Consider the following 72,089-nt stretch of genomic DNA (forward strand, 5'->3'; position numbering starts at 1 on the left):
ATACGGAGGTTTAAAGGTGGGATTAGGGATAACGAAACCTTGGTGCGATCTGAGTGAGCTGTACTTAATGCCAGCTAGCGTAATTCGGGAGAATATGCCTAGTAAATTGTGGTAATTACTCGGGAGAGAGTTACGACAGTTAGAGTGCTCATGGTCGATAGAGAAGACTTAGGCAAATTTATAGGAAACGAAGAGGAAAGGATTCCGACAATTGGGGAAATCATAACTCTAGACCTCCTTAGTCTTGTCTATAATTTCATCCATGTTAATTGATAGTTTTACTGCTTTACAATATTTGCTAGTTAATTAGATAAAAATAAATATTATAATCTTTATAATTAGGAAATTACTTGGACTTGTGTTTCTTAGCGATATTGAACAGCTGTAGCTAAGCCTTAGTTCTCTGTGAGATTCGACTCCGGACTTGTAAACCGAATTATATTTGCAACGACCGCTTAGTCCTTTTTATAAGGAATAGTTGGGCATGATCAGTCACTATCATTCTTTAAAGCCAAAGAGAATAATACAAATATAGCTTAATATTGGATCTTAGTCATTTTTTATTATATACCACCTTTTTTCTCAATCACATTTATCCATTTTAGTCTTAACTCATTAATTATTATATCAACTATTTAAAAAAAGAAAATCAAACATCTATTTTTCATTTTATAAAAATATAATAGTGCAACTCTTTACTATTTTTAGCATCACTTTTAAATTTCATTCTTAAGAAAATAAAAGGTATTAGTTGGACTGCTATTTTCTACATTGAGTACTTTCTCAAGACCGAATACTATAAATGAAATAACATTTTAGAAAATTTAGATAACAACTAAGTAAGCTATAATATCTAAATTTTGAGTAATATAGTAAACACAAACAGTATCTGCTCAAGTAAGATACATTATACCCCCCGTAAAATATAAGTATCGTGTTAACTTTTTCGAATTAACTTAATTAGTGCTATTGTAACAAATATTTTTTTTAAAATTTACATTTGCTCTAATAACTGATATAAATATATAATATTTTTTTTTAAAATTTTCTATGCTTATTTGCATTTATCATGCGATATAATGATAATTTAATCAAATAACTTTACAATTAGTATTATTGACTAATTCTCATAATGATCGTGCAAAAATATTAAAAGACATTTTTGTCCAAACATAATATAACACAAATTGTTGGGTCCGTGCTAGCACGGGCCAACAACATCTAGTTTGGTATAAAATCTTAAGTACTAAGTACAGTTTCTATTATCTATTACAATTACAACTCTTTATTTTTACGTGTATTATTTCAAGTTGTGTCCATTTCTTATGACTTTTAGTGAAAATAATTTTAGGACTATTTTGGTCTATCAACGTTGTATTTGTGTTTTTATAATAATATAGATATAGATAGATAGACAATAATAGAGTAATATATACTATACTAACCTTATCATTTAATTAATGCAAATAATCTCTATATTATAAATGTGACTTATAATAAAAAATAAAAACAATTAAAAGCGACGTGGGGTCGATCCTCGGCAACGTGCCACGCGTCCCGCTACGTTTTTGCTCCATCCCAGAAACACTAAAAAACGAATCTGTCAAATACCTCTCCTTAACAAATGCAAATTTAGTACATCCCCTTGTTGCTCGCATCTCTCAATTAACAGCCATGTCAGAAAGGAGATTTCGCTTTGGTTACGTACTTGCACCAAAGAAAGTAAGCAGCTTTATTCAAGATTCCCTCGTCAATCATGCCCAAGAACAAGGTATTGATCTAATCCCAATCGATCTGAATAAACCATTAATCGAACAAGGTCCTTTTGATTGTATTTTCCACAAGCTATATGGTCCTGAATGGAGAAAACAGTTGGAAGAATTTTCCCTTCAGAACCCAACCACCATCATTATAGATCCCATAGATGCTATTGAAAAACTCCACAACCGAATTTCAATGCTTGAAGTTGTTAACGAATTAAAAATCACCCAAGAAAATGAAACTATTGGAATCCCTCTTCAGATTTTTATTCAAGAAAATTCCGATTCCCTCTTAGACCATATCACACGTCAAGGGTTGGATTTTCCCGTTATTGCTAAGCCTTTAATTGCTAATGGGACAGCTGATTCACACCAAATGTATTTAGTTTTAAAACCAGAAGGACTAGAAGAGCTGAAACCACCAATCGTGTTACAGGAGTTTGTTAATCATGGTGGAGTTATTTTTAAGGTTTATGTAGCAGGGGAACATGTGAAATGTGTGAAAAGAAGGTCATTGCCTGATATTTCTGAGGAGAAATTGGGCACTTTAGAGAATTTGATAGCGTTTTCGCAGATATCTAATTTGACTGCTCAAGATCAGAATGATGATAGTTTTGCTGCACTGATTGAAAATGCGGAGATGCCTCCGTTGGGATTTGTGACAGAAGTGGCTAATCAGTTGAGGGATGCTTTGAAGTTGCATCTTTTTAACTTTGATATGATAAGAGATACTAGAGCTGGAAATCGGTATCTTGTTATTGATATCAATTACTTCCCTGGATATGCTAAGATGCCGTCTTATGAAACTATATTGACTGCATTTTTCCTTGATATTGCTCGCCGGAAGCAAAACAACGAATCTGGTTAGCTTCTGATGATCGTATGGGCAGTGTAGTAGTTATGTTAGTTTTTTGCTGTTTTATTTCAGCAGCAGGTAATGCGTTTTATTTTTTCGAGAAAATGAAAACAGATGCAGATGATGCTGGATTGATTGAAATAAGCCTGCTCTTTGTGGTAGATGTGAATCGAAAGAGGCTAACTGCTCTAATTTCGTTAAGTTGTTACTGCTGACTTTTGGGGCAATTGATGCTTTCCTCTTTCTTTTTTTCGTTGTTTTTTAGTTATTGCAAACAGATTACAGATGTGGAATAATTTGGGAGTGAATGCTAATGTTTCAAAGTTTCAACAATGGAGTTTTTAGTTTTGAGGAATTGGTGCTTTTCCTTACATGCTTACTGTCATATTGCTTGAGCCTTTTCAATCTTGCTAACTTGTTCAATTTTTTGGTTGCCTTTATGCGTAATTGGTGTATTTTGTCCAAGCAACCTTCTCTCCTCTCCCCTACTATTTGTTGTTGAGGCATGTATATATTTGTCTGTTTCCTAATTCAACCATAAATTGGTGGTAGGCCATATACCACAATTTCAAACAGAAGATAGAATTAGTATTTTCTATTTTGTAGTCTTCTAAGATGTTCCTTAATGTAACACCATATTCAAAATGTTTTACAGTCGAAGCTGATGTGATTAGGATTAGGAGACGTGGTGGTGGGGAGGGCTGGAAAATCTGGCGTGCCCTGGGTGGGTGGTTATTGTTCTTGGATAGATTGCGATTTATGGTTCACTTATATCACATTAACAGTTAAGATCAGGATTTAACTTATTCTAATGTGAAAGACCATACCAATTGCTTAAGGTGTTACAAACCTTATCATCTACCCCGCACGGGCTGGGTCTAATTTCAGACCTTTAAGGTGCAATCTGTGTAAACATCTTAAAAAATCCTAGCTGGTCATTAAGTGGGCACCTTCTAATTAGGTTGAACTAGTGGTCACATATCCCTGCTCGCACCCATTCCTCACATAACTACTCAATACAGGATCAGAAAAATTAAACGTGCGCACATATGCAGACAGTAGATTAGCATTGCTTAGTTATAACTTGTATCTTAAAAACAGCAGTAGTCGAAAGGGAACATTCTGGGAACTTGGGATGTGAGAATGGTTGGAAACTTGTAATTTCTGGGACAACCGGTGTCTGAAGTGCAACTTGTTACCGTAAGTGCCAGGGTAACTTGATGGTCTGTGCTAGCGTTACGTGTGTGGTTTTGTTGACAGAGATGTTTAAGGAAGTTGATGTCTCATGCTGGTAATTAATAAGCAACTAGAAATATTTTGCAGCACTGACCTGAAAATGTTGTTAATGTTACCCCTTGTATTATACAGCAGTTGATGTGGCAATTGATTAAACACTAGGAACTCGTATTAGAGACTCTATAAGGTTGCTGCTAAGTCCATATTTGTCTAGATCTGGTAATAGTATTTTTATATTTTTTTAACCTTTGTTAATATGATCTCTGTACTTCCTTCTCCAGACTCAAAGTCCAGACTTGCAAGGAGGGAGAAATGTGTGTGAAAAATGTTGCCATCTCATGCAAGGACAGACTTCTAAAGAAAATCATATTAATGTCAATGTTAATATATGTCTCATTTGCTATAGAAAACATAAACAAACCCTACCATAACACTCCAAATTACAAAAATGTTCCGAAACCAAGAAAACTAATATGGTAGCCTAGTGCACAACGCATGCATCCCGTATTCACGCGGGGTCCAGGGAATCCTAAAGGGTGTGATGTAGATGGCCTAATTTAATGCAAGCATTAGTGGCTGCTTCTACAGCTCACACACGTGATCTATAGGTCACACGAAGACAACTTTACCGTTGCTCCCCTTCTAAAACCAAGAAAACTAATATGATGTTAAAAAAACATAAACCAAATGAAGAAAGGATCTTTTTAATTATGATGTTCGTTATTTTTCACTTTTGGTATGTATATAATTTTACCATTCGATGTATATATTCGTTTCACTCCATTATTGTACATATTTATTTTACTTTCCGTAGTTTACTTCATAACTTCTTTCGTATTTTTCCTTAATAGCTTAGCTTCTTATTTCCTTTAGTAGCTTATTTTTGAGTTTTTAGCTTCTTTTTACATTCTGCGTGATCAATAAGCCTTTGGTTTTCTTAATGCCACGGTTCTTTCCAAAGGTGGATGTTATGTGAACCGGGTGGCTCTTCCCAACGATGGATGGCGTGACAACCTTCTTAAGGGATTGAGTCCGTTTTCTTTTTGCTTTGATATATAGTAGTAATAAATAAAAGTGTCTCAAGTAGATTTCACTTGGTACTAACACATTTACCTTCGACCTCATGGTTAGAGACAAGTTGATTGACAAAGAATAGCTCTAGTTATGACCTTTAGACTCTTGAGTTGACTAAAACAATCATCGAGTGGTTTCTTTGAGCCATTTGTGATCTTCAATCTTAGCTATGGTTGTTGTGGGCCCTCGACTCTGTTCTCTTTAACAATCCAGTAGCTTGAGAGGTGAGGTATTAAATTGCAAGTCCAAGTCCCGTGCCAATAAGTCTAGAACTTGCCCTGAATGTTTGTCTAGGCGAAATTCTAAGTGTAGCTCGACTTGAGAAGTGATTGTAGGCTCTCCTTGGTCCAATTTGAACTTTGAAAGCTTCCGTAGTCTACCATTATGATATCCCTAGTCAACCCCTTTGAGCCTAAACCTTTTTCATTCAATAGCCATATTACAAGCCTTTATCTATTTTATAATGACCCCCTCTTGGCACCCAATCTTTCCTTAGCATTCATGATGAACAATTGGCAAAAGCATAAGTTTGGGGGAGAGACGAGAAAATTGAAAGTGATAAAAGGTTCGAAAAAAAAAAAAAGGAAAGGCAAAGAAAAGGAAGAAAAGCCAAAAAGAAATATGTCAAAAAGAAAGAGAAGGTTGAAGGGATTCAAAGAACATAATGATGAAAGGCAAGGAATGATGAGAAAAGGAGAAAAATGATTATTATGAGTAAGAAAGAGTGACGGTTTGTCTCTCTAGTTCCCCTAAGAAAGAAGGAAAATGACTCAAAGAGTCAAGAAAGTATGGGCCGAAATGAGAAAATGGAATGCTTAAGGAAAGATAAAACCATCATAGTTCGTTATGTCCTACCTTGATCCAAAAGCCTTCATTACATCCCTGCTAAAGCCCTATATGATTTCAAGTTGAGTGAGCTTACATTAGTGGTGATTTACATAAGAAGCAAGCTTATGGTACTTAGAGCCGGACTTGTGACATTCTTTTGAGAGTGATGAGCGCACTTCTTCACAATCCTTGTTTTGAGTGTTACAGTCTAAAAAGTGAGATTTGCTCATGGAGAGTAGAGGAGGAGGAGTTTGGGATTCACAATGACCTACGTGATAGAGCGAGCTTCCTTGATGAATTGAGTCAACTCTTGATGCTCTAGTGTCACATTAGAACTATGGAACTCAAAAGGTCATAACATGACGTTGTTGATAATTCATTTGTGTTGAAGGTAATTGTTAGTCCCAATTGATGCTTGATGAAGTCACCATAGGCCAGCTGAAATATCCTTTTTTTTTCTTGTGGAGGTGGGAATTACCTTATTTGCTTGAGGACAAGCAAAAGCTTAAGTTTGGGGAATTAATAAGTAGGGATTTTAGCCTATTAATTGCTCTCTTTTACTTGTGTTTTGGGCCAAAAATGCGTGAATGTATTCCTGAATATTAACTTAATATGCTTGCTTGCAGGGATTGTTCAAAATGAGCCAAAGGAGCTATATTCAACTCATAAAGGAGTCAAAACTTGAACAAATCAAGACTGAGCCAAGAGGTATGGAACGCGGACCGCAACAAAAAAGTGCGGCCGTGAAAGTATCAACGCAGATGCGGCCATTATTTCGAGGTCCGCGATATGAAGAATCAGAGAGATGGTTTTTTGGGCACAAACATGAACGCGGACCGCGACAAGAAGATGCGGCCGCAAAAGTACCAGCACGACCGCGATGAAAATTTTGCGGACCGCGGTTGCCAAGGTCCAGAGAGTGCATAATTCAAGCAAAAATGAGAAGGGCGGTCCGCGTCAAAGTTACGCGGCCGCGGAAGTCTCTTACGCGGATGTGGTGAAAATTACGCGGTCTGCGAAACAAGGTTCAATCCAGGTCCAGATGTGAAGAAACGCGGACCGCGATCAGAATTACGCTGCCGCAAAAGCAAGTGTGCGGTCGTGATTAGAATTACGCGGCCGCGAAACTTTCGCATGGGTATTTTTGTCCGAAAATTTCAGCTTAGTATAAATAGATCTTTTTGTCAATTTTAGGTTATGTTATGTTTTTGTTGAGTACGTGAGACGGCTAGGTTTTCCCTTTTGGGCAATTTTGTACAAGATTTACCTTATAACATTAGATTTTCATCTTTTAATTTAGTATTATGGATTATATCTTCTCTTTATCTTTGATTTATGCTATTATTATGAGTAGCTAGACCCATAGCTAGGGTTGTGACCCAACCCTAGTGTGGGTATTTAATGGGTCTTGAATTTTAGGGTTTGATTGTTTATGAGTTAGTGATATTTAGCCTAGTTCATGCTTGAATTGTAGAATTAGTAGTTACAAACACTGATTCATGCCTTTGTGACTTAGGCTCTTCTTGAGAAAGAGGGACTAAGTCTAAGAAAACTAGGCTAACAAGGAATTGGGGTGAACTCAAGAAATTGATAGCCCCAATAAAAGGGTTAAACCTAGAGATAGTAATACCCGACTTGAGCTAATATCACTTGTATTGCATGAATACCCATTTGGACTTAAGAAAACCAAATTGGGCAAAATCACTCAAACTACCGAGAGGTATAGAGTGAGTACTTGGGTGTGATAGTTATATTATGACCCCAATCAAATCAAACTCGCCCTAAATTCTTGATACCCGTTAGATATCTGCCTAGGCGGAAGTCACTACCCTAGTCTTTTTAAACACTTGAAAGCTATCATCAAAAATATTATACTTAGCTTTAATCTTAGCATACAATAGAAATATAAATATAAGTAGAATCAACACCATCATGTTTGGAAGTGCAATTAGGAACAACACACACATCTAGATTTAGATAAATACCTAATTCCAAATCAATTAACTCCCTATGAAAATCGATCCCGACCTTGTTGGGTAAAACTACATCGACTATCATCGCTACTCAATAGTGGTGTAGGTTTGGCACCGATCAAAAGGGTCTGGGCTAGGGGTGGTCTTAGTCACGCCCTCGGGAGAAGTCCTGAGGCAGGCCATAAAAACTGTTTCCTTGACTAACAATAAAGCGGAGTATGAGGCTTTGATTGCAGGACTTGAACTGGCCCGGGGACTAGACTCCGAGGTCATTGAAATCAAATGCGATTCTCAACTGGTAGTAAATAAAGTATATTGAATCTTCGACACCAAGGAGGAACACATGCAGAAATATGTGGTGAAAGTTCAAACTCTACTCGCACGATTGAGGGAATGGTCAATTACTCACATCCCAAGAGAAGAAAATGTAGAAGTAGATGCATTGGCTAATCTGGGCTCGTCCACAGAAATAAAGGGATCAGATTCTGGTACAGTCGTACAACTTATGTACTCGGTACTTGATGTGGACGGTTATTATAAAGTAAATACAACCAACTTGGTCTGAGACTGAAGAAATGAAATCATCAACTACCTTAAGCATGGCAAGCTGCCCGAAGACCCGAAGGCATCCCGGGCACTTCGCACCAAAGCATCTCGTTACAGTTTCTAGGGAGGACATTTATACAGAAGGCCATTTCCAAGGCCCGTTGGCCCAATGCTTAGGCGCCTTCAAAACTAATTACGTCATGAGAGAGGTTCACGAAGGAATTTGTTGAAATCATTCAGGTGCAGACTCGTTGGTGTTAAAATTAGTTAGGGCAGGATACTAGTGGCCCGGGATAGAACAAGATGTTAAGGCATTCGTTCAGAAATGCGACAAGTGTCAACGTCATGCGCCGTTAGTACACCATTCGGCAGAGCTACTGCACTCGGTATTATCCCCATGACCTTTCATGAAATTGGGGATGGATATAGTCGGTCCGCTGCCACTGGCTCCTAGTAAGGTAAGGTTTCTTTTGATTTTAACTGATTATTTCACTAAGTGGGTTAAAGCAGGTCCTTACCAGAAAATCGGCGAGCGCAAAGTGGTCGATTTTCTATAAGAGAACATAATCTGCCGGTTCGGAATACCGAAGGAAATTACCTGCGACAACGGGCCACGATGCATAGGCTCAAAGGTCACAAAATTCCTTGAAGACTTGAAGATTAAAATAATCACATCTTCGCCATACCACCCGAGGGCAAATGGGCAGGCGGAATCAACCAATAAGGTGATTATTCAAAACCTAAAAAAGAGGTTGGAAACGGCCAAATGCAAGTGGCCCGAAGAGTTACTGAGAGTATTGTGGGCGTATCAGAAGACGACCAAATCAAGCATGGGGGGGACACCTTTCTCTCTCGTATATGGAGTATAAGCTCTAACCCCGATGGAATTAGGAGAACTGACCTTGCGATACTTTCGGGCGGACGAAGAAACAAACAACGAAGCATTGCTAGTCAAATTGGAGCTGCTTGACTAACGTATGGACTTAGCGCACATAAGGATGGTGGCCCAGAAACAAATAATGGAAAGGTACTATAATCGAAGGGCCAATCTCCGCTATTTTAAACTGAGAGACTTGGCTTTAAAAAAGGTGACTCAAAACACTCGGGAGCTCAACATAGGAAAGTTGGGTCCGATATAGGAAGGCCCCTACTGGGTTTCAACTATCACCGAAAAAGGATCATATGAACTAGAAAACCAAGACCGAGTCAAATTGCCAAGCAACTAGAATGTGACGCACCTCAAAAGATATTATTGTTGATGAGCTCCGCTTATACTGAAAGTATGTGGTGCACTATTTTTCCCTTCTTCCACTTTTTGTCCCAATTGAGTTTATCTGGCAAGGTTTTTAATGAGGCATCAACGGAAAGCATACTACAAAGAAAATACCATCAGCAGAAATAAGACCTTTAAATGACAAAGTATCGAAACTACAAATCACTGCGAGATGGTTAAATAGTTTTTGGCTTGGTGGCAAATTCCTAATGGGAAGCAAAACTTGCCACCGGAACAAAGGCTATTCAACCATTTAATTACAAGTGTTTTTCCTACAATCCACTGGGGTTGGTTAGATAATCTTTGGCTCACTAGCAAAGTTCCTAACGGGAAACGAAGCTTGTTATCGGACCAAAGATTATCCAACCATTCACTAGTAGAATCCTCAAAGAAGTAAGACTTCCAATATTCCAATTCACATTCTTCGCATTCAAACACTAGGGGGGATGATGTGGGAATACAACAATTTGATGTCACATAAACTAGGACTACGAAATCCGGGTACAAAAATATCTCATCGGGACCGGGGACTGCACAACCAGCCCCGTAGAAATAAGTTGTACAAATTAGCCACATTTAATGGCAATAAATGCTTATGTACTTTTGAATATAGAAGGAATAAAGTAAAGTCCTTTTATTTTTATCTTGTTTCTTATCCAAACAATGAATTGATGCTATCATTTAAAAGTTAATCAGGTACTTCAAATGCTTGTGCCGGAATGAACAAGAGACGTCCTCTTCAAGAGCACTGTCAACATAAGAGGGACCTCTCTTATGAAACCCTGACAGTAAAGGGTTGGTTCCGAAAGAGTTTATTCCCGGAACCCAATTGTTGTCGGGGAAAAATGCACCCGAAGCCTTGCATAATTCGAAGAAAAAAAGTAAACTTTGCGCAATGCTTTTAAAAAAAGCACTTTTATTTATCAAGCGTGCCAAGCAGCACAAGTACAAAAATACAAAAAGAAAACAACAATGGAAAGAAAGCAAAAAGCTAAACCTCCCCTAAAACTCGGGGGAAGAGAAGCATCAGTGCCCCCAGGAGAAGTAGGCGGATCTGTCATCGGCTCAGGATCTTGGCCTTCATCGTTATTCTCCTCAAATTCCTCCTCGATTCCTGATAATTCGGAGCTGGAACCAGAAGAGTCAGTGGAATCAGGCTGAGCCGGGAGGCGTCTTCGAGCAGTTAACTCCAGCTCTCAGGCCTTGGCGATTTCATCGTCAATATCAATGACGCCCGCTTTAGCCTCTTCCAAGGTTTTTCTCCTTATGCTATACATAGAATATATTTTTTTGATGATGAGGGAATCCGCTCGAGCGCAGATGTTCTGATTTTAGCCTATCGACCTTGGTCGGAAGGCCATCCTGCTCAGATCTCGTGGCACTAAGGCTAAGATCAAGATCACGGATAGTGGTTATATGAACCTTATTATGATCCATTATCCTCTTATACCTATCCTCCATATGGTCACTCTTCTCCTCGGCAGCAGCGGCCTCTACAGTATTGGAATTCAAGACTGTCTCCAAGTTATTCACTCGCTCAATGGAGGCAGTCTCGCACTCGGCAGCAGCAAGCACGACATCTTGGACGTCAGACCACTTAGCCTTAGCTTCTTGGAATTGAACTTTTAATTCAGAAGCTTCTTGGCTAAGGGCTACTACCTCCTACTCTCTAAGCTGCAGCCGGTCCTCGAGATCACTCGCTTCAGCGGACTTCGCTTATAATACCGGGATGACCGCGGCGAGTTAATCCTTCTCAGCCAACGGTTGATCCCGCTCGGACTTAAGCCCTTATTTATCGAGGATCAACTTCTGAAGGCCCTCGGAAGCAAGGAAGTTGGCATGCGAAGCAAAAGCCCAAGTTAGAAACTCCGTCATAGCAAGTCAAGAAGAAACAAGTAGTAAAGAGAATAAGTATGTTACCGCTACCGCATTGTGTATGGCATTATTTAACAAACACTCTCCGGAAAGAGAATGTTTATTCTTCTTATCCTTTTCTGAAGGCAGCTGCTTCAGATAATTGGCGAGTTCCACCGACCGGGACAACAGATGAAACTCAGTAGATACTGAGAGAGAGATACTCCCCATCCTCGGGGGATCTGCAGAAGGGGGCGAGTAGTTGTGCCCCAAATTCCCATGGTCTAGGGATTGGGGAGGAGGGACATCCTCTTCTCGGGCATCTACGGCCAGTGGGGGTGATGTAGCAGTTGTTGGTGATGAAGGTATGGTCGACGTGGAAGGAGATGAAGCTGATTGTATTGTGGGTTGAGAAGCAGTTGCGGTAGAGGCAATGCTTTTTGTTGGTTGCTCACCAACCGAAGATGGAAGAGGCCTGGTACTCAGCCTCATAGTACCGAGAGCAGCAACTGGGACCAGAAAGGGAGAATTGGCATTCTCCACCAAGTCAAACTCTCCCAGAGCGCTTGGGCATCGTCTTCAGTTGGGGTTATAAGCTCTTCAGATTGAGCATTATGTTGAGCTGATGAAGGTCGTTGTCTCCTTTATAGGGAAGCACATTCATTACTAGTTTCCCCATCATCTTCGATAACCACAGTGGTTGCGGCTGGCTCAGGTGAGGCTTTCTTCAATTTCTTATTCTTGCCATCGGCCGAAAACAAATGCCGCCTTTTTTGGTTGCTTGCTCTCCGACTGGGAACTCCGAGTGGAGGCACTTGCACCAGATGCAGATCCTATGGCGCTAGTTCGGGTGAGAGCCTCCTTCAACAACTTCGCAGCTTCTACAAAATTAACCAAAACATCTTCCTCAGGGATAGTAACAGAGCCCTGCGGGAGACCTGAATCCAACAAAAAGTGAGGTTAACCAGTTTTCTTATGTACAAAGATGAAATGAGGGCAGAATCAGTTTCACGAGTCAGCTTACCGTGATTCTTGTCCTTCCATCCGTACTTGGGGACCAATTCTTTCCATCGACGGGTCTCAGGTGTAGTGATGTCCAAAATCTTCTGAACCCACTGATCTAGGACTTCAACCCTTGGTAGTGTCCACCGAGTTGCTGAAATAATGAAAGGAGAAGGATCAACAATGACATGAAACAACCTTTTTCAGAGAAAAAATAGACTTTGAACTTACGTGTACGAGTCCAGGACTCAAGGAAGGATGGTCAGATGATATCCCCGGTGGCAATAACGACAAACCGCTTCATTCATCCACGGTCGTTGTCGTCATCCATGCTGGTGAGAAAAGCATAGTGGCCACGTTTGCTAAAATTTATTACTCCCCCACGGAAAATCTTGAGGGAGTAGAGATTCATCATGGGAGCCAAGGTGAGCTCCTCTTTCGTCTCCTGGCACAGCCGCCGTAGACAGTCCACCGTTTTCAACACCGAAGGGCCCACCTGTACCAAATAAACCTGGTATCGTTGGCATAACTCCAAAATCACAGGGTTAAGTCCCGCTCAAAGAAAATACACCGAAAGTGAATGGGTACGTGTAAACGTACATGAAGCCCTTCTTAGCGAAGGTTACTCGCTCCACCAGATCGAGAGCAATAATGTTTAGGTCGTGGCAATCAAAGTCCTCCTTCACAGCAGGAATGCTGGAAGGGCGAATAAAAGAGGGGTATTTACCAACAACCCAAGTGCGAGAGCTTGAAGAAGGGAACTTCTCTCCGAAGTCAATTTCTTTGTCTTTGCTCTTCTTCGGCCCCCACCAAAAAGATGACCAGAGTTCTTGAAAAAGTTATAAATAGTGACTTCAACAGCCATTGTAAGACACGAAAAATCTGACAAACTTATGCTACACATTATTCCGAGCTAAATAATACTTTATTTTCTGTCTAACGATATTCTTATTACTGTCTTCCGAAGCCTTGCTCCCGCAACCAAGCTGTCTGCTATTTTATCTTGATTTTTACGCTAAGTCTTGCATTTTATTTTATTTATTTATCATTTTAGGATCAAATCGATTCGCTTGTCTATAAACCACGCTATAAATTCAACTGTATCGTTTTACGGGTAAACACGGAGAATGGGGAGAGATCCACTAGATCATAAAATAAGGGGCAAAGAGAGGGTAACTAGAATTCAGACAAAACTGGGAAATATAGCTGCCATCGAGCTGCCGACATCCTTTTGTGACACTTAGAATGGAGTTGTTTTTATGCCGCTCTGTCTCGCCAAGTCTGAAGAGGAGCAACTAAGATACTTCTTTGTTAAATATATTAAACCAGTTGGCTCCTTGTTAGTGAATTGTTTCAACACATTAGTAGAAAAACGTGAGTACTTGAAACGGTAGCACCATTGGATCTTCAACAAGGTGAACATTTCGTATTCCCTATGTACATGTTCTTGTGGTCCGGATGAGGATTATTGTTGGCATCATTTGTACTATAAGCACCTTGTTGCTCGAGAATAATATATTAGATGAACTAATATTTGCAAATCGTGATTGTACAGAGTAAAAACTATAAATTAGAAAATAACATAGAATTATAGATTGTCATATAGAATAAATCACGGCTATCCCGCTTACAGAATTTCTTTGAATATCCTACTTTTTCAATCTATTGTCCTCCTATTTGTGGAGGAATAACGTCCATAAAAGGAAGAGATAAGGGACGTACTGTATTATTGACTTAATCAGCAGGATCTTTGTAGTCATTAAAGTAAAGTTTTCTCAAGATTCAGAAAAACGAAAACTTTGTATGTTTAACTGATAAGATAATATTGTATACATGTAGTATTTTTAGGTTAAGGTCGTTGTCTTTTTATTTCTTATATAAATTTTACAACAGATGGTTTTAAACCTCTTTTTATTTGAAGAAAATCTAAAAACCGATTAGGTTCATTTTTAGTCCGTTTAAGAAGTATTTGAAGTTTCAAGTTTAACACCACTCTGTATTGGTAAATACGGTCATAATACGTGGCCAGCACATTAATCGACACGCGAAGAGTATTTCCTAGTCAGCTCCAAGCCAGTTAAATTCACTTTGACTAAAGAATGAGAAGATTGACCAAGAAGCATATCCTGGATTTGTCATACCGGAATTGGTCATCGTCACCCAGGATTTGACTAAAGAATGAGAAGATTGACCAATAACAATTGCTTTACTTCTTCTTTATTAGTATTATTTTATTGCATTTATTGACCATTGTTAATATTTTTTTTATTTTTCTATTAGCAAAGATCTGTTCATTAACTTAATTGCTTATGGCCTAATTTATTTAATCTAATTATTTAGCCTATAAAGCATAATTTGAGTCAATACACGATTTAATTGTAGATGTGTGTTCGTATTTGTGGGACAGGCGGTAAGAATGTCACCATGTATCTTGAGTTATGTTGCATATAGAGTGTCATATTGTTTTATAAAAAATTTATTTTCAAACACTTATTGGCAAATAACGTTTGAGGAAATTTTTATAAGTTTTATCAAAAACTTCTGTTGATGATAAAGGGATTAAATATTTGAGTTTTATTATTATCTTTTTCATAAATGAGAATCATAATATTTTATAACCTTTACACATTGAAATGACATTTGTTAAATCTTTAAGGATTGATATCTCATTTTGTTAGTTGCTTTAGTATGACATGAGAAAGGATTTCATTTAAGTTTTATTTAAATGGTTGGATCGGTTATGAATATTATGATTTGACAAAATAAATTCTTTGAGGCTACTAGGCTACAATTTTATTTTTAAAATATCAAATAATTTGGGAGTTACTAATAGAGACCATCTAGATTGGTTCGAGTCTTGAGTTCGTTATCATGAAACTACACATGCGGGTGTAGGGATATATTCCAAGGCTAAGTTGAGGTATGTGGAATAAAGTCCCCCATCGTAAGGACAAATGATTATTAAAGCAATGAGGTTAAGTCGACTCATACAACAACCCGAATAAGTAAGGTCAAATACTTGTTGCTACATTGATCACCTAGTAGTTGTTTATTATGTTGGTATCGGTATAGTACCCAGATGAAAGATAAAAGAGAATTTTCTTATATTTTGGCCTAAGAAGCCGAAAGTGATTTTCAAGCCTTAATTCTATTGAAAGTTTTTTTTAATAATTTTTATTAAATTTATGGATTGATATCAATATTTTAAAAGTCTATATTATGATTTAAATTTCGCTCGCTTTTTATTTAAATGATAAAGAGCATGAATAGATATAATTATTTACTGCTTAATATTAAATGTTGGTTGTATTATTTTTGTAAGCCTTGTCCTAGGAACTTGAATTGAGAGACTCTATAACACTTATTGAGTATTGTGATAGTGTACTCATCCCTCGTGAGCCGTTCTTCAAGGTCCTGCTTACTTTATATGTTTCAGCATGAGCTGTGGACAGGGCTAATATGATGCTTCCATGAGGTATACAAGGAGGCACCACTTCTATTTCGTGGTAACTGTCATCTTGTTTCTTTTTTTTTTTTTCAGCTAGAAATTATCCAAAGTGTTCATTATATACTTGTGTCTTAGAGATTCCATAGATATTCTTCACTTTTTTGGTTGTATTTGAAGGTTATTCATATGAAATCATGAAAGAAATATAGTCATATTTATGTATTTTCAGTTTTTGAAAGGTTGATTTAAAGGTTATGTCTCTTGCATGGTTTTTAATCATTTAAAAATGATTGATTTTGAAAATGGCTTCTACATGTATTAATTAGGCATGTAGGTATATATTCTTGTATGGGTTGGTTTATCCGAATGGAGTAGTGTGTCAGGTGCCGGCATATCTGGTTTTGAGTCGTAACATCGTCACCCTAGAGGAAATCATCCAAATAGTCACTAACGTCCGGAAAGAACGATCGTCAAATCAGCGGACTCTAAAATATCTGAATTTAATATTAACTCTTTGGCGATTACAAATTCACCAAGCATAACGTATCGACGAGCCGATAATTTCCATTACAGGTATGCGTGCTTTTACGGAACAGATTTACACTATAAATACTTCCTTTCCCCATGTTTGTATCCTATTCTGATTCCCGCACTCATATTGTTACTACACTTGCTGGAATTGCTCTCTCTGAATTGTGAAGATCAACTAAGAGCTTCCTTTGGAGGATAATCAATAAGAATTTCTTTACTTCTTCTCTGTTATTATTTTATTGCATTTATTGATAATTTTAATATTATTTTCTTATTTTTCTATTAGCAAAGATCTGTTCAATTGGATTAATTTAATTGCCTGTGGCCTAATTTATCAAATCTAATTGATTTAGCCTATAAACCAGATTTTAGGTTAAACACTCTCGTCATAGATCCTTACGTACATGCTACAATCCTACTTCCTTTTTCCTTTCTCATTCATTTATTTGAATGGTTGGTTTACTGGGAAGAAATAAGTATAAACACGTTTAATTTCCACATTTGTTTTCTTAATAAATAGTGGCGATGCAAGTAGTATATTGACTAGGACAAGAATTGTATTAGGAAACAACTAGAGAGGTGATAGGGTCTCGAAGGATTATTCTGGTAGACACAGAGGGGATTGGTAGTAGAATTGAGAGGTCCAAGGACAAGTGAATGCCAAGAAGACAGCGTATTTGAAGTTGATGGAGAGTAAAGATGAGGACGAGTAAGGAGTGTACAAGATAACTAAGAAGGAGGCGAAGCTAGCGGTTACAGTGGCAAAGTCGGCGGCGTTTAGAAGCTTGTATGAAGAGCTTGAGGGTAAAGGCGGGGATAAAAAGCTATACAAACTTGCCAAAGTGAGAGAGAGGAAAGTACGCGACCTGGACCAAGTGAAGTGCATCAAAGATGAGGGAGGCAGAGTATTGGTCGAAGAAGCACATTGTCACGACCCAAAATCTACTATAGGCCGTGATGTCTCCCAATGTCGCCGTTAGGCAAGCCAACGCTTAATTATTCATTTTATTATTTTTAAAATCATGAATCCTACTTAGATAGAGAGGTCAGTGCGTTAAAATAAATCGTAGTTATGTACAATTTAATTAAAATAATGAGTAAAAGTGTATCAATGTAAAATAATCCATAAACAAATTCAAGAACACTCCCAAAACCTGGTGTTACAAGTGCATGAGCATCTACTAGAAGGTATAATAACAATACAACATCTGTCTGGAATACAAGTTAGACAGAAAAAATGTAAATAACTCTGATGGAGACTCTGTATGCTGCGGATCGTAACATGGGATGCAGCTCACCGTAAAGTCCCTGCAATAACTGTGCCTTTGCGCCCAAAAGACCACCAGAAATATATACATGCACAATAAGTGTGGAAGTATAGCATGGGTACGTAAATCAACGCGTACCCAATAAATATCTAGCCTAAACCCAAAGAAGTAGTGACGAGGGGTCGAAATTGACACTTACTAGTAGTCCAATAAATCAAGTACAATAGAAAGTAAACAAGTATGAGGCATGGTAAATAAACAAAGTAAACAAATATAGGTACGTGGTACGATCCTCCTCTGAACAGTAAACACAAGCTCTCAATTATCGGTTACCTCATTAACCGGAGTATATATATATATATATAAAATAGTCCCCACCAGATAGGTTGTCACAATTTAAATCAGAAAAACTCACAGATACACTGGCTTCTGGTCAAATATTACGCACGATTCTGCCGAGGCGAACGGCTCGATCCCATAAGAGTATTTTATAGAAATGCCGAGGCGAACGACCCGATCCTATAAGAATATGATACATGATACCGCCGAGGCGAACGACCCGATCTCATAAGAATATGATACTGCCGAGGCGAATGGCCCAATCCCATAAGAATATGATACTGCCGAGGCGAACAGCCCGATCCCATAAGAATATGATACATGATACTGCCGAGGCGAACGATCCGATCCTATAAGAATAAGAAGCTTTAACTTGTCCTTGACCCCACTCACGAATATACGTGTGAGTTATGAAATTTAAGAAAGCTTTTCGATGAAGACGCACAACGCGGGAGAAATTCGTTAGGGAAAACACAATTATTCCGCGGCTAATCAAGTAGCTCATCAAATCTCTACAATAGCGAGTTTGTTACTCTACGCAAGCCTAGTCTCGGATCGTAATGAGAAGTAAATGAATTAAATAGGCAAGGATAACTCAATTAGTACAATTAAAGCATGACATGAACCTAGGTCTACCCGGACATAATCAAAAATTCTAGCATACGCACGGACAATCATCACCTCATACGTGCGCAGCTCCCACAACATGCAGCATATAACAGGAATAACACCTACCGTTTAAATTCTCTCTCATAGGGTTAGACACGAGACTTACCTCGCTTTAAAATTCCATAACCGGCTCCGACGCCTCTTTAACACCTCAAACCGATGCCCATCGATCCGAAACTAGTCAAACAATGTACAAACCAATAAGAATTTATTCTAATACTCATAATTAATTAATTTATAACAATTTCTAACCCCGCTCGAAAAGTCAACAAAGTCAATCCTCGGGCCCACGTGCCCGGATTCCAAAATTTTTGAAAATAAACATTACTCATAACACCACGAACTCAAATATATAATTTATTCCTAATTCCACAAAAATTTCGTGGTTATAATTCAAAAATACGAGTTCTAGGTTTTTCTTCAAAAATTCCACAATTTCCCACAATTTTCATATTAAATCCTTATAGAATCCATGTTAACTTACAATATGTGGGAATTACTTACCTTACCATAGATGATGAAAATCTTGCCTCCAAGAGCTCCAAATATTGCCTAACCAAATAAAAATATGAGAGAAATAGGCTAAGTCCCGAAATAAAGCCTTAATAACAGCCACAGATGTCGCATTTGCGACAAGAGGCTCGCAAATGCGATGGTCGCAAATGCAAAATTGGCGTCGCAAATGCGAAGCCCGACCAACACTGTCTGTGTCACAAATGCGACAAAAGTCTCGTAAATGAGAGCTCAGTGACTTTGCAAAAGCGAAAGTTTGTTCGCAGATGCGAACTCCCCTGCCCCGGCCCATCTTCGCAAAAGTGAGAATGATCTCGCAAATGCAGCTATCGCTAATGCGATAAAAACCTCGCAAATGCGAGAACAGTGCACCAGAACCAGCTGAACCTCTACGAACTCCTCCTGAACGCGTCCAAAACTCATCCGAGCCCTCGGGGCTCCAAACTAAACATCCACACAAGTCTAAAAACATAACTCGAACTTGCTCGCACGATCAAAATACCAAAATAACCTCTAGAATCACGAATCGGACGTCAAAATACATAAAAATCACAATGAACTTCAAGAACTTCTAGAATTGCAACCAATCGTCCGAACCACATCAAATCAACTCCGAATGACGTCAAATTTTTCAAGCAAGTTCCAAATGACGAAACAGACCTATTCCAAGTCCCGAACCCAAAATCCGAACCCGATAGCCTTAAAGTCAAACCATGGTCAAACTTAAAAAAAAAATTCCAAACTTTCAAACATTCAAACTTCGCCGAACACGTCTGATTTATACTTAAACATCCCAGAATGATGCCAAACTTTACGCACAAGTCATAAATCACAATACGAACCTATTCCAAGGCTCGTAATCCCAAACGAACATCGATAATACCAAAATTCACTCCAAACCAAACTTAGAAAATTCTAAAACCTTCAAAATGCCAACTTTCCATATTAAGCGCCGAAATGCTCCCAGACCATCTGATACTCAACCCGAACATACGCCCAAGTGCGAAATTATCATACGAACCTATTGGAACCTTCAAATCCGGATTCTGAGGTCGTTTACTCAAAAATCAAACCTTAGTCAACTCTTCCAACTTAAAGCTTCCGAATTGAGAATTTTCCTTCCGAAATAACTTCAAACTTCCCGAAATTCAATTCCGACCACACGTACAAGTCATAATGCATAAAGTGAAGCTACTCAAGGCCTTAAAGTACCGGGTGACTCGCTAGAGCTCAAAATGATCGGTCAGGTCGTTACACACATATTAGACGAAGATGGCAGACATACTTCCATAAACTCTTAAATAATGAAGAGGAAAATTATGCTGGGCGATTTAAATTAATCTAAAATTTTCTAATATTTTGGGTTTTGTAAGTGTATAAAGGCTGAGAAGGTTGAGAGGGCTATGTGTGAATAGAGAAAGAGCGATCAGGCCTGACGAGATTTCAATAGAGTTGTGGAAGAGCGCGGGTATTGTAGGCTTGAAATGACTCACCCGATTATTTAATATTATTCTTAAGACATTCAAGATTCTCAAAAAATAGAGGTGGAGTACGATGGTCCCGATATACAAGAACAAGGGTGATATCTAAAATTATAACAACTACATGGGTATCAAGCTGCTAAGTCACACTATGAAAGTTTGGGAGAGGATGTTAGAGACGAGGGTAAGGAGGAGGGTGTCTATCTCCGAAAATCAGTTTGGGTTCAATTCGGGACGATCGACCATAAAATCTATTCATCTTATAAGGAGGCTGATGGAGCAGTATAGGGAAAGGAAAATGAGTTTGTATATGGTGTTCATTGATGTGGAAAAAGCATACGACAAAGTCCTAAGAGAAGTTTTATGGAGGCATTTTGAGTCTAGAGGTATCCATGTACCATACATTAGAGCGCTTAAGAATATTATATGATGGAGCTAAGACCAAGGTAAGGATAGTGTGAGGAGATGATAGAGCTAAGACCGAGGTAAGGGCAGTGTGAGGAGACTTGAGACACTTCTCTGTCATGATGGGATTCTACCAGGGATCAGCTCTTAGCCCATTCTTATTCGCCTTGGCGATGGATATATTGACACAACATATTCAGGAGGAGGTACCATGATACATGTTATTTACAGATGATATAATACTGATTGATGAAATGCGAAACTCGAGTTAACACTAAGTTGGAGGTTTGAATACAGACTTTGGAATCTAAAGGTTTCAAGCTAAGCAAGACTAAAATCGAATATATTGAGTGCAAGTTCAATAACGCAACCCATAAAGATGAAGTGGAAGTTAGGCTTGACACACAAGCCATCCCTAAGAAGGAAAGTTTCAAGTATCTTGGGTTAGTAATCCAGAGCAACAGGGAGATTGACGAGGATATTACATATCGTATTGGGGCAGAGTAGATGAAATAGAGGCTTTGCTTTCGGTGTCTTGTGATAAGATCGTGCCATAAAGACTTAAAAGTAAGTTCTATAGAGTGGTGGTTAGGTCCACTATATTGTATGGGCCGGAGTGTTGGCTAGTCAAGAACTCTCATGTCTAGAAGTTAAAAGTAGCGGAGATAAAGATGCCAAAAATAGACGTGTGGGCATACTAAGAGAGATAGAGTTAGCAATAAAGTTATTCGGGACAATGTGAGGGTAGCCCCCATTGAGGATAAGATGTAGAAAGTAAGGCTGAGATGATTCAGACATGTGAAGAGGAGATGCCCAGACGCCCTTGTGAGGAGGTGTGAGAGGTTGAACATCGTGGGTCTGAGAAGAGGTAGAGGAAGGACAAAGAAGAATTGGGGAGAGGTGATTAGGCAGGACATGACGCATCTTTAGCTGACTGAGAACATGACTCTTGATAGGAGATTATAGAGGTCGAAGATTATGATAGAAGTTTAGTAGTAATATAGCTCACGTTCCTTCCATTCGGGTAGCTGTAGTATTACTCTTGTTTTATCTTTTTTCTTGGATTTCTAGTATTATCTAATGTTGCTTTTGCTTTGATTATTTACTATTTCGCTATTATTTCTTTTCTTATGATTCCCTACCATTTTCATATTTCAATTTGCTTTACTGCTGCGATTGTGTTTGCTTGAGCCGAAGGTCTATAGGAAATAGGTTCTCCACCTGCACAAAGTAAGGGCAAGGTGTGCGCATGCACTACCCTTCGCAGACCCACATTTAAGAATATACTGGGTATATTGTTATAGAGAAAATTCTATACTTATTTTATGCTAGATGAAACACTAAATAAAAATGAGAGTATTGGCAATACACAGATGAAAACAACTAAAATTACAAAACTAATCCTTGTAACAATTAAGAGGAAATGATCAAAATGGTCCTTAATGTATATGGGTTGAAATATTTTGGTCCTTGATATATACCACTTAATAAGAATAGTCCTTAATGTATACAAAAAGTGATAGCTTTGGTCCTCATCCCTAAAACTAACAGTAGAAAACAAAATATTCTGTTAAACTTCACCCCAGTCTCTCCCGACTCCCTCCTCTTCTCTCATTCACCATTAACAACCTTAAATCCAAACCCTCTCTCAAACAAGAATGGATCTTGGGAAGCTAAATTGTTTTGCTTGTTAATCTTATGAATTTTATAAATGGAAATCCTTATTTTCTTGTTTGAATTTACTTGCGAATCTGTTTTAATCACTTTATTTGTTAAAATTTCAGTTTGATTTATAATTTTGCAACTAGAGTTACATAGACTTGAATCTAATGCTTGAGCGATGGATCATGAAATATATTCTCTATGGTATTCCAAGTTTGGAAAACCAATTTAATTTCATTAAGTCTTAAGAGAATAGTTTTCAATGTGGTATAGAATTCTAAATTTCTGCTTTGTATCTTGATGAGGTTTGAATTGTTTTCTTACTAGGAAAGATTCAAAGAAGCAGAATAATGGTAAACCAGAAAATTCTAGCCATTATAGGACTAGTAATATAGTCGAAGAAGAGGTGATGGGCCAATTCGTGATATGCAACCAGTAATGTTGCTTGACAAGATTTCAACATGGACAGTTAAAATCGTCTTGTCCAAGTTGCTTCGTAGCTATTGTGCAAAAATAAGTTTTGACCTTTAAATACAAGGATATATCATATGGGTTCACTCTTGTTCTTGATATTTTCTTCCATTCAACATATCAGTCATGTGTAAAAACTTTGGTTGTTTGAAATGGGTGTTTTGGTAGTAATAGAAATAGTGGAAGAGATGCGAGGTGAGTTTTCTTTTTATTGAGAGCTTGGCACGGTAAAAGATAGAAGATAGGGGCAAAGGGGTCTGCTAGGCTTTGCTTTTTAGGGATTGAGGTTAAATTTAACATAAATTACCTTTTGTATACATTAAGGACTATTCCTATTAAATGGTATATATCAAGGACCAAAATATTCCAACCCTTATACATTAAGGACCATTTTGATAATTTTCTCTAACATTTAACAATAAACAGATTAAAACAACTAAAATTACAAAACTAATCCTTGTAATAACAATTAAAAAACTTTTTATTCTATTTAAAAGCTAATAAAAACATATTTTCGAATTATACATTATATACTAATTTTAATACGTCAAATTAGTAATTGAGAAAAAATAATTTATGTATCATTAATTTTTATATTATACTTATTAAAGCGTAATTTATTACTTAACTCTGGAAAACTTGCCTGCAAACAAAACTGACTCTTGCCAAAATATCTGCGTTGCTATAGTAGGGTGAGTGCACAGTTGGTACATATATTTATTTATGGGATTTGTTTTTTATTTTTTATTTTTTTCAAATGGTACATTTATTCTTTGAGTCTGCTTCTGTCTCTTCATCTGCCTTTTCCCAATAACATATTCTCTCACCGCCTCCTCGAAATTTTCTTGTGTCTTGTCTGTAACTCGTGCTTCTGAATATAGAATCCCAGAGTACCTTCAGAAGATCGGCGCCCGATTTTGAGTGGCCAAAAATGGAAGCAATTCATGAGATAGGAAATTCGCCACCGCCTTTTCTGTGCAAGACGTATGAGATGGTGGACGATTTGTCGACCGATTCAGTGGTGTCTTGGAGTAAGAGTAATAACAGCTTCGTCGTCTGGAACGTGCTGGAGTTTTCGAGAGATATTTTGCCCAAGTATTTTAAGCACAATAATTTCTCCAGCTTTGTTAGGCAGTTGAATACTTATGTAAGTATTAAAATTCCTCTTTGTTTTTTCGCTCTTTATTCCACTATTTCGGTTTATGCGTTTGCTTGTGAGGTTGGTGTCTGCAACAATTTGCTTAAACCCTATAAGAAAAACATTTTTTCTAATATTGAATTTGTTTCTGAAATTCGCCAATTTGGATTGAGGCACATAAGATTGTTGCTTTTTTAAAAATATCGTTATGTTTCTGAGTATGTATAGATTTTCTCTGCTCATTGTTTTAAATGTTTTTACTTAGGTCGCTTGTGTTTCTAGCTGTCACTATGATATACGCTTATTTGTTTTCTATTTCTTTATATCCTCTTCTAAAAAAATTTACAAGTATTCTATTTGAAATTGATTGTATATAAGTAGTACATTGAGTTGGAAAGATGCAGCAAACTCGAGCAAATAGGCAAAACTTTCTCTCTAATTGGAATATAATATGAAGTTTCATCTGATTTAGTACATTATTTTCAGAATATTATTGAATGGATTCAGTTCAATGGGGTACTTGTCCTTCCTTCAATTCAGCTTGGCAGTTTGATTTTTTATTAAGAGTTAATGAGAAGCTCTTTGATCCCATATGCACAAGCCACACGCTTGTTTAAATCAAATCAGAAGTTGTCTTTGGTGCTAAAATATCAGTAAACACTTTGATTTGAAAGCTTATTCCCTTTTTATTAGAAAATTATTTGGTAGGGTCTCATCAGGGATATAGCAAATTGAGGACTGTTACTTTAATTCAAGAAGCAGTTGTAGAGTTGATAAACCTGATTTAATCTCAAGTTTATGTTTAGGGGCAGCGTTTGTTTTAAATTAATTTCAGTGTTTGGTGTGTTTTGGGAAGCTTTGTTTAGGGGCTTATCATTCTTTCTCATGGTATAACTGTATTCCACGGTAAAGGTGGGTCAAAAAGTGTGCCATGAGGTAAAGGGGTGATCTTTTCCCCTTTGCTATTTCTATCTCTCCCCTCTATCCTATCCGGCACACATTAACCCCCCAGGTCTCGCCACCTACTGCCCCACCTCCATGGTATAAAAGTTACCCTACAATAAAGGGAACTTTACCCGGTCGCTAATCTTGCTCTCCTGCTCAATCCCGTTTGCCACTCACTAACCTCCTCTTATTTGTTTGTCACATGATTCTGTTCCTAAGAATCTCTAATCCTAACATTCTGATCATTGCTAATCATGTCTGCATTATTACTGATTTCAAGGCATCACATGTAGTGTAACCATGTGACATTTTAACCATTTTTTCCATGTTTCAAGGTTCAAAGCAATAAATCGATGATGGGACGATGGGAGATGGGAGTCTCTTTTAATCACGATGAGGGAATAATTTTCTTGTGTATTGCAGTTTATACAGTTTTGTCACTCGCTGTTATCTTTGTGTTTTGGTTATAAGTACTCTTTGTATATATTGGGCAACCTTAATCCTTTTTTACAATTTGCTCTGCCCTTTCATCAACCAGGGTTACAGGAAGGTTGATGCAGACTGCTGGGAATTTGCAAATGAGGGATTCCTTAGAGGCCACAAACACCTGTTGAAGACCATAAGTAGGCGAAAACCATCTCAAATGCAGGTCCATCAGGACACCGCCTCCCAAGTGCAAAGTGTATCTGTTGAATCTTGTGTTGAAGTTGGGAAGTTTGGAATAGAAGAAGAGGTTGAAAGGCTTAAAAGAGATAAAAGTATTCATATGGAGGAGCTAGTCAAGTTGAAACAGCAGCAGCAGGCAACAGACCACTGCTTAGAGAATGTTGGGCAGCGTCTTCATTTAATGGAGCAAAGAGAACAGCAAACCATGTCATTCCTTGCTAAGGCCTTGCAGAGCCCTGGCTTTATAGCCGAGCTTATTCATCAACACAATGAAGGTAACAGGCGCATTCATGGGATGAAAAAGAAGAGGAGATTTCCCAACCAGGAAGAAGAAATTTATGCAGGCAAGCCTGTCAGTACTTTGCATGACAGGCAGATAGTCCGTTACCAGCCTTTAATGAATGAGGCAGCAAAAGCATTGCTGCAGAAGATCCTGAAAACTAATGCATCTGGTAGGCTGGAAACCAAAGTTAAGAATACAAATGGTTTTTTGACTAGTCATGGCCATGCTTTCGAAAATACATTAGACAGTGCTGGTATATGCAGTCATATTTCTGGGGTTACCCTTCCACAACTGCCAACTTCTTCACAATCTAATCTGACGTCGGATTCAGGATTTCCATTCAACTCTTATTTATCTGCCATTCCTGAGATCCAATATTCTCCTAGTCTGATTCCTGGGGAAGCCAAAGTCCCTCACTTTCCTGGTTTAAATGCACTTAACTTTCAGATAGACCATGTTCTGCCTGAAGTTTCAGAAGGACATGGGATAAATATACTGGACAATTTTGGAATAACTGACCTTAAGCGGTCGGGAACTGGGGATTTGCCAGACATTGACAGAATGCAAGGCATTGTGGATGGTGTAACATCAGTTGTCCCTGATAGATTTTCCACAGATACTGATATTGATGTCTTTTTTGACGAGATGCCTAAGCTTCCAGGCATTAATGACATTTTCTGGGATCACATTCTTTCTACAAGCCCTCTCACTGGGGATAAGCATGAGATTGGTTCTCTAGCATTAGAAGATGGTTTAGCGAAGGAAGAGGATGTTCCAGGAATTCAAGAGAGTGCTTTCGATAAAAAGAAGCATATGAGTTATCTTACTTAACAGATGGGGCTCCTTGCATCAGGCTCTCAGTGGATGAAATCGAGAATTTTATTTGAATCCCGAAAACATCAAAGGTAGAGTTTTCTTTCCTTATTCACTATGATGAGCTTATCGCTTTGACAAATTGTTGCAGAACTCTTATGATTCCTTTTTTTTTTTTTTTCTTTTGATTTTCACACAGATATGGCTTTTTAAGACCAATGTTTTCCAATTCTGGCATATGCCAATATTTTTTGCATAACTCAACAAAGAGGAATTTTCACTTCCGTTTTTATCTCCTCATTCTGCATTATATGGATGTTTGACTGACTCGAGGTGAGTCGGCTTTCAGTATTTCTCCAATTCCTTACAGGGCCTTCAATTCTTCGGTTTAGTCTTACCCCGTATGTTTTAATCTTTGTAATATTGTAATTTTGCTTTTTGCACAACTGCTAAAACCAGTGGTAAGCTTGAAGAGAGTGAGGGCTTAAGTTGTTCATCGTGTTTGTATGGTTTTGGCAGGTTGATGTTCTGTACTGGTAGACAGCATCAAGGTTTTCCGAGAGACTGGCCTTCACCATTTATGAAGTTTTGAGTAGAAAAAAAATGTTATCTGCTCATTTTGATTCAAACACTTTGAGCATATTTAATTATAGTTCCGCTCACTGATCGTCACTCTATAAGTCTATATATCATTTTTTTTTAACATAGTGGAATAACAGCAGGGATTTGATGGAGATGTAGGCATTAACTTTCAGGAAATTACGACATCATAAATTTGCAGATATGATGAGCCTATCAGTCATGAACATTTTTTTCCCTTTCCACTTGCTATCAGATTAATGTTGGTCGTGCGGAACATCCAAAAGTATTTGTGGTCGTTTATAGTTTGCAGCCATCTATTTGGTTAGATTTCTCATTGCTACCTGTTATATTATGAGAAATAAAGGAAGTAGCTTACTTTGCGCGTGTTAAAAGGTCTGTTGATGGTTAAGTGCCCAACTTTTCCTTACTTCTCAGTTCGTGAAGATTGAATACAGGTATATCCAGTGAAATGTTGGTTCAGCTCTAGCGTGTCGTATGGATTTCTAAATGAGAATTACATTTGGTTTCTTTTCCTCTCAGTCAAGTTGTTCGAATTCAACTTGTCCTAATTTTCTTGTTTTCTTATCAAGTTCTTTCTTTTAATTTGAAATCTTTGGTTTTTATTTTTATTTTACTTTTTCATTGGAGGGAGGGAGGGAGTGGTGGGCTTACAAGTATGTTGGGCAAAAGGTTGCTTGGCCAAAAGGCAACTAATGAAAAGTTAAATCCCCGTTAGTGTGGTACTAAGGCTGGCAAGTGGGCCGGTCCAGGCCCGGGACCGTGGGCCAAACGGCTAAACGGGGCAGGACCGTTTGGTCCGGTTTTAGCGGGCCTGGTCCGGTCTCGTGGGCCGGTCCTATGATTTGGGCCCGTCAGGTCTGGGACTGGCCCGGTTCCTTAGCGGGCCTAGTGGGCCCAACGATTAAAAAAATAGCCATTGGGCTGTCAAAAATAGCCGTTGGCTATTTATGAAATAGCCATTTAACCCCCCCAACTTTGTTTTAATCCCAAACTTTTTATAATTATACTTTTTCCCTATTTTCAACTATAAATACCCCATCATTATTTCATTTTTTCTTACAAAATCATCAATCTATCACAATCTCTCTCTAATTTACTTCTATAATTGCTACTATTGCTTACTTTATTGTTATAATTTGTGAAACAATTGTGAAGTTGGTGAATTGAAGTCTTCAACGATAATCAATTTTCAACAAGTTGTTCGTCAATTCGGTAAACTCGTTCCAACTCTTAAGTTTTAATACTATAATTTTGTTTGTTTTATTTACTTTGCTTGATTAATTAAGATGGCTTATTCCTTAAAAAATATGTTTAGTAAAAATAAGGGAAAATCGAAGAGTGGTGAATCTAGTGGCCAATATGTTCCTCCTCCACTTCCCCCGGCTCCCCGACCCAAACATGTTACCCGTCCTATACCTCCTATTCTTGATAGCGATAATAGTTTATTACAATTTACCGAGAGTCAATTTTGCCATAATATTGCACCCGGTGAACAATTAAACCATGAATATATGAATGCTCTTTATGGTAATCCAACTATTGATGAAAATGATGATGAAGAAATAGATTTTGATGAAACGCAACCGGATGATGATACACCCACTAGTCCCGCTCCTGAAGTTAACCCAACTAATAATAATCTAGATGATCCCCCGTCTGACCCTCCTATTAGTGCCCCTACTTTTTCTAGACAACCTTCTAAACAGGCAGAAACATCTCTTGTTTGGCAATTTTTTACTCAACTAAGAGAAAAAAATAGGGCTAAGTGTAAAACTTGTGGCAAAGAGTTAGTTTTTCAATATGTTGGAAGTAGGGCTAAGTCCTGTATTTAGTAACATTTTTTTTATGTTAGATGTATTTGTCATATTTACCATTTAATTGTGGGTGATGGTATGCGAATTTTAAATGTTGAAATTGAAAAGGTTAAAATGGCTCTTAATTGGCTTTTTTATTCAAACCGTAGAAGTAGACTTAGAGAATATTTTAAAAGATGCGATGAATTTGGCCTAAGAGAAAGAAAGGTTCCTAAACCTTGTCCAACTAGATGGAATTACATGTATGAAAGTTTAGTTGTTGCATATGAATATAGAAACCCCATAAACTCAACGTTTAATGCTCATGTAAGTGATGATGATGAGCACCTTACAAATGCGGATTGGGCTAATGTTAAAATGCTTGTAGATTTTTTAGAAAAATTTCATATTGCTACAAATGAATTTTCTGGGCAATATTATCCTACTATTTCTAACTGGTTAGTTTATATTGCAGAACTTGCAAATTTGTTTGATCATTTTTCAGAGGGTGGGGAAATTTATCAACTTGCTATTGATTCCATGAGAAAAAGTTTAAAAAATATTTTTTCCCTATTCCCACTATTTATGGTATTGTTGCATTGTTAAATCCTACTATGAAATTAGGAGGTCCTCAATTTTGGTATGAAACTGTTTATAATGGTTTAGCACTTGAAGATGAGGAGTTGTCTAAACTTCCGAACGCAATAGCCGCAATTAAAATAAATATAGTGTGTATATATAGTGTGTGTATATATATATATATCTTAAAATGTATATATATACTATAATATACTATATATATACTATAATATATATACATAGTTTATAAGTCATATTCGATAGTATACATCTTAAGATATACTATATATACATCTTACTATATATATATATATAGAGCTTATATATCTTAAGATGTATATATATCTTAAGATCTACTATACTATATATATACTATATTATATATACATAGTATACATCTTAAAATATACTATATATACATCTTAAGATATGCTATATATAATGTATAGTATATCTTAAGATGTATATATAGTATATTTTAAGATGTATACTATGTATATATAATATAGTATATATATATTTTAAGATGTATATATAGTATATAAATCGAATATAGCTTATATATCTTTATTACTATTTTTTTCTCTAACTTCTATAAAAAAAAATTAAAAATATAAAGTTTCTGTTGGGCCCGTTTAGGCTCGGGACCGGCCCACTTAACCCGGGACCGTTAGTTTGTGGTCCCGGTCCCGAGCCGGTTCCAGCAATAAGCCCGCGAAGCCCGGGACCGTTTAGGACCGGCCCACTTAGGACCGGGCCCGCAAAGCCCACTTAGGACCGGGCCGGCCCACTTGTCACCCTTATGTGGTACTGATCAAGCACGTTAAGCTGAGACATCGCTTTAACGTGTTTGAGGTCCTACGTCTTGTGGTAAAATGGCTTTTGGTTGGGATAGACAGAGCGCTTAATATTGTTCGACGGAAGACTAAATAAAAAAAGTCAGCCCGGTGCTCTAAGCTCTTACTCACTGTCTCTCTTAAGTATTAAGAAAAATCCGTTTCAAATACCAATTTACATTGTATCTGGATCACTGAAACAAAATAAAGTGGGTGAACAGAGTTTCCAAACTCTGTAAATTTGTTTTACTGTACATATGTGTAGCTTGAGGTGATCTACATGCAGGCAGAACCATCAGAACTATAATGAGATGAAAACTACAACATTTCTGTTGAGCAATTTGATGGAAAGTCCTTTAAGCTACCACTAGTACGATTATAATAAGCAGGATGACCCCAAATATCACCACCAACAAACAGCTCTGCAAAGAAAATTTCCGAAGCGTCAACTTTTCCCTCAAACTGAAGGCAAGGCATCAACTAAATAGCTTAGGACTAGCTGCAATATAGACACTTACCATAGACGAATTACATGGTTGGATTTTCGATGCCTTGGTGAGTTGCTGAGCAGCGCGTGCAGTTGCATCATGAGAACTCTGAATATTGGAACTGATATCATCTAGAAGATGGGTTTAGGATGTTAGATACATTAATAAGATAAGACATAGTTGGCAAATTTTGTTGTAAGAAGGACAAGGATGAAGAATCGAATAGAGCTATTGGCTAACCGAGCATAATTCCTTGGTCATGGACCAATAACGCCATATCCTTGAACATCTCATTCACTTCTCCAATCTGCTGTTGGATTTCCATTATTCCTTGCTCTCTTTCTTCAATGATGGCTTCATTGAGAAGAATCTCATGTTCCAAGTGTACGAGCTCCTGTCTGTAATAAAGGGAAAAAGCCAGGTTCCACTATGAGCAAATGATATACTATATAATTATAACAACTTTATGAAATTCATTTGTATAAGATAATTGAATTTACTTTCATCCTATTTTTGATCCGCCAATATGTGGATAAGGGAAGGAGTTTTTAATTAGAATAGGAAATTCAGTGTCACAATAAGAGTAAAAACAACTCGTTTTGCCATACTGAAACGTTGGGTGTTGAAACAGTAGTTTCTTAACATACATGATCAACCAACAGAACGGAAAACGATGCGTGCTTAACTACCTCCTAACCTTTTGCATTCCAGAAGGATAACAGAACTGCTCTCGGGCCTAGCTGATGAACTTATCTGAAGCTCTTGACTTCTGCAAAATGCAAATGTAAGATGTCAAGATAAGATCACGTGCAAAGTTTGAAATTGGGGGATGATGGTATAACTGAATAAATAGTACTAACATCAATGTTTGATCCTTATCAATGTTTTTTATAACTAGTCTGCAGGCTAAAGGGGGAGTGGCTTTTCGAAACATCGACTATGCAGAATTCTAAGCATGCAAGATGACATACAAAGAAGAATTATTAGGAATTGTTACCGGCATGGATTGGTTTCCTGGGAAATGAAAGGAGTGTAAGCTGCTTCTCTCTGTGCTGCAAGTTGCTGTGCCTTCTGAAACTTTTTAACAACAGATTGGAAATCCTTAGCAAGCTTACCATTAGCAATCTTCCTGGTGGCCTGAAGTAAAAGAGAAAACATTACTTACAAGATCTAATACAAACTTTTAACTTCATTGAAATGGCAGGATATACTCATGACACACAGAACCTTGACAGGCGCGGGTTCAGGAAAAATGCAATCAACCACTATCTTTTGACAGTTAACTTAGTATACACACATTTTTTTTTTTTTTTTTTGACAAAAAATAGAGATGGAGTAAAAAGCAGTAGAAGTTCTGGTTGCACTTAATTGTCCATATGCATTCCCCTGTATAACATCCTTCGATCTGACTTCTTTTTCTATTCTTAACCCAAAATTTAAAAATGAAAGTAGAAACAGCCAAAATGGACATACACTAGATTGAGAATGTTGGTCAGATTCAATGGCTTGCTTAAGCTCAGCTGAAGTTTCTTTTATCAATTCGCCAATTTTCTGCCTTGTTCCGTGGCTGCAGAAAAATCAACAAATAAAGCCTGTGAGTACTAGTTGCAGCGTAATGCCACTGAGAGCTTAATCCCTGTGAGTGAGAACAAATTAAAGAGTAGAGGTCTTAACAGTTTGTGGCGGAATTGAAGAGTGTCCTTGGGAGATCCGAGTATATTAACGAGGCGTTGAAAAGTTGCGACACTCGTGTTGATTTGAAACACATAGGCTACTATGGACTGATGATGATCAGAAGCACAAGGGATTGTGATGGTTTTCTTTGTTTGTTGTCCCCATGATCCACCTCCTCCTTGAACATATAAACACCTGCCTGAAGATTCAAAGCTCATTTCTGCCAACTAGATTATGTGTGTGTGTGTGTGAGTTGGAAGGTGATTCTTGGGATGGAGAGTGGATTAATTGAAGCAGCGTTGAGAAAGAAATAAAAGAAGAAGCAACATTGTACTTAGGAGAGGCTGCTTTGGATTGAAAATGCAGTTTGCAAGAAAAAGAGCAGGGAAGCTGGGCGCTGTACCGTGTAAGTAATACTACAGAGTACAAAAACGACAAATGAAGGAAGGTGCCTTACTGCCTTAACCTTACGCCTCTGCTAGTTCTTATTTTCAGTTTGTCTTTGGTTTTATCGTTTACTAAACCTCTTCCAAGTGTCCAAACTAAGGGTACAACAAACAATATAGCAGTTCCTACGGTAAACAAGCAGTAAGTAAAAAATACGCGATATTTACGGGAAAAACTCCATGCTCAAGGGATTAAAAGTCACGACCTACCCCAGTAGGATTTCAACTCCACTAAACCGAGCAAACTTCGGATTACAACCTATTGCAATCTAGTAATTAAACTATTAATCCGTCACCTCTTACAATGACTTTATTGTAAGCCATTTGCAATAACTCTATTACAAAGCAACGCTCTTGACTAACTCTAGTAAAAAAACCAAAATAATAATGGTTAAATAATGTCCTATAAAATACTTCTAGAAAACCGTATAGGAATACAAGTAAAAAATAAAAGACAAAGACATAACAAACTTAAGGACTCAAGGCATTTTCTGTGTTGGGATCCAGTCCTTAGTTTGTAACAACTTTGTTCTTGAGTGCACCTGGAGGAAACAGTGGTGGCTGGCACTTGAGATGATAGGTTTTTCAGATTATCAAGTATTAGGTCAAACCTTGTATAATGTTGTTTATATATGAGAGAGCATGTGTGAAGAGATAGGGAAATTACATCTTTTGGTTTGGCCTCTAGCAGCAACGGCCGCTACACTACTGCCAGTCGGTACAATGAGATAACTTTTATAGCTGTAGAGTTGACTATATGACAGCTGAGGAACTGATCCTATATGTTCCCTTATCTGGTTTCTTGAGAGTTTGGCCAAATAATAGAGCATGTCTCAAAAGGCACAAAGGAACTGGTTGTATCAGGTTCCTATCTGATTTCTCAATAAAGTTTGACAAATCATCAAAACCATAATTGCATAACTTATCAATTTTTCTCTTTTTGATGATGATAAACTCATAATTGATATTCCCCTGAGAACCAGATTCCCAACATGTCCCCCCTACAAATCAGACACTTCCCCCTGAGAACCAGATTCATGTTACCTTGTTACCCCCCTCCCCCCCAATTTATCTTCCCCTTTTGGCATCATTGAAAAGAAGATACAAAAAGTACATGCAAAAAGAAGCCCAACAACATTAACTCATGCCACTTGTGTGCACACAACATGGTAAAAAACAAAATACAAGAGATTAATATTGCACAAAATAGACAACAATTGCTGATTAAAGATAGGGAGAAAATAGAGTAACAACAGTACCAAACAACACAAATATTACAAATTTAACCAACTAAAATGCCATAGTCATTAATTTAACAACACCATAAAAAAGGACGGGAGATGGATAGGACTGGAAAGGGGTTCAAAAGTAGGAGACACTAGGCATGAGGCAGAAAAGATTAGGGAGCAAAAGCCTTGAGGAGTCTGTGAACTCTTTCATTTACAACTCTTTGATAAGTGATTAGCTGCTTCTTTAGGTTCTCAACTTGTTTCCTCAACTCAGCATTCTCAGCCTCCAACCTGGAAATCTCTTCCCCCCTAGGAACCACTCGAACCAGGTTCACGAGTGAGCCTGGATTGCAAGATAGCATTTTCAGCCTTAAGTCTCTTGATTTCTGCCGTAGCTGACCCCTGAGCATCAATCAGTTGGGAGATGGTTGAGTTGCTCCCCACACCTCCTTTCTTCACCACACACTCACATTCTTCTAGTGTGCTCATGGTAAATATTTTCTTCCTGGTCCCCACATAAGCTTTTCCCAATGGAACCTCAAAATTCTCCAAGAACTTTATAAGGAGGAACCCATAATGAAGATCATGTTTTCCATCCTTAAAGCCCGCCACCTTCAACACGTGTTCAATCATGATTCCAGAAAGACTGATAGAAGTGAAAGAAGCCAGTGCTTTGATAAGAACCAAATCCGCAATAGAGGTGATGGATCTTCTCTCAGCCCGAGGAAATAGCACTTTATTCCTAGCTCAAATAACAACAAATACTCTAGCTTAAGAGCTTTCTTGTATACCTTTTCCCTGGACAAAGTCACTTCCTTTTTGATAATCAGCTTCTTAAAATCAGGGAAAACAATTCCCTCCACTGTTCTTAGCCCATCTGTGGGCACTTCAAGAATCTCTCCAAGTGTGTTCTCATTCAGGACAGAATCATTTCCATTAATCTTCAGACACAATGTGGCCCCATCCACCACAAACAATCCAGCATAAAAAATTCGCACTTCATCTTCATACACCTTTGGACTTTGGGTTTCAAAAAGATGGCTCCACTTTTAGTACTCTACAATTTCCACTAGCTCTCTCATTCCTACCTGTTGAACTATCTCATGGTCAAAAACTAAACGCCAAAGCACTTTTGGTTTTTGAGATTGACTTTTCTTTCCAATTCAGACAGCTTCACCCTTGCCCTTTTGGAGGAACCAGGTTCCACGCTAGTACTCTTCCTCTTCCTTAGAGACTTCTTCTCATCTTTCTCCTTCTCCACTTTATCAACCACTTCATTCTAAATTTCTTTTTCAGACACTGGTTTTTTTCTCTTAGTAGCAGCACTCTTCTTTGAATTTTTCCTAACAAGAGAAGGTGTTTCCTTCGTAGGCTCCTTATCATCAACATCCGCCAGATCTAGTGGTGGCATCTCCTCCCCATTGACTAACCTGTCACTAGTCTCATTTTCTTCTTTTTTTCCTTATTAGCCTGAAGAGCATTATTAAACTCAGCCTTGCTCTACTGCCTAGTAGTAGGGCGCTTGAGGGAAAATATTCTTTTTTGTCTTAGAACCACCCCTAGCAGCTAGAAAGCTTATGACAGATTGATCATCAAAATCAACCTCCTCACTTCCAGGAGAATTGCAAACAGACTCAGGTCTCATTTTTGGGATACTCAATTTCTAAAGGAACATAATGGGGAAATTGAATGGGGGCATGTCAGTACTGTCCAGGGGAGGTCTTATATAACTTGGTGTCTCATCCCAACTAGGAGCAGTGGACTCCCCTTGGGTAGAGGGATGGGGTCCCACAGTAGGTTCCCCAATAGTACAGATAGGCACCTGTTCCCCTTGACTCATCTGTTCCCCCTCACCCTGCAATTTTCCCTGACTCACTAGTCCCCCCTGAGTACATTAACCACTACCATTAGCTTTTTAGCTCTAAACCAAACCTTCCTCAACAACATGTTCCCTTTCAAGAAGAATAGATTCCTTCTTTTCTATTTCACTCAGATTTTCTTCAACCTCCGTACACACAACTTCTTTGTCAGTAGAAAAAGATGGAGGGTTACCTGATACAGTAGGAATACTCAGATGTGTCCCTCAACAACCGGTGCCTCATAAATCTCAGATGCAAGTGGTTCCACAATAGCAGCAGAACCCGACTGTTTCTCCAATCTTACTTCCTCTGTCACCGCGGGTTGACTAAACACTTTGACACCTTCATTGAGTTCCATAATTTCTTATAGGGTTTGGAGAAATTGATAAATAGACATTGTTTGGTCTGAGTCAGCCTTCTCGGTAGGAGCAGAAGGAGAAAGAGATGAGACAAACTTTTTGAGAGTTTGACTTTTCTACTTCGTTGGAGACCAGGACAAAAGGTTTGGGAGGAGTAACAATGGGGTTGGTTTCGATGGAGATTAGGCTTTTGTGGGTGAAGTGTTTGGCTCAGATCCAGATGGAGATATCACTTTAGATGGAGATGAGGCTGAGTTGTCTTCAGACATTTCGGGAGATGAATTTTCTTGTTGAGACATGTTTTATTTTCGTAGCAAGAGACAAGAAGAAGAGGGTTTGATAAAACAGAGAAGGAGATGTTCTATGTTTGAAGTTAGGAAAGAGACAAAAAATTAGGTTTATAAAATAAAAGGGGATCGGTTACAAACAGGTGTGAGAGAGGAATGGGTCAACTGGTCGGTTTAGAAATGATGTAACATTTGGGCTTAAAGGAAATTAGAAGAGACGAGAACAAAATAATGACATGGCACCTTAGCAGTTTAAAATGCATATAAGTTTTAGAGGGAACTGCTGACCTGAGTCATAGGAACCAGGTTCTTTGATAGTTTTTTGAAAATGTGAGCAAAAACTTCTAAATGTGCAATACCATTTGTTGCTTGTTTTTTCCTAAATGTGTCATGCGTGTCTACCTGTAACAGTATAAATTTGAGTTAGATGTCGCTAGAAAATACTTTTTAGCAAAGTACCTTTCCTTCTTTACATAGCCAATCATCGAGGGACCATGTCCTTAGTTGAGCTTGATTAACCCCAACTCCAGATGATTTCTCTCAAAATGTTCTCTTCTTAGTGCCTTGGTGAAGATATATGCTACCTGGTCCTCCGTCTTGTAGAATTTCATACATATAAGACCTTTTTCAACATTGTCCTTCAAGAAGTGATGTCGCACATCAATGTGCTTTGTCCTCTTGTGCTGCAGGCACTTGTGTTATCACACAGTAATGGCACACAATCCGTAAATACACCAAAGTATTCAAGTTGTTGCTTGATCCAAAGCAGTTGTGCGCAACAAGAGGCAACAACCGTTGACGACTAATTTTGACCCTCCCCTTTAAAATTAAATTATTTATACATAATAATTTGCAATAAATGTGGTAAAAATAGTGTCTAATCAATAATACCTATTTTCGTATAGATATAATAGGAATTTAGTAATTAATAGAGTTAAATTAATAATTTAGTATTATATAATTATAAAATATATTATCCTTACTATTTTAAAATTATTAAAATAATCCCTATATTTTGATACCCAAATTTTACAATTAATTTAACAAAGTAACCTTTGATTTTTAATTAACTCGCTTATTATTTAAATTAATCCGAAATTAGTTTCATAATTTAGTAAATAAAATATTTAATAAATAATTAGTTAATTATCGTAATTTATAGTATATTTGATGATTATATTTTTTTCATATTTAATTAGAATTAATTAATTTTAATTAAGTTAATTTTAAAGGGATTAAAAGATTAAAAGGCTACAATTGCAAATGCTTAATTAAACACAATATGGCCATTTGTTAAATCAAAACCGACCCAATTACCAGCCCAATACATCCTTTGACCCGGTCCAGATCCACTACTCTCCTTCCATGTTGGCAATCCACCCCCACCCATGCGAACCAACTAAAAACCACCACGTAAGCTCTCCAATGTCACTCACACAAGAAACACACATGCATATGAACCATTAATCCAATTGATCGACGGTCTACATTTAATCTCTGTTTTTCTTTTAATTTCTAACGCCTACCAGATCTCATCCTAGCCGTTGGATTACAATAATCCTATGGTCAATGTTTTTCCCATATTAATCTTTTTATCAATATCAATCCACCAAAAAAACTGTTAGTCTTATTATGTGATTGAATACCATATTTTGCTCTCATATGTCATGATCCAATTCCCACTATAGGCCGTGATAGAACCCAACGTCGCCATTGATTTTAATATTTTTAATATTTTTAATATTTTTAAAGCCATTGATTTTATTTAATAAGAGGTGATTGTAATAATGCAAAGCATGACATAAATGAAAGAGTGAAGTAGTGAATTTAATAATAAAAAACCATGATATATCTACTAGAATCCCCCAAAATCCGATATCACAAGTGCACGAGCAAACTAGTAGAGTATACAAAACCTCCTATACTACTGTCTGGAGTAAGATAGAGAGAAACATAAATGCAATAGAGACTCCGGGCGCTGCAGAACAGCATAAAGAGCAGCTCACCACTAATTCTCCGGGTAGCGGGGTACGCGCCTGTGTGGCCGCCAGATGCGCCTGCCTCAGATCCTGCACGATTAGGGTAGAAGTGTAGCGTGAGTACATAAATATGTACCCAGTAAGTATCTAGTCTAACCTAGAAGAAGTAGTGAGGAAGGGTCGACATCGACACTTACTAAGGGTCAAAGAATAAAGTGTAGAAAATATAAATAGGCATGGAAAACATCGGTAATAACAAAATAATGAACAATAAGTAAGTTGTTCTTTAACTAAATATCAATTAAAAATCTCCAACTATCACCTACTAATTTCAACAAATAAGAGCCATCAAGTAATTGTAAATTCCCAAGTCATGGAAGAATTATCAAGTACAATCGGGATCTGAGCAATATCACGCACGATTTATGCAGTGTCGTACGACCCAATCCAGAATAGTGTGTACATTGCCGAGGGTCGATCGGCGCGAACCATAGATGCATCTATTATACTGCCGAGGGATTCGGCCCGATCCACAGGAAGAGAGAAAATACTCTACGAATTCCGATTAACGGCTACTACATAAGAATAACACTCAAGGAAGGTATAATTTCCACCAACATCCAAGTAACCCGCCCAAAACTCAAAGTAGTGAAACTCTGTCTTTAAAAATCCTTTATCCCATTTCAAATATAATTTAAGTAATTAAACTAACAAGTTGGGTACAGATAAAACAACTAATACATGGTAGAGTCCTACAACTACCCGAACATAAGCTTGATTTGTTTAGCTACATGCGGACTCTCGTCAAATCGTGCGCACGTAGCACCCACAATTATTAGCAAACGATCATTTATAGCACCTACGGGAAAAGTTCCCTCTTACAAGGTTAGGCAAGAGACTTACCTCATTTTCAAGTTCTCTTCCCGGTCCACAATTCAAACTAAAGCCTCAGATCGGTGCCACGCAATCCAAAACTAGCCAAATATTGTATAAATTAATCTATATATGCTCAAAAGTTTATAATAATTTAACTATTAGAGTAATTAGCCAACCCAAATTAGAAGATTTCTAAAATTCACCCCCAGGTCTACATGCCCGGATTCCGAAAATATTTATAAATAAAAATTACCCATAACCTTACGAACACAAATATATAATTTTTACTCAATTCCATAATCATTTTCATGGTCTAATCCCATTTTTATCGAAACCTAGGTTTTTCAACAAAATACTAAAATGTTTCTACAATTTCCATGATAAGATCGACTCATAATCTATGAATTAAACTCACATTGTGTAGAATACACTTACCGCAAGATGTTAGGTGAGAATCCCTCTCTAAAAAGCTTAAGAATCGGTCACAAGATGAGAGAAATGAACAAAATAGGCCAAAGTACCATTTTTAATAAAGTCTCTGCCCAACGATCCTTCTTCGCGATCGTGGAAGAGGCCTCGCGATCGAGAAGGAAAACTGTCCAGGACCCAAAAAATATACCTTGTGAATGCGAATAAGGCCTCGCAATCGCGAAGGTTTGCCTAACCAAAACTTCGCGAACGCGGCCCTACCTTCGCGAACGCGAAGGGCAATTGGCCAGCCCCCCTCCAGACCCAACTTCTTCTACGCGAATGCAAACACATGTACGCGAACGAGACGAACAATGGCCAGAGCATCGCGATCGCAAGCTACTCTTCGCAAACGTGTAGAAAAAAACCTCCCCCAGTCCCATTTCTTCATCGCGAAAGGCGAGTAAGTCTCTGCGTTCGCGAAGAAGGAAACCAGAACCAACAAGTGCAGCAGTTTTGGACTTAGCTCCAGGCGGTCTGAAACACACCCGAGCCACCCGGGACCCCATCCAACTGTACCAACAAGTCCATAAACATAATACAGACCTTCTCAAACCATTGGAACGCGTAAAGCAACAACAAAACTAAGAATCGCATCTCAAAATCAAATCGAATCAACTTATGAACTTTAAACTTCTCAACTAGCTCCGAATGCGCCGAATAATACTTATACTACTCGGAATCACCCCAAATTTTGCTTACATGTCATAACTCACCATACAGAACTATAACCGGGCTAGAAATCCCAAACGGACCTCGATAACTCCAAAGTATACTCCAAACCAAATTTAAAGAACTAGAAAACCTTCAATGAACCAACGTTTAACATTGAGCGCTGAAATGTTCCCAGATCACCCGAAACCCGATCCGAGCACATGCCCAAGTCCAAAATTATCATACGAACCTATTGGAACTGTAAAATCCCGGTTCCGAGGTCGTTTACTAAAAATGTTGACTCAAGTCAAACGTGGCTATCTTAGACCACTATTAAGGAATCAAGTGTTCCGATTTAGACCCGAACCCTTCCAAACCCATGTCAACCATCCCCGTAAGTCATAAAATAGTAAAGGCATATACGAGGAGTCTTAATTAGGGGAACGTGTATCTAGAAAGCAAAACGACCGATCGGGTCGTTATATTCTCCACCCATTAAATAAACGTTCGTCCTCGAACGGGTCTAGAATCATATCTGGAGTGCTGAATAGGTGTGGATATCTGCTCAGCATGTCCTCCTCGGTCTCCCAAGTCACCTTCTCGAGTAGTTGACCCCTCTACTAGACCTTTACCATAGAAATCATCTTTGACCTCAACTAGCGAACTGATCCACTCCCAATCCATACCCAATAATGAGTAGAAGAGGTTGTTGGAAGAATAATACCTAACTATGAGTCGAGGTTGATTTCCTCAGGGAGCTAACAATGGGTGTTAGAGTGTATACTTGATGCATGAAGATGAAACAACTTAAATACACTTCCAATCAAGTTGGTTTTGCAAATTACTTCTATAAACTACACTACTAATGCTCAATTAGAGAAATGAAACTAGAAATTGACTAATTATTTTTGGTTGTTTTCAAATAGGTAAAAAGCCTAGGGATGTAAGCTTCGCCTAGGTGTTCGCTTAATGGGTTAATGACGTTAATACTTGTTTTATGGATTGGGGTGTATTATAGCTCTCAACATCTATGTTACCCACTCAATGATTCTTGGTCATAGAGTGATTTTGCCCAATTTGGCTTTCTCATGCCCAAATGGGTATCAAGCTAAATAGTTGATATGAGCTCAAGTCAGGTTTTCCCTATCTCTAGTTCAAACCCTTTAATTAGGCTAGTCAAATCCTTAACTAGCCCAATTTCTCGTTAGCCAAGTTTTCCTAGACTAGGTCCCTCTTTCTCAAGTAAAGACCAAGTCAAAAAGGCATGAATCAATTATTGCAACCATTAGTTCTAAAATTAAAGCATGAACAAGGCTAAATAACAAACACCCAATCATAAACAAGCATTAAATTAAATACACATAAGGTTTACACACTAGGGTTGGGTCACAACCCTAGTAAGTATCTAGCTACTCATAGTAGAAAATGAAGAAAACAAAGAAGAAACACTAATTAAAGCCATAATATAAAATCAAAATGATAAACTATGATGTTTTTGTCCCAAATTGATCACAAATTATCCAAAATGGTAAACTACAACAACTACAGCTAAGAAAACTTCAAAACTTGACCTAAAAAGTGATTCCTGTCTATTTATAGTGGCCCAAAATTCGCTGACAAAAATGCCCTTTGGGAGGTTCTGTGGCCGCACAATTCCATGTGCCATACACACATTGCTTGAGTCTGTAGGAGGATAGATTCTGCAGCTGCAAAATTTGATCTGCGGCTACACTTCAGCTTATGCGACTGCACAATTCATGTGCGGTCCGTACTTCAGGCAAGGCTTCAATCTTGGTCTTTTTGTACACTCTCTGAACATTTTGAATTCTTGTTAGTGAGACCATGTTCTATGGCCACACAAATTTTGTGCGGTCCGCCCTTCTCTTCATTCCATCTCTGAGCTTCAACAACAGATCTGCAGCCGCAAGGAGAATTCTGTTGTTCGCACTTTCTTCTGCGGCCGCAGAAATACTTTCACAGACCTCACTTTTGGTCTGCTGCACCCCTTCTTGCCTTGTGAGCTGGAACAATCCTATTTGAGTTGGATTTCTTCATTTGAGGCCAAATCTCCAACATTCCTGCAATTTTCACACTTTTATTAGTTTTGGGAACATAAATCAACACTTTTGGACTAAAACAAAAGTAAAAAGGTGCTAATAAGTGGTCAAAATCCATACTTATCACGAACCTACCTGTCAACAATGGCAACTGGCTCCTCTTCATAACCCAAGCTCTTATCTAGCTGAACTGTGTTGTAGTTTAACAGATGCGACCTGTCATCATGATACTTACAGAGCATAGACACGTGGAAAATGTAATGAACTCCTAATAGACTGGGAGGCAAGTCAAGCTCATAAGCAACCTCCCCAACTTGCCTTAACACCTCAAATGGGCCAATAAACCTTGGGCTTAGCTTGCTCTTTTTCTCAAACCTCACGATTCCCTTCATCGGCGAGACTTTCAAGAGAACCTTCTCGCCTACCATAAATGATAAATCATGCGCCTTCTGATCCGCGTAACTCTTCTATCTGGACTGTGCTGTGCGAAGTCGCTCCTAAATAAACTTTACCTTCTCCAAGGCATACTTTACTAAATCAATGCCATATAACCTAGCCTCTCCGGGCTCAAACCATCAGATGGGCGAACGACATCGCCGACCATATAAAGCCTCAAATGGAGCCATCTCGATGCTGGAGTGATAACTGTTGTTATAAGCAAACTTGGCCAAAGGCAAGAACTAATCCCATTGCCCTCCGAAGTCAATCACACATGATCTAAGCATATCATCTAGGATCTGAACTGTCCGCTCCGACTGCCCGTCGGTCTACGAATGAAATGCGAAATAAACCCTACTCTACCCGGTACCCTACTCTACCCGGGTACCCGACCATATCATCCAGGATCCCTCTGCTCTACCCGGGTACCCTACTAGCTCTGTACTGCTCTCCAGAAATGTGAAGTGAACTGAGGGCATCTATCTAAAATGATGGAAACAGGCACACCATACAACCAGACAATCTCTCGAATGTAAATCTAGGCCAACCTCTATGACAAGTACTTAGTCATCACTCGAATAAAGTTGATTTGGTCAGCCTTTCGACAATGACCCAAACGACATCAAACATCCTCAATGTCTGTGATAACCCAACTACGAAATCCATAGTGATGCGCTCCTATTTTCACTCCGGTATAACCATCTGCTGATGTAGGCCACCTGACCACTGGTGCTCATACTTAACCTTATGGAAATTTAGGCATCTCGCTACATACTCGACTATGTCATTCTTCTTCCACCGCCACCAATAATGCTGCCTCAGGCCGCCATACATCTTCTTAGGACCTAGATGAATAGAATACCGAGAACTGTGTGCCTCCTCTAAAATCTTCTCTCTTAATCCATCAACATTTGGAACACATAGGAGACCCTGGAGTCACAAAACCCCATCCTCACTGATAGTAACCTCCTTGGCACCACCCTTTAATATCATCTCCCTAAGAACTAGCAAGTGTGGATCATCGTACTTACGAGCCTTGTTCCGCTCAACTAATGAAGACTGAGCCACAACACATGCAAGAACTCGATCATGCTCTGAAATATCCAACCTCACATGTCTGTTAGTCAAGGACTGAATGTCCAAAGCCAATGGACTCTCCTTCGCTGAAATGAATGCCAAACTACCCATACTCTCGGCCTTTCTGCTCAAGGAATCCACTTATATTTGGCTTGCCCGGATGATAAAGGATGGTAATATCATAGTCCTTTAGTAACTCAAGCCACCTGCGCTGCCTCAAATTGAGATCCCTCTGCTTGAAAACATGATGCAAGCTACGATGATCGGTGTAAACCTCACCAGACATCCTATAAAGATAATGCCTCTAGATCTTGAGAGCATGAATTATCGCGACCAACTCCAAATCATGTATGGGGTAATTCTTCTCATAGGGCTTCAGTTGATGTGAAGCATATGCGATAACTCGCCCTTCCTACATCAATACACAACCCATGCCAATGTGTGAAGCATCGCAATATACAATATACATCCCTAAACCAATAGGCAACACTAACACCGGTGTCATAGTCAATGCAGTCTTGAGCTTCTGAAAGCTCGCCTCGCAAATCATCGGAACATCGCAACAGAGCACCCTTCTAGGTCAGTCTAGTCAAAGGTGCCGCAATAGATGAGAAGCCCTCTACGAACTGACGATAATAACCTGCTAACCCCAAGATGCTCCTGATCTAGATCGTTGTGGCAGGACGAGGCCAACTTTGGACATCCTCGATCTTACTGGATCTACCTTAATACCCTCACCTGATACAACATGCCCCAAGAATGCCATAGAATATAACTAGAACTCGCACTTGGAGAACTTAGCATATAGCTTATGTTCCCGCAAGGTCTGAAGTACAACTCACAAATGTTGCTCGTGCTCCTCCATACTACGCGAGTAGATCGATATGTCATCAATGAAGATGGGCAAACGACATTGCCGACCATATAAAGCCTCAAATGGAGCCATCTCGTTGCTGGAGTGACAACTGTTGTTATAAGAAAACTTGGCCAAAGGCAAGAACTTTTGCCCTCCGAAGTCAATCACACATGATCTGAGCATATCATCCAGGATCTGAACTATCCGCTCCGACTGCCCGTCGGTTTGCGGATGAAATGCGAAGTGAACCCTACTCTACTCGGGTACCCTACTCTACCCGGGTACCCGAGCATATCATTCAGGATCCCTATGCTCTATCCGGGTACTCTACTAGCTCTGTAGTGCTCTCCAGAAATGTGAAGTGAACTGAGGGCATCTATATAAAATGATGGAAACAGGCACACCATGCAACCGGACAATCTCTCGAATGTAAATCTAGGCCAACCTCTATGTCGAGTACTTAGTCATCACTCGAAAAATCGACTTGGTCAGCCTTTCGACAATGACCCAAACGACATCAAACATCCTCAATGTCCACGACAACCCAACTACGAAATCCATAGTGATGCGCTCCCATTTTCACTCCGGTATAACCATCTGCTGATGTAGGCCACCTGACCTCTGGTACTCATACTTAACCTTATGGCAATTTAGGCATCTCGCTACATACTCGACTATGTCATTCTTCTTCAACCGCCACCAATAATGCTGCCTCAGGCCGCCATACATCTTCTTAGCACTTGGATGAATAGAATACCGAGAACTGTGTGCCTCCTCTAAAATCTTCTCTCTTAATGCATCAATATTAGGAACACATAAGAGGCCCTGGAGTCGCAAAACACCATCCTCATTGATAGTAACCTCCTTGGCACCACCCTTTAATACCGTCTCCCTAAGAACCAGCAAGTGCAGATCATCGTACCGATGAGCCTTGTTCCGCTCAAATAATGAAGACTGAGCCACAACGCATGCAAGAACTCGATCCGGCTATGAAATATACAACCTCACAAGTTTGTTAGTTAAGGATTGAATGTCCAAAGCCAATGGCCTCTCCTCCGCTGAAATGAATGCCAAACTGCCCATACTCTCGGCCTTTCTGCGCAAGGCATCCATAACCATATTCGCCTTGCCCGGATGATAAATGATGGTAATATCATAGTCCTTCAGTAACTCAAGTCATCTGCGCTACCTCAAATTGAGATCCCTCTACTTGAAAAAATGCTGCAAGCTGCGATGATCGGTGTAAACCTCACCGGACACCCCATAAAGATAATGCCTCCAGATCTTGAGAGCATGAAATATCGCGGCCAACTCCAAATCATGTACTGGGTAATTCTTCTCGTGGGGCTTCAGCTGACGTGAAGCATATGCAATAACTCGCCTCTCCTGCATCAATACACAACCCAGGCCAACTCGTAAAGCGTCACAATATACAGTATACATCCCTGAACCGAAAGGTAACACTGACACCGGTGCCGTAGTCAATGCAGTCTTGAGCTTCTGAAATCTCGCCTCGCAAATCATCGGAACATCGCAACAGAGCACCCTTCTGGGTCAGTCTAGTCAAAGTTGCCGCAATAGATGAGAAGCCCTCTACGAACCGACGATAATAACCTGCTAACCCCAAGACGATCCTGATCTCGATCGCTGTGGCAGGACGAGGCCAACTTTGGACATCCTCGATCTTCCTGGATCTACTTTAATACCCTCATGTGATACAATATGCCCCAAGAATGCCATAGAATATAACTAGAACTCGCACTTGGAGAACTTACCATATAACTTATGTTCCCGCAAGGTCTGAAGCACAACTCTCAAATGTTGCTCGTGCTCCTCCATACTACGCGAGTAGATCAATATGTCATCAATGAAGATAATGAAAAATGAGTCAAGATACGACCTGAACACCCGGTTCATCAAATCTATAAATGCCACCGGGGCATTGGTCAAGCCGAAGGACATCACTACAAACTCATAGTGTCCATATCTAGTCCGAAAAGCCGTCTTCGGAACATCAGAAACACGAATCTTCAACTGATGATACCCAGATCTCAAGTTGATCATCTTGAACTCCCTGGCACCATGCAACTGGTCAAACAAATCATTAGTACGAGACAATATGTACTCCTTCTTAATGGTAACTTTGTTCAACTGGCATCCCATTTTTTTTTCCTTAAACAACACCGGTGCACCCAAGGCAACACACTCGGCCTGACAAACCTCTTCGCTAGCAACTAAGTTGTTCTTTCAACTCCTTTAACTCTTTTGGAGCCATGCGGTATGGTGGAATAGAGATAGGTTGGGTACCTGGCGCCAAATCAATACATAAATCGATATCATGATCTGGTGGCATGCCTGATAGATCTGAAGGAAACACATCGGAGAACTCCTGCACCACGCGCACTAAATCAATCGTGGAAGTCTCTATAGCAGAATCCCGAACGTAAGCCAAATAAGGTAAACAACCCTTCTCAACCAGATGTCGAGCCTTCAAGAAGGAAATAACCCGGCTGGATGTACTGATAGATGAACCCCTCCACTCCAATCTAGGCAACTCTAGCATCACCAAGGTAACAGTCTTGGAATGGCAATCAAGAATGTCATGGTACAAAGACAACCAGTCCATGCCCAATATGACCTCAAAGTCGGTCATGTAGAGCAATAGAAAATCCTTTTTGGTCTCAGAACCACATAAAGTCACAATATATGACCGGTAAATCCAACCCACAACAATAGAGTCGCCCACTAGCGTGGACACATATACAAGAGCATACAAGGACTCACAAGAAACACCCAGAAAATGAGCAAATTGAGATGAAACATATGAATACGTAGACCCTAGATCAAATAGTACCGAAGCATCCCTACAGCAGATAGAAATAATACCTGTGATCACGATGTCTGAGGCAAATGAATCTGATTTGGCTAGAAAGGCATAGAACCTAGCTGGAGCGCCACTTGACTAGCCTCCACCTCTAGGGCGACCCCTACCTACCTGCCCTCCACCTTTGGCCGGCCGGATGGCTGGTGCGGTGATCATAGGTTGATGGCCCTACTGTACTGCCTTGTCCCGAAGCCTGGGGCAGAATCTCCTCATATGGCCACGCTCCTCGCACTCATAGAAACCTCTCGGTGAGGAAGATGACTGATCGTGAATCTGACCCTGTGGACCTGAACACCCACTGGAAGAATCCTGAATAGCCGGTGGATGGTAGGAGCTCTCTAGAATGGCCTTGAAATAGGGCCGCGCTGGAGCACCCCAAGATGGCAGCGGTGCTGAATACGTGGGCCTGCTAGACTGGGCCCTCACAAACTGACCTCTGCCCCCAGACGAAGCGCCACTAAACCCTTAAGAATATTTAGGCCGCTTGTCCCTCGGTGCCTGCAATTGGCCCTGCTGATGAATACCCTTGATCCTCCGGGCTCTCTCCACAACGTGCTCATAAGGAGTTCCCATCTCAATCTCTCGGGCCATAGTGACCTAGATACTATAGTACAAGCCCGCAATAAACCTTTGCACTCTCTACATCGGTGGGGAGTATCATAAGTGCACGGCGAGACAAATCAGAGAATCTCTCCTCATAATCGATCACAAACATCTGACCCTGCTGGAGCCGCTCGAACTGACCCCATAATTCTTCCTTCTAAGAGGGTGGGATATATCTCTCCAAAAAAAGACGTGTGAACTTGTCCTATGACAAGGGAGGAGAACCTGCTGGTCTGTTAAGAAGATAGGACTGCCACCATCTACGGGCCCTTCCCTCCAACTGAAAGGTGGCGAAGTCCACCCCGTGGGACTCCAATACTCTCATGTTGTGCAATCTATCCCTGAAACGATCAATAAAGTCCTGGGAGTCCTCATGTAGCTCACCGCCAAAGCCAGGAGGATGTAGCCTGGTCCATCTATCTAATAGCTTTTGCGGCTCGCCGATCGCGGCTGGTCTGGGCTCTAGTATAGCTGCTGTAACTAGGTGAGCCCTGCTCGCAGATAGTGCACCCGGGGTTTGATATATGACATCACCATTCCCTGAAGCCTAAGCGGTAGGGGTATATGCTCCCCTTCTCACCTAAAATGTGGCTAGGTCTGCTGGAAATAAACCAGCCTGCATCATAGAGTCTATGAACCGTAGCATACGGCCCATGACCTCCTAAAATACCGGTGCGGACATGAAATCCGTCGGTGCCGGCTCGCTGCAGGAACCTCACCCTGATCTTCAATAATAGGATCCTCCACTAGATCTACTTGTGTCACAATAGGAACAACTCTAGGACGCCCTTGTCCTCTGGCAAAAGCTGGATCCGTCCCTCGGCCTCTACCTTTAGCAACAGGGGGAGCAGCTCCTCTACCGCCGGGTACATCTGCCATGCGCGTTCTCACCATATATGAGAGAATAAGAGAAAATACTTAGCACAACATCAACTGCACGATAGGAGATGAAGAAAGAGAAGTTTCCTAACACCCTATAGCCTCTCGAAGATAAGTACAGACATCTCCACACTGATCCGCAAGACTCTATTTGGCACGCTCATGACTTGTGAGACCTATGTGAACCTAGAACTATGATACCAAGCCGTCACCACCCAATTCCCACAATAGGCCGTGATGGCACCCAACGTCGCCACTAGGCAAGCCAACGGTGAACTATCCATGTAATTGTTCATTTTAATATTTTTAAAGCCATTAATTTTATTTAATAAGAGAACGATTAATAGGTGATTCTAATAATGCAAAGCATGACATAAACGAAAGAGTGAAGTAGTGAATTTAATAATCAAAAACCATGAAATATCTACTAGAATCTCCCAAAATCCGGTGTCACAAGTGCACGAGCAAACTAGTAGAATATACAAAACCTCCTACACTACTGTCTGGAGTAAGATAGATAGAAAAATAAATGCAACAAGAAGACTTCGGGCGCTGCTGAACGGCATAGAGAGAAACTCACCACTAAGTCTCTAGGTAGCGGTGGTACGTGCCTGTGCGACTTCCAGATGCGCCTGCCTCAGATTCTGCACGATTAGTACAGAAGTGTAGTGTGAGTAAATAAACAACATGTACCCAGTAAGTATCTAGTCTAACATCGAAGAAGTAGTGACGAGGGGTCGAAATTGACACTTAGTAAGGGTCAATAAATAAAGTGCAGAAATTATAAATATGCATGGAATACATCGGTAATAATGAAATAATGAACAATAAGTAAGTGGTTCTTTAACTAAATATCAATTAAAAATCTCCAACTATCACCTACTAATTTCAACAAATAAGAGCCATCAAGTAATTATAAATTCCCAAGTCATGGAAAAAATATAGTGTATAATCGGACTCCGAGCATTATCACGCACGATTTATGCCGAGGTCATACGACCCAGTCCAGAATAGTGTGTACACTGCCGAGGTTCGACCGGCACGAACCATAGATGTATCTATTATACTGCTGAGGCATTCGGCCCGATCCAAAGAAAGAGAGAAAATACTCTACGAATTCCAATTAACGACTACTACATAAGAATAACACTCAAGGAAGGTATAATTTCCACCAGCAACCAAGTAACCCGCCCAAAACTGAAAGTAGTGAAACTCAGTCTTTACAAATCCTTTATCCCATTTCAAATATAATTTAAGTAATTAAACTAACAACTTGGGTACAAATAGAACGATGTAACGACCTAGCCGGTTGTTTTGAGTGTTTTAGCCCCGATCCCCTATTTACTACCTTCCCCGTATCTTTTTCTGCTTATGTGACTTGCTGGGAGGTTCCGTTTTTGGTTTCGGAGTGTTTTGGGACACTTAGTCCCTAAAACGGAAGCTTAAGTCTTAGGATTTTGACCATAGTTGGAACTGTGTGAAGACGACTCCGGAATGGAGTTTCGTCGGTTCCGTTAGCTCCGTTGGGTGATTGTGGAGTTAAATTTCAGGTTTTTATTAAAAATATCTGTATTTTCATATGCAATTGATTCCTATAATTTGTATTGACTGAATCGAATTAATTGTGACTAGATTCGGGGCATTTCCTCGAGAGATCCCCATGTACTACATATTTACTTTTGGGACTACGGGGCGGTTCCTCGGGAGATCCCCCTATACTTCATATTTACTTTTGGGATTACGAGGCGGTTCCTCTGGAGATCCCCCTATACTGCATATTTACTTTTGGGACTACGAGGTGGTACCTCGGGAGCGCCCCTGTTGTTTACCTCTATTCGCTGTGTTGTTCACTTCTCAGTCATTTCTTTATATTTTAATGTCCTCTATCTTACTTTTTTATTATTTCCAGTAGGGCCTGACCTAACCTCGTCACTACTCTACCAAGGTTAGGCTTGGCACTTACTGGGTACCGCTGTGGTGTACTCATACTACGCTTCTGCACATCCTTTTGTGCAGATCCAGGTAATTCTTACCAGCCCAGATATCGGTGAGCTACCTGTGTGCGAAGATTTCAAGGTATATTTGCCGGCGTCCGCTGACCTCGGAGCCCGCCTCTATCCTTATCATGCTATTTTCCTTATTTTAGTAGACTCTAATGTATAGAGACAATTGTATTTCTCTTAGAAGCTTGTGACTTGTTTCTACCGGGTTTTGGGAGATTGTAGTTCTTTGACTTGCAGTTTTCATTTATTACAACTATTGAGGTTTGAGTTTCAGAATCTTATTATATTATTCCGCAATTTGTTATGCTTACCTTGTTTTAGAGACTAGGTGCCATCACGACATCTCACAGAGGGTGAATTAGGGTTGTGACAAGTTGGTATCAGAGCTCTAGGTTTATAGGTATCATGAGTCACCAGAAAGTTTAGTAGAGTCTCACCGATCGGTACAGAGACGTCTGTATTTATCTTCGGGAGGCTATGGAACTGTTAGGAAAAATTACACTTCTTTGATTCCTTGTCGTGCGAAAATTGTTGACTTCAAAATTTTAAACTTCTGTATTCTATTCTTTCACAGATGGTGAGGACACGTACAAGCTGATCTGATGACCAGGCAACCGCGCCCTCTACTAGAGCGGGTAGAGGTCGAGGACGTCCACGCGGTGCAGCCAGAGCAACCGCGCGAGCTACGATAGAGGAGCCCCCAGTAGCTCCAGCTGGAGGGTAGGCACCTGAGGTACCTGTTGCTGCACTAGCCTTTCAGGAGACTCTAGCCCAATTTCTGAGCATATTAAGCACCTTAGCTCAGGATGGATTGATTCCACTTGCTCCTGCCATATCTTAGGCCGGGGGAGGAGCATAGACTCCCATCTCCGGTACCCCAAAGCAGCGAGTTAATGTTGACTAGGATCTAGAGATCATACCAGTGCAACCAGTAGCTCCAGTTCAGCCCGAGGTTAGGGCAGCAGTTTTTGAGGCGGAGCAGCTCAAACTTGAGAGGTACAAGAAGTACCACCCTCCTACCTTCAGTGGATTGGAGTCAGAGGATGCCCAGGGTTTTCTAGAAGAGTGTCATCGTATTCTCCATACGATAGGTATAGCGGAGTCGAGTGGGGTTTCTTTTACTACATTCCAGCTTAGAGGAGCAACCTATCAGTGTTGGCGTTCTTATGAGTTGGGTAGTCCGGCTGAGGCAGCTTCACTTACATGGACCCAGTTCTCGGACATGTTCTTGAGGGAGTATGTTCCTTAGAGTCTCAGAGACGCGTGGTGCACGGAGTTTGAGCAGTTACGCCAGGGTGCTATGACTGTGTCAGAGTATGCAGTTCACTTCAATGATTTGGCTTGACATGCACCAGCATTTGTTGCCACAGTTCGGGAGAGGGTTCGTCGGTTTATTGAGGGACTCCACCCCAATATCAGGCTTAGCATGGCCCGGGAGTTAGAGATGGATATTTCTTACCAGCAGGTTATGAGTATTGCTAGGAGATTGGAGGGTATACTTGCTCGGGAGAGAAAGGAGAGGGAGGCCAAGAGGTCTCGAGAGTCTGACACTTATAGTGGTACTCACACCCCAGCTGCAGTTCGCCATGGTAGGGGTTATGTGAGTCGCCCCGTTCAATCAGCTCTTCTAGCTGCCAGTGGTATTCCGGCCCCTTCTAGGCCTTAGGAGCCTTATTATGCAATGCTAGTATCTAGTGCCCCTCCTGCACGGGGTGCTTTTAGCGGTCAGTCCAGCAGACCTGGTCCGAACCAGTCACAGCAGCCATGCCCTCCAAGAGCTTATTTTGAGTGTGGTGACACTCACCATATGGTGAGGGATTGACCCAGACTTAGGAGGGGTGCACCTCCACAGACTTCTCAGCCACCGCATGCTCCATCGGGTCCTCGGGCTATGATTCCAGCACCAGCTACTGCCCACCTTCTCAGCCAGCTCGAGGTGGAGGTCGAGGAGGTAGAGGTCTCCCTAGAGGGGGAGGCCAGGCCAGATATTATGCTCTTCCTGCTCGTACAGAGGCATTTTCTTCCGACTCTGTCATTACAGGTATTGTTACGGCCTGTCATAGAGATGCGTCAGTTTTATTTGATCCAAGCTCCACTTATTCCTCTATGTCCTCTTATTTTGCCCCGTATTTGGGCATATCTCATGATTCTTTGAGTTCTCCTGTTTATGTGTCTACACCTGTGGGAGATTCTCTTGTTGTGGACCGTGTGTATCGGTCGTGTTTGGTTGTTCTTAGTGGTTTTGAGACCAAAGCCGATTTATTATTTCTCAGCATGGTAGACTTTGATATTATTTTGGACATGGACTGGTTGTTGGCCCATTATGCTATTCTTGATTTTCACGCTAAGACCGTGATGCTGGCCATGCCAGGATTACCGCGATTAGAGTGGAGAGGTACTTTAGAGTATACTCCCAGCAGAGTTATTTCATTTCTTAAAGCTCAATGAATGGTTAAGAAGGGGTGTGACACGCATCTAGCTTATGTGAGAAATGTCAGTATTGATACCCCTACAGTTGAGTCAGGCCCAGTAGTGAGGGATTTTCCAGATGTATTTCCAGCTGAGCTTCTGGGCATGTCTCCCGATAGAGATATTGATTTTGGCATTGATTTGTTGCCGAGAACTTAGCCCATCTCTATTCCTCCATATCGTATGGCTCCTCCTGAGTTAAAGGAGTTGAAGGAGCAGTTATAAAAGTTGCTTGATAAGGGTTTCATTCGACCCAGTGTATCGCCTTGTGGTGCTCCTATCTTATTTGTGAAGAAGGAGGATGGTTCTATGCATATGTGTATTGATTACTGCCAGTTGACTAAAGTCACAGTGAAGAACATGTATCCATTGCCTCGTATTGATGGCCTATTTGATCAGTTATAGGGTGCCAGAGTGTTTTCCAAGATTGACTTACGTTCAGGCTATCATCAGTTGAAGATTCGGGAGCCAGATATCCCGAAGACTGCCTGCAGGACTCGGTATGGTCTTTACGAGTTTCTTGTGATGTCATTTGGGATGACAACCTCCCCAGCAGCATTTATGCACTTGATGCACAGTGTGTTCCGACCTTATCTTGACTCATTCGTCATTGTTTTTATTGACGACATTCTGGTGTACTCCCGGATTTGGGAGGATCATGAGCAGCACCTGAGGGCTGTGCTTCAGACCTTGAGAGAAAAAGAGTTATATGCAAAATTTTCAAAGTGTGAGTTTTGGCTAGACTCAGTGGCATTCTTGGGTCATGTAGTATCGAGTGATGGGATCAAGGTGGATCCAAAGAAGGTGCAAGCAGTGCAGAGTTGTCCTAGACCATTGATTTGTAGGGGGTTTCTCATCTATTGCAGAACCTATGACCAGGCTGACCCAGAAGGGTGCTCCTTTCAGGTGGACAGAGGAGTGTGAGGAGAGCTTTCAAAAGCTCAAGACCGCTTTGACTACAACCCCAGTATTGGTATTGCCTACAGGTTCAGGATCATATACGGTATATTGTGACGCGTCATGGATTGGTCTCGGTGCGGTGTTGATGCAGGACGGTAGGGTGATTGCCTACACGTTCAGACAACTGAAGGTACATGAAAAAAACTATCCTGTACACGACCTTGAGTTAGCAGCTATTGTTCATGCCTTGAAGATTTGGCGACACTATTTGTACGGTGTCCCTTGTGAGATTTACACTGATTATCGGAGTTTGCAGCATCTGGTCAAGCAAAAGGATCTTAACTTGCATCAACGGAGGTGGTTGGAGCTACTTAAGGACTATGATATCACCATTTTGTACCATCCGGGGAAAGCCAATGTGGTGGCCGATGCTTTGAGTCGCCGGGCAGAGAGTTTGGGGAATTTAGCATATCTACCAGCAGTATAAAGGCCATTAGCATTGGATGTTCAGGCCTTAGCCAGCCAGTTTGTTAGATTAGATATTTCTGAGCCGAGTCGGGTGTTGGCTTGTGTAGTCTCTCGGTTTTCGCTTTATGATCGTATCAGGGAGCATCAGTATGATGGCCTCCATTTGCTTGTCCTTAAGGACACAGTTCAACACAGTGATGCTAAGGAGGTCACTATTGGAGATGATGGTGCACTGAGGATACATGGCAGGCTATGTGTGCCCAATGTAGATGGTTTACATGAGTTGATACTCTAGGAGGCACACAGTTCGTGGTACTCCATTCATCCGGGTGCCGCAAAGATGTATCAGGACTTGAGACAGCATTACTGGTGGAGAAGAATGAAGAAGGACATAGTGGAATATATAGCTCGGTATCTGAATTGCCAGCAAGTAAAGTATGAGCATCAACGGCAAGGTGGATTGCTTCAGAAGTTTGAGATTCGAGAGTGGAAATGGGAGCGGATCACTATGGATTTTGTTGTTGGGATTCCACGGACTCATCGAAAGTTTGATGCAGTTTGGGTGATTGTAGATAGGCTGACCAAGTCAGCTCATTTCATTCCTGTGATGACTACCTATTCTTTCGAGCAGTTGGGTCGAATTTATATCCCCGAGATTGTCAGGCTTCATGGCGTACCGGTATCTATCATCTCTGACCAGGGTACGCAGTTCACATCACGATTTTGGAAGGCTGTACAGCAGGAGTTGGGTACTCGGGTTGAGTTGAGCACAACATTTCACCCTCAAACGGACGGACAGTCCGAGCGCACTATTTAGATACTGGAGGATATGCTCCGTGCTTGTGTGATAGATTTTGGGGTTGTTTGGGACTAGTTCTTGCCACTTGCGGAGTTTGCTTACAATAATATCTATCACTCGATCATTCAGATGGAACCGTATGAGGCCTTATATGGGAGGCGGTGCCGGTCTCCAGTCGGTTGGTTTGAGCCGGGTGAGGCTAGGCTATTTGGTACAGACTTGGTTCAAGATGCCTTAGAGAAAGTTAAATTGATTTAGGATCGACTTCGTACAACCTAGTCAAGACAGAAGAGTTATGCGGATCGAAAGGTTTGTGATGTTGCATTTATGGTTGGAGAGCGGGTCCTGCTCCGGGTGTCACCCATGAAGGGTTTTATGAGGTTCGAAAAGAAGGGCAAGCTGAGCCCAAAGTTTATCGGCCCATTCGAGGTGTTATGGAGTGTTGGGGAGGTTGCTTATGAGCTTGAATTGCCTCCTAGTCTAGCAGGGGTTCACCCAGTATTCCATGTTTCTATGCTCCGGAAGTATCACGGCGATTCGTCCCATGTGTTGGATTTTAGCTCAGTCCAGTTGGACAAGGATTTATCTTATGTTGAGGAGCTGGTGGCTATTTTGGACAGGTAGGTTCGCAAGCTAAGGTCGAAGAACATTGCTTCCGTGAAGGTTCAGTGAAGGGGTCAGCCGATCGAGGAGGCGACTTAGGAGACCGAGCAGGATATGCGCAGCTGCTATCCTCATATTTTCACCACTTCAGGTATGTCTCTATGCTCGTTTGAGGACGACCGATTATTTTTAGAAGGGGAGGATGTAACGACTCGTCTGGTCATTTTGAGTGTATTAGCCCCGATCCCCTATTTACTGCCTTTCCCGTATCTTTTTCTTCTTATGTGACTTTCTAGGAGGTTCAATTTTTGGTTTCGGAGTGTTTTGGGACACTTAGTCCCTAAAATGGAAACTTAAGTCTTAGGATTTTGACCGTAGTTGGAACTGTGTAAAGACGACTCCAAAATGGAGTTTCGTCAGTTCTGTTAGCTCCGTTGGGTGATTTTGGACTTAGGAGCGTGTCCGGATGGTGGTTTGGAGGCCTGTAGCTAAATTAGGCTTGAAATGGCGAAAGTTTAATTTTTGGGAAGTTTGACCGAAAGTGGACTTTTTGATATTGGGGTCGGATTTTGATTCCGAAAGTTGGAGTAGGTCCGTAATGTCAATTATGACTTGTGTGCAAAATTTGAGATCAAGCGGACTTGATTTGATATGTTTCGGCATCGATCGTAGAAGTTTGAAGTTTCAAAGTTCATTAAGTTTGAATTGGAGGGTGATTCATGTTTTTAGCGTTGTTCGATGTGATTTGATGGCTCGACTAAGTTCGTGTGGTGTTTTAGGACTTGTAGGTATGTTTGGTTGAGGTCCCGGGGGCCTCGGGTTGATTTCGGGTGGTTAACGAATCATTTTGGACTTGTGAAAGATTTCAGATTTTTCTAGTTTTCAAGTTGCTGGTTTCCTTCTTCACGTTCGCGAGGGGAGATCCGCGTTCGCGAAGAGGAACTGGGGGCCAGGTGGGATTTGTGCTTCACGTTCACAATGGAGGTCCCGCGTTCGCGAACCTCTTAGGTAAATGGTCTATGCGTTCGCGATGTGGTCTCACGTTCGCGTTGAGGAAATTGGTCGACTGCGTCTCCAGGCCATTTTGCCTACGTGTTCGCGATGCTGGTTCCGCATTCGCGTAGGGGCGAGCTGGGTATCGTGTTCGCGAGTAGACCACCGCGTTCGCGATGAAGGATTTTGGACTGAAGCAATTTTGTGCTTCGCGAACGAGAGGGTGTGGCCGCGTTCGCGAAGAAGGAAATGCCTGGGCAGTATTAAAGTTTCCAAAAAATGAGGGTTGGCTATTTTTATCAAAACTTGAGATTTGGAGGTCGAGTTGATGTCGAGGTTTGGTAAAATTGATATGGTTGGACTCGTGGTTGAATGTGCGTTCATATTTGGTAGCTTTTGTCGGGTTTCGAGATGTGGGCCCCACAAAAAATTTTTGAGTATAATTTCGGGTTTTTATTGAACAAATATGTATTTTCATATGGGATTAATTCCTATAATTTGTATTGACTGAATCGAATTAATTGTGACTAGATTCGAGCCGATCGGAGTCGCAAAATCGAGGGAAAGATATTCTTATTGAGTGATTGAGCTTGGCTTGAGGTAAGTGGCTTGCCTAACCCTGTGTGGGGGAAATCTCCTTAGGATTTGATACTATTGTAATATTTTGTGATATGTGAGCGTCGTGTACGCAAGGTGACGAGTGCGTACACAGGCTAAATTTGGAAATATTGGTTCTTGCTGAGTAGTTTTTTTTTAAAATTCTTTAACTGAGTTGCTTTAGTATATGTAGTGATCATGTTTAACCTAGTATCACATGTCTACGTGCCTTAACTCTTACTTGCCATATGTGCAACATGCTTAGCTGCATTGCCTGCTTCCTTGATTTGATTTAAATCTTTAACTGTGAGATTTGCTGTAAATTTGTTGTTTCCTTCGGATATCTGTTGCATATTTACTTTGGGACTACGAGGCGTTCCTCGGGAGATCCCCCTATACTGCATATTTACTTTTGGGACTACGAGGCGGTTCCTCGGGAGATCCCCCTATACTACATATTTACTTTTGGGACTACGAGGTGGTTCCTCAGGAGATCCCATTGAACTGCATATTTACTTTTGGGACTACGAGGCGGTTCCTCGGGAGATCCCCCTATACTGCATATTTATTTTAGGGACTAAGAGGCGGTACCTCGGGAGCGTCCCTGTTGTTTACCTCTATTCGCTGTGTTGTTCACTTCTCAATCATTTCGTTATATTATTATATCCTCTGTATTACTTTTCTATTATTTCCAGTAGGGCCTGACCTGACCTCGTCACTACTCTACCGAGGTTAGGCTTGGCACTTACTAGGTACCGCTGTGGTGTACTCATACTACGCTTCTGAACATATTTTTGTGCAGATTCAGGTACTTCTTACCAGCCCAGATATCAGTGAGCTACCTGTGTGCGGAGACTTCAAGGTACAACTGCCGGCGTCCGCAGATCTCGGAGTCCCCCTCTATCCTTATCATGTTGTTTTCCTTATTTTAGTAGACTCTGATGTATAGATATAATTGTATTTCTCTTAGAAGCTTGTGACTTGTTTCTACCGGGTTTTGGGAGATTATAGTTCTTTGACTTGCAGTTTTCATTTATTACAACTATTGAGGTTTGGGTTTGAGACTTTTATTATGTTATTCCACAATTTGTTAGGCTTACCTAGTCTTAGAGACTAGGTGCCATCACGACATCCCACGAAGGATGAATTGGGGTCATGACAAACAGGTAATACATGGTAGAGTCCTAAAACTACCCAGACATAAGCATGATGTTTTTAGCTACATGCGGACTCTCGTCACATCGTGCGCACGTAGCACCCACAATTATTGGCAAACAATCATTTATAGCACCTACGGGGAAAATTCTCTTTTACAAGGTTAGGCAAGAGACTTACCTCATTTCCAAGTTCTCTTTCCGATCCACAATTCACACTAAAGCCTCCAATCGGTGCCACGCAATCTGAAACTGGCCAAATATTGTATAAATTAATCAATATATGCTCAAAAGTTTATAATTTAGCTATTAGAGTAATTACCCAACCCAAATTGGAAGATTCCTAAAATTTACCCTCGGGTCCACGTGCCCGGATTTTGAATATTTTTGTAAATAAAAGTTACCCATAACCTCACGAACACAAATATATAATTTCTACTCAATTTGATAATCATTTTTGTGGTCTAATCCCATTTTTATCGAAACCTAGGTTTTTCAACAAAATACTAAAACATTTCTACAGTTTTCATGTTAAGATCTACCCATAATCTATGTATTAAACTCATATTGTGTATAATATAATGCACTTACCTCAATATGCTAGATGATAATCCCTCTCTAAAAAGCTCTAAAATCGGTCACAAGACGAGGAAATGAACAAAAGAGGCCAAAGACCTGTTTTTAATAAAGTCTCTACCCATCGATCCTTCTTCACGATCTCGGAAGAGGCTTCACGATCTCGGAAGAGGCCCCGCGATCAAGAAGGCAAACTGCCTAGGCCCCAGAAAATGTACATCGCGAATGAGAAGAAGGCCTTGTGATCGCGAAGGATTGCCTTACCAAAGCTTCGCGAACGCGTCCCTACCTTCGTGGACACGAAGGGAAATTGACTAGAGCCCCCCTAGACCTAACTTCTGCTACGTGAACGCGAGCATAGGTACGCGAACGCGATGAACAATGGACCAGAGCATCACGATCGTGAGATCCTCTTCGTGATCACGTAGAACAAAACCTCCCCTAGTCCCATTCCTTCATCACGAACACGAGGAAGTCTCTGCGTTCGTGAAGAAGGAAACTAAAACCAACAAGTGCAGTAGTTTTGGACTTATCTCCAGGCGGTCTGAAACACACCCGAACAACTTGGGACCCCGTCCAACTACACCAACAAGTCCATAAATATAATACAGACCTGCTCGAACCCTCAGAATGCGTAAAATAACATCAAAACTAAGAATCACACCCCAAAATCAAATCGAATCAACTTATGAACTTCAAACTTTTCAACTAGCTCCGAACGCGCCGAATCATACTTATATTACTCGAAATCACCCAAATTTTGCGTAGAAGTCATAAATCACCATACATAACTTTTTCTAGGCTCGAAATCCTAAACGGACCTCGATAACTCAAAAGTCTACTCTAAACCAAATTTAAAGAACTAGAAAACCTTCAATGAACCAACTTTCAACATTGTGCGCTGAAATACTCACAGATCACCTTAAACCTGATCCAAACACATGCCCAAGTCCAAAATCATCATACGGGCCTATTGGAACCATCAAATCCCGGTTCCAAGGTCGTTTACTAAAACTGTTGAGTCAAGTCAAACTTGGCCATCTTAGGCCACTATTAACGAACCAAGTGTTCTGATTTCGACTCGAACCCTTCCAAAACCAAGTCAACCATCCCCGCAAGTCATAAAACAGTAAAGGCACATACGGGGAGTCTTAATTAGGGGAATGAGGATCTAGAAAGAAAAATGACCGATCGGGTCGTTACATCATATGTTAGTCTTATTATTAGAACTAATGGCTCCCTGCTAATCTGCAACCATTCAAATGTTAGCTAGTTATCTTGTGTTAAGGAACTTAATGAACTCCACTGGATAAACGTTACCTAAAGTGATTAACCTAAGTTTTAATGAATTTTTGTGGTTAGTTTAAAGGCTGTGGTGATTCTATGTGTATTCTTTCAGCTATTACTATATTTACTAGCCTAGTTTAAGCCATGTCCTTAATTTTTCCTTTAAAAAGTCTTGTTAATAGTTATACTTATTGCATCTGTGCTATATTATCTCTTGGATTAAAAATGCTATTAATATATCTAAATTGAACTTCATCATGATACCAATATTATCACACTTAATCTGTTTGCCTGGATTGATTGATCTGCTATTAGAACCATGTCTACTTAAAACATGTAAAACTTGCTTGTTCTTATGATTTGAACCTATGTAATAAGCATAGTAGTCTGGTTTTAGATCATCTGCCATATGTAGTCATTTAGAAATATCATTGTGTGCATATTTGAGCATCCTCTATTAAGCCTTTACACTTAGGTGTTTTGTTAACAGACTTTCTGTTTGTCTTTCATCTAAGAGATGCTCATGCTTGTGCTCTCACACTCTTCACTTAAAACTGTATTATCCTATAAAGAAGAAGTTGAATCTTGATAGCTTAACAACATAGAATTTGGAATGTAAGGTTAGTTGTTATCACTTATGAACTTAAGGGAAATTCATTGATATTTGCTTGCCATGTTTGAGTGAACACTACACTATGCTTGGCTGAATATCTTGGCTTTTAATAACCTAATGTGAATCTGGATATGGAACGTGATAGGGTAGTTATCATGCTACTAAGTTTGGATTAGATTAGGATTGACCTTCTTTCCTATATAAGTACCTCTGTTGGTGTTGTTGCTCTTTAGGAAAATCTGAAAAGGACTGTTAGTCCTTGTACCTAGTAGAGTGAGGACTTAACTATATATGTGAACTTTTGATTGTCCTAAATACAGTTTAAATGGTTGTTGAGGTACTGTGAATTAATTATGGACTCCTGTAAGGTTGAATTTGCCAACATAACCAAAGAAGTCAATATGCATGCTTTCCCAACCTTTAGGATCATTTAAACTCAGTATCTCAAACTTGGGATAGTCTACTATTGGTTGCTCTGAAAATCTCCCTGTTCTGCACCTATGATTAATCTCTCTGAATGTTCTAATACATGTTATAAATGAATGCTCAACATTCCTGGGCATTATTAATATCTGCAGTGATTGACCTTTATATTATGAGTTTTGATTCTAAGGATAATGGTATGATTCCTTATGTGATTATGTCCTTGCATTCTCTATAGCCCTTGAACTTTGTACTTTTGTGTTTGCTGGTAAGTGGATTCCTCATTTTGTCTAAACCTTAGGGGAAGAGTGAGTATGAGTGACCAAGGGTATTTGAGTTAGGACCTAGTTTATGGTTGAGGTTCCCTTTCCTGACACAAGCACTGCTCGGGGTCCTTGAGACCCTTGTGAACTCTGAAGTGCTATGGATTCCAAGAGTACCTTGTCCATGAATAAGGTCTTATCCTAAGCTCTTGATCATTTATTCTCATTAATACTCTTAGGATTAATGCAAATGAAAGTTGGCATTAATGTCCATTAGACATAGTCTTGTCTTTTTGAACCTTATGATATTTTATTGCAATCTTAGTCATATTTATATAGTTCAGTTTATTTTACTGGGCCACAGATGGTCACTAATTGTTTTCATCTCTTTGTACGCGTGAACTCAAATTGGGCTTATCGAGCCCCCATCTAGAGCTTAAGCCCATTGTCGTGATCCTGGGTTGTTGTGTCCCTGTCGTGTCCACTGTTCATGCATGAGATCTTGGGCTTGCTTAAATACTGGGCCCAAACCATCAAGAGTCCAGCTCTTTACTATTGTCCCTTTTAAATTCACTACGTTACTATTTTAATGTGTCATATATGTATATATGTTTCTCTAATGAGTAACAGTTGCGATTGGATGACCTTTAATACCTTTGTGTAGGAAACATATGCAAAAACCCCATAGGAAAAACAATAACGGAATCTGAGTTCATGTATCATGATTATCAAAGTATTTTTGATTTTCCTAAAAACGTATGATTTCACTTCTATTAACGCAAACCACCTTTCATTGAAGCTTTGAAGTTTGAACAGATTTGAAAAAGGCCCAATTTTTCTTAGAAGAACAAGAACCCTTACCCAAATCTTATCGGTTAACTGAGTAATAGGATAATAATAAATAATTAGGTACCTTAGTATACATTTAAATATTAGGTGGTGACTCTTTTCATCAATAACAAAGAACACTACCTGAATATTATTTTGACTCGTGCAAAATAGGGTGCAATAGCAACTACATACTCAGCTTCAACAGCAGAAAGAGCCATAAAGTTTTATTTCTTTGTACTCCATGAGATCAAGCATGACCCCAGAAAATGTGCTATTCCATATGTACTCTTCCTATCCACCAAATATCCAGCATAATTGGCATCATCATATCCAATCAAGTCAAAATAGTCTCCTAAGGGATAGAAGAGGACCGGGTCATGTGTTCCTTTGAGATACCTCAAAATTCCTTTGACATCATTTAAGTGAGATTCTTTTGGACTTAATTGAAACCTAGCACGCAATCCAACATTGAAGATAATATTAGGCATGCTTACTGTCAGGTACAAAAGATATCTAATGATACCCCTATATATAGTTTCATTGACAGGAGAACAAGGTTCGTCCATGTTCAACCGAGTAACAGTGGCAATAAGAGTATCGATGGTCTTAGAATTTTCCATCTCAAATCTTTTTAGTAGCTCCTTGATGCACTTCTGTTGACTGATCATGGTCCCTTTTGAGATCTGCTTCACTTGCAACCCAAAGAAGAAATTTAGCTCACCCATCATGCTCATCTCAAATTCACTACCCATGAGCTTTGTAAATTCCTCACAAAGGGAATGCTTTATTGCACCAAAAATAATATTATTAACATAGACTTTCACAATCAACAAATTTCTCCTCTTTTCTTCAAAAATAGAGTATTGACAATTTTCCCTCTAGTGAAGCCATTCTCAAGAAGGAATTTGGACAATCTCTCATACCATGCTCGAGGGGCCTACTTCAAACCATATAGAGCCTGGTCAAGCTTGAATACATGTTCAGGATGCTCATGGCCTTCAAAACCAGGTGGTTTCTTGACAAATACTTTCTCTTTCAAATATCCATTGAAAAATGCACTTTTAACATCCATTTGGAACAATTTGAATTCCATATGAGATGCAAAAGCTATGAGAATTTTGATGGACTCCATTCGAGTAACAAGAGCAAATGTCTCATCATAGTCAATCCCTTCTTCTTGTTTATATCCTTGGACCACCAGCCTTGCTTTGTTCCTTGTTGTATTTCCAAACTCGTTATGTTTGTTTTTGAACAACCACCTGGTTCCAATCATTGTTCTGCCTGAAGGTCGAGGAACCAGGTGCCACACCTTGTTTCTCTCAAACTTATGGAGCTCTTCTTGCATAGCAGTTATCCAGTCAACATCTTTCAAAACTTACTTGATGTTCCTGGGTTCGATTTATGATAGGAAGGCTAAAAAAGAAAACATGTTTCTTGCCTTAGATCTAGTTTGAATACCAGAATCTAAAGGTGTGATCACATTTTGAAGCAGATGTGAACTCTTGTGCTTCCAGTTGGATACTTGAGCTTCAGAATTTAAATGACCAGGTTCCTCCATATTTGAACCATCATCGACATTAACAGAAGTATGACTTCCACTACTTTGTCCTGCATCAGGAGTAACTGATACAACATCAATAACCCTATGCTCTGCTTCAGTCGAGGTGATAGAGGGACCAAGTTCCTCTGTCTCCGCTGGAGGTTTTGCTGCATCTTCTTCATCACTTTGCTTGACTTGACTCATTAGACCAGTCTTTCCATTGACAATATCGATGGCTTTTCCCGGTACTTTTGAGAAATCTCCATCTCCATCTTCCTTGTCATTTAGCCCTTTTCCACTTGATTTTTGGGATTCATCAAAGATCACATGCACACTTTATTCTACACATTGGCTCCTTTTGTTGTAGATTTTGTATGCCTTGCTTTGAGAGGAGTAACCAAGAAAGATACGCTCATCACGTTTCACTTAAAATTTTCCCAAAGCTTCCTTACCATTGTTCAAAACAAAGCATTTACATCCAAAAGCTCTTAGGTAAGTTAGCTTGGGTTTTCTCCCATTGAACAGTTCATAGGGAGTTTTGTCTAGCAGGGACCTGATCATGCACATGTTAATCAAGTAACAGGCAGTGTTGAATGCTTCAGCCCAAAAACTCTTAGGCACACCACTGTCGATCAACATAGTTCTAGCCATATCCTTAAGAGTCCTATTTTTCATCTACACAACACCATTTTACTAAGGTGTTCTAGGAGCAGAAAAATTGCGACTTATACAATTTTCAGCACAAAATCCATCAAACTTGGCATTGTCAAATTCAGTGCCATGATCAGATTTGATACTCACAACATGATATCCCATCTTCACTTGAATCTGCTTCACAAATGCAACGATTACTAGAAATGTTTCATCTTTGGTCCTTAGAAACAATGTTTATATGAATATAGAATAGTCGTCTACAATCACAAAGATGCACTTATTTCCTCCTCTGCTAGGTATCCTCATAGGTCCACAAAGATATATATGAAGAAGATCCAGTGGCCTTGAGGTGCTTACTTCCTTCTTTGGTTTAAACGAGGACCTGACCTGCTTCCCTTTTGCATAAGAATCACACACCTTACGATCTCTGAACTTTGACTAGGGCAGCCCACGAACCAGGTTCTTCTTGATCACCTTATTCAGCAAGGTAAAGCTTGCATGCCGCGGTCGTCTGTGCCACAACTCAACATCATCATCAATGGCACCTAGTCATGTTATATCACCACCATTCAGTGAGTCAAAATCTGCAACATAGATGTTCTTGAACCTTTTTGATATCAATACCACTTCACTAGTTGTGAGATTGGTGACAATGCAAGCTTTTGACAAGAACTTCACTTTGTTTCCTTTGTCACAGATTTGGGACACACTTAACATGCTATATTTCAAACCATTCACGTAGTACATATTTTCAATTGCATGGGAGAGTGTTTTGCCAATTTTGCCATCACCAAGAATATAGCCCTTTTTGCCATTTCCAAAGGACATACTCCCACCTTGGAAGGGCTTGGGTGAGAGGAAATCATCCATTCTTCCATTTATATGTTTAGAGCAGCCACTATCCATGTACCATTTTTGACTGCTACTTCTCGCTCCAGCCTGCATACAAAATTACTAATTAGACTTAGAAACTCAAGCCAGCTTGGGTCCCTTGTAATGATAGAATGGGTGAATCAAACTCCTTTTTGTCCATGTAGGCAACACATATTTGTTTTTTAGAGAACCAGATTCCTCAACGGTATGCTTCTTTTCTACAAAAACTTTATTTATCTACAGAGACTGAATTTTGTCTTTACAAGAATCCTTGTAGTGACCTGTTTGACCATAATGAGTATAAAGCCAATTATCTGTCACAGTTATGTATTTTCTATGGGGATTATAGGGGGTTTTAGCCTTTTGAAACCCGATTCCTTGCATGTTTCCACCATTATTCCTATACATAGACGTTATTACATTAGAGGACCAGGTCCATTTAAGTGACTTATCAAGATCATTTTTAACCCTTTTTAGATCCTTGTGAAGTCTATTTATACAAGCTCAGCATCTGTTACACCCCATGTTTTCGTACATGAAAGTACACCATGAGTAAATTAATATAAGCTCGGGGATAAGATTATTTTTGAGGTTATAAGTATTATGTTATTTCAAATAAGTGACAAGTAAATTCATGAAGGTGCAAGGGTAAGCAAATCAAAGGAAATGAGTTTCGTCAAAGTTGACATTTTGAGATAAAATACGGTCCAAGCTATAATACCCCGTATTTATGGACTAGTGCCATACAAGGTACCACATGACTATGATAGTAAGGGGTATAAAGTATGTTAAAAGTAATTAGTATTTTAAGTAATTTGAGATAATTTCTAATTATGTGGATAATTGGGTAATTATTGGTTAATGGGGAATTAGCAAATTAATTAAGGAATTAATTAAGACAATATTGGATAAGAATTGAACAACTAACGTGGCAGCAACTTGAAGTCAATCAAATGACTCTTAAAGTATGTTGCAAAGTGGCATTTTAAGAAAATATTTGTGGCTTAGTCATCCCCTAAAGTGGGGCCCACAACCAAAAGCCTTAATCCAATCTTCCTACGTCATTATTTACTACTTTATTATTATGGAAGAATGGAGGTATATGTGCTAGGAATGGACTTTAATTCATCATAGAATGGAAACATTGTTCTTCAGTAAGGAAAGTGTGATCAAATTCACCAAAATGGACTTGTTCTACACCTGCCAAGTACGATCTTCAACAAATTTTCATACGAAATTATACTGCGAAATAGCAATGGGATTTTGCGATTCTAAAGGAGAACAGTGCAACCTTTTCCAAGAATAGCATACGGATTTTTTTCTACTCTAGGTATGTTAAGGCTATCCCTTATTTCTTTTGGCATGATCCATAAGATACAAACTAAATGAGAAAATGCACAATTTCCATACATGACTCTATTCATTGAAATATTAGAGATGCTTATGTTCTTGATTCCCCACATGTCATATTATTTTATCATATGTTCATGGGTCTCAAAAATACGTAAGTTGGTAAAGTTTATTTCATGATATTAATCAGAGGCATAATGGTCTTATGACGTACTGAGAGATTTTATTAACGTATTTCATATGCATTTCATGCATTTATACATGCACATTGACCCATGACCAGATGGCATCATACACACACACACACACACACACACACACACACATATATATATATATGGGATATGGGAAAAGGTTATGGCGTTATATACGCACCACCACCTGATCAGCTGGTATACGTTGATGATTTGCCCACAGTGGCCAAAATGATATGATGGGATGCCCTCAGAGGCTTGATGATGTTATGAACATATATACCTATGCATGGTATGACATTTATACGCATATGCATGACGTTATAAGAAATAAAATGATTCACAAAGCTATGTAGACGTACATGTCGAGTGTTTTACTCCATGTTTCTCTCATGTCTATTATTTACTAATTTTCATTCCTTACATACTCGGTACATTATTTGTACTGACGTCCCTTTTGCCTGGGGATGCCGCGTTTCATGCCCGCAGGTCTCGATAGACTTGTCAAGAGTCCTCTAAGTAGGCGATCAGCTCAGCGGAAGATGTTGGTACACTCCATTTGTTCCGGAGTTCTTATGTGGTCAGTATGATTTGGACATGTACTGATTAGTATGGCGGGCCCCTATCCAGACCTTTATGATATTTATGTACTCTTAGAGGCTTGTAGACATATGTCGTGTACGTGAAAGATTGTACGGCCTTGTCGGCCTATGTTTTGGGTTTATAAATGATGATGTTGGACTATTAGGCCCGTATGTCACGTGTATATGATGATATAATAAGAAAGATATGTTACATTGGTACTTGGTTGAGTAAGGTGCCGAGTGCCTATCGCGGCCCATCGGTTTGGGTCGTGACAAAAGTAGTATTAGAGTAGTTCTATCCTAGGGAGTCTACAAGCCATGTCTTGTAGAGTCTTGTTTATGGGTGTGTTATGCACCACACTTATAAGCAGGAGGCTACAGGGAATTTAGGACTATCACTCTTTCTTCTTACTCTAGATCATGTGGTAGAGCTCAGTTGTAAGAACTCAATTTCTAAACTCTATCTTATTCATAATACGACGATACCTACATCCACGAAGACAGTTGGTAAGGGAATGAATGTGGCTATGGAAGAGTTGAGCCAGAGGAACTCGATTTTTCATGATGCTTATGATAAGTAAATGTAAGGTCTTTAGTAGATCATGTGTGTACTAAGACATGTAAGCCTTTTCATAAGGAGCCTTAAGGCGGGAATATTTATCCACCTCTATGGTGAAAGGCAATGAGAGATTCAGAAGATAGATACAAGTTTCAACAAGTAACATAAACAAGATGAAGAAAGGTATGAGGCGCCTAGTTAATGAAGATTATTAGTATTTACAATTCAGGCGTAGGAATATAAATCTTTTGAGTTACCTTCAACAATAACAGAGGTATGTATAATTGGCCACACCCATCTCATTTATGCCCTATGGGGACTAACAAAAGTAGTATAAGAGAAGGACGAATATCAGGATCCGGCTGGGGTTAGAGTGACCCAAAGTGATGGATGGATTGTTTGCGTTAGTTGACATTTCTGAAGGATATTGCAAACGTGCAAATAGATGGTGCACTCTAAAATAATACAGCTAGATATGAGTACTACAAGGATAGGCACTGGAATCCTGGAAGGGATAAATATTACCTTAGTGTGGCTCCCGTCCCTAGTAGATAGAAAATGTTAGGCAACCCGAAGTGCCAGTGGATGGAGCAAAGGGGAGCTAAAAGCAAAAGAATGTATTGTTGAAGTTTTCAGAATAAAGTGATAGACAGAAATGTTAGTAGGGAAATAAGAAGAGAGTTAATGTGATACATGGATGACAACGGTAGGACAAAAAAATGACTGTATTATAGAGTCTATAGTTATGTGAAGGAAAAGACGAAAGGTGACAGGCCTTGAGACCACAAAAGAGTAAAGGCCATACAGTCATACCCTCATTTCAAGGAATAAGTTCGTGACTCTAACGTGATTACTAGAAGAAAAAGTTAGACCTCAGAATAATAGGAATCAGTATGGGCTGGTGAACAAGATAAACTAAATGTGAGTTAAGGACCGAGTGACTGGATAATAGTCAGCATCATGAAAATTTCATATTACATTCCGGCGACAATAGAATGGATAACAGAAAAAGATTCATGAGAAATTCAAAGAAAGGTCATTCAGGAAGACGCTCCCTAAAGCAAGAAATATGAGCAAACTTAAGCTTAAGGGACCGTATGTGCCAGTTATACTAAGTGCCACCCTCGCGAGTAAGGAGATTTGTTATCCTTGGTACAAAAGGATTTTCGCAAGCCAAGTAAGGGCCATCGATGATGTGAAAAGACGCCAAAGATGAAGAGGTAAAACATCTATACGAAGATTATCGTAGCACTAATCTTAGTACTCCCCTAAAGGGGGGGAATATAGAGTAATGTGGCATTAAGTCAGAATTAAGTGGTTCTAGTAACTATGAAATAGTAAAGGAAGAATGCGATAAAAATGAGAAAGGGATGAGATTGCACTTATTCAAATCCTACAGATATTCTACAATTTCAGAACATTGTGCAAGCACGACATTAAGGAGAGAAAGTAAGTCTTCCTGCCCGAGATGTTATTGATAAATAAGGACCCAGTGCGAGATGTAAGTTAAGACCTAGGAAATAACCTAAAAATGATTTTGCGGAATATCGATATAAGAATGGGCCAACGAGTAGTTAGTAGTTGATTCACAAAGAACCTAGTTATGGCTAGACAAGAGGTTACAGACAAATCAACAGATCGTGCTAGATAAACATAGTGAACCCCAACATGGGCAATTCAGTCTCGCAAATATGACATTGTAATACTTGAGATATATTCAGATAGGAGTTGGGGTAGTCAAAGGTACCATAAGTGTTACGGAAATAAAAGAGAATGCCACTGGGAAGACAATCAAAATATAAGCTCAGAAGCAACCCTACAAGTACAAGAGTGTGGAGGTAAGTAACTATGAATAATTATAGGCGAGGAAGGACATCAAAAATTCCGTCGAGTATATGATATAACAAGCTTGCAACTTTACAAGAGCCAGAAGGTCTCCTTAAGTACTACACAGAAAGACTAGCCAAGGGAATAAGGAAGAAGGCTTCAACTTAAGCATAATGACATAAAAGAAGAAATGGTCCTGTAACAATAGTTTCACTACAATATTGTATACACTCCATAAGAAAGTAGCACCATCATGGCTAATGAACAGGAAGTAAAGTCAAAAGTAATAATCGAGATCATATGAGTTGCACAAAAATTCTGGCATATGTGGGAACTAAGATAAGCTAAGTATGCACGCAACAAGGAGGCAGGAAGACCGGGAAAAATAATTGCTTACATTTAAAGAAAGCTGAGGAGGAATGGAAGGAATTATTCGATCAATGATCCAAAGTTAGTTACATTATAAATGCACTTAAGATTTCGGAGCATTATCCATGCAACATATATGTTGGCAATCATACAGCCGTAGAAGACTCTGGTATAAGTTAAAAGAAAGAAATTGAATCCAGGT

The 72,089-nt window shown here is 39.6% G+C and overlaps 4 protein-coding genes across 5 annotated transcripts; 2 read left to right on the top strand and 2 right to left on the bottom strand.

The window, feature by feature from the left end:
• The first annotated feature begins 1,605 nt into the window (after positions 1–1,605).
• LOC104117581 (inositol-tetrakisphosphate 1-kinase 1-like) lies at positions 1,606–2,971 on the top strand. The gene has a single exon (XM_009628651.4). It carries the CDS (start codon positions 1,675–1,677, stop codon positions 2,626–2,628), a length of 954 nt encoding a protein of 317 aa, XP_009626946.1. The 5' UTR covers positions 1,606–1,674; the 3' UTR covers positions 2,629–2,971.
• Positions 2,972–23,964: 20,993 nt separating this feature from the next.
• LOC104086441 (heat stress transcription factor A-1-like) lies at positions 23,965–27,816 on the top strand. Of its 2 annotated transcripts, XM_070177426.1 has the most exons (4): positions 23,965–24,336; positions 25,811–27,126; positions 27,234–27,367; positions 27,554–27,816. In XM_070177426.1, exons 1-2 carry the CDS (start codon positions 24,121–24,123, stop codon positions 27,050–27,052), a joined length of 1,458 nt encoding a protein of 485 aa, XP_070033527.1. In that variant the 5' UTR covers positions 23,965–24,120; the 3' UTR covers positions 27,053–27,126; positions 27,234–27,367; positions 27,554–27,816. The 2 variants fall into 2 exon arrangements, with proteins under 2 accessions (XP_070033527.1, XP_070033528.1); XM_070177427.1 differs by lacking the exon at positions 27,234–27,367 and having other exon boundaries at positions 23,975–24,336.
• A 3,141-nt stretch (positions 27,817–30,957) lies between these two features.
• LOC104092777 (syntaxin-22-like) lies at positions 30,958–33,373 on the bottom strand. Its single transcript, XM_009598443.4, has 7 exons — positions 33,008–33,373; positions 32,807–32,900; positions 32,331–32,470; positions 32,031–32,102; positions 31,574–31,731; positions 31,364–31,464; positions 30,958–31,267 (listed from the first exon to the last, which is right to left on the bottom strand). The coding sequence occupies exons 1-7, from the start codon at positions 33,223–33,225 to the stop codon at positions 31,202–31,204; spliced, it is 849 nt and encodes a 282-aa protein (XP_009596738.1). The 5' UTR covers positions 33,226–33,373; the 3' UTR covers positions 30,958–31,201.
• A 12,798-nt stretch (positions 33,374–46,171) lies between these two features.
• On the bottom strand, positions 46,172–49,958 carry LOC138894114 (uncharacterized). Its single transcript, XM_070178794.1, has 2 exons — positions 49,794–49,958; positions 46,172–46,579 (listed from the first exon to the last, which is right to left on the bottom strand). The coding sequence occupies exons 1-2, from the start codon at positions 49,956–49,958 to the stop codon at positions 46,172–46,174; spliced, it is 573 nt and encodes a 190-aa protein (XP_070034895.1).
• Positions 49,959–72,089: the final 22,131 nt, after the last annotated feature.

Source organism: Nicotiana tomentosiformis, chromosome 6 (assembly GCF_000390325.3).
Source record: "Nicotiana tomentosiformis chromosome 6, ASM39032v3, whole genome shotgun sequence".
Classification (NCBI taxonomy): Eukaryota; Viridiplantae; Streptophyta; class Magnoliopsida; order Solanales; family Solanaceae; genus Nicotiana; species Nicotiana tomentosiformis.

Excerpts from the sequence above, each read along its gene's own strand:
- LOC138894114 (XM_070178794.1), bottom strand. The coding sequence starts at position 49,958 with ATGGCAGATGTACCCGGCGGTAGAGGAGCTGCTCCCCCTGTTGCTAAA. Across the intron at positions 46,580-49,793 it reads TTATTGAAGATCAGGGTGAG|CCGGATCGAGTTCTTGCATG; the intron begins GTTCCTGCAGCG and ends TATATTTCATAG.
- LOC104086441 (XM_070177426.1), top strand. The coding sequence starts at position 24,121 with ATGGAAGCAATTCATGAGATAGGAAATTCGCCACCGCCTTTTCTGTGC. Across the intron at positions 24,337-25,810 it reads TTAGGCAGTTGAATACTTAT|GGTTACAGGAAGGTTGATGC; the intron begins GTAAGTATTAAA and ends TTCATCAACCAG.
- LOC104092777 (XM_009598443.4), bottom strand. The coding sequence starts at position 33,225 with ATGAGCTTTGAATCTTCAGGCAGGTGTTTATATGTTCAAGGAGGAGGT. Across the intron at positions 32,103-32,330 it reads CAGGAAACCAATCCATGCCG|AAGTCAAGAGCTTCAGATAA; the intron begins GTAACAATTCCT and ends TGCATTTTGCAG. Across the intron at positions 31,732-32,030 it reads ATCCTTCTGGAATGCAAAAG|ACAGGAGCTCGTACACTTGG; the intron begins GTTAGGAGGTAG and ends CCTTTATTACAG.
- LOC104117581 (XM_009628651.4), top strand. The coding sequence starts at position 1,675 with ATGTCAGAAAGGAGATTTCGCTTTGGTTACGTACTTGCACCAAAGAAA.